This window comes from Medicago sativa, chromosome 6 (genome assembly GCF_051527215.1).
Source record: "Medicago sativa cultivar Bolivia chromosome 6, Bolivia_mono, whole genome shotgun sequence".
In the NCBI taxonomy this organism is placed as follows: Eukaryota; Viridiplantae; Streptophyta; class Magnoliopsida; order Fabales; family Fabaceae; genus Medicago; species Medicago sativa.
The window spans coordinates 37,079,939-37,140,886 of NC_140754.1; the positions used below are offsets into that span (position 1 = coordinate 37,079,939).

The 60,948-nt window shown below is 36.3% G+C and overlaps 2 protein-coding genes across 2 annotated transcripts; both read left to right on the plus strand.

Moving 5' to 3' along the window:
• Positions 1-47,987: 47,987 nt before the first annotated feature.
• Positions 47,988-50,741, plus strand: LOC146914905 (uncharacterized). The gene is made up of 2 exons (XM_085721170.1): positions 47,988-48,329; positions 48,519-50,741. Exons 1-2 carry the CDS (start codon positions 47,988-47,990, stop codon positions 50,739-50,741), a joined length of 2,565 nt encoding a protein of 854 aa, XP_085577296.1.
• A 6,145-nt stretch (positions 50,742-56,886) lies between these two features.
• Positions 56,887-60,554, plus strand: LOC146914906 (glutamate receptor 2.8-like). Its single transcript, XM_085721172.1, has 4 exons — positions 56,887-57,159; positions 57,331-57,658; positions 58,087-58,496; positions 60,192-60,554. The coding sequence occupies exons 1-4, from the start codon at positions 56,887-56,889 to the stop codon at positions 60,552-60,554; spliced, it is 1,374 nt and encodes a 457-aa protein (XP_085577298.1).
• Positions 60,555-60,948: the final 394 nt, after the last annotated feature.

Here is a 60,948-nt window from a genome sequence, read left to right on the forward strand (position 1 = left end):
ATATGATCTTCTTCTAAATTGATACAATCTGATTGTAACTACTCTTGTGATTAGTATGTTCAATAGCAGAATTATTCCCTGCTGGGGGTGAAACTCTGCATATATTACTTTTAAATTGCTGTGTGAGATACAAACGCTAATAAAACTAGCTGGCACGAAAGCTTTGAATCGCTGACAATTGCTCATCTTCAAACTCAATGGATAGAATTAGTGACTTAGAACCTCGTGTATGTTGTGCAAGCACACGTTACATGAAGTGTTTCTATTGTACATACACTTAACGTATCATATCTGTTAATTGTAAAATTTGTGCAATTTCAAGCTACATGTTAAATGATGGGTTATTATTCTATACCCACATGTGGTATGGTTCAATTTATGCAATATATTGTAGCAACAAATAAAAAACAAAATGATGAGTACACACGCATATATTGTAGCCGCCCTGAGATTGGCACATTCTTTATTATAACTGCAGTCCATGGCATGCCACAATGATTTAAAATTATGGCATACTTAAATGGATATTTAGCAACCATTTGGAAAACCTAACATTAACTCCCTCAACCACATGATTTGGACAAATGGGAGCTCATCCATACACTTCTCCTGAAGAAGAAGAACTAAAAATCCATACAATAGAAAAATAGCAGATAATGAGAAGAGCCTAGCAGTACAGCTGCACGAAGAAGTTATGAGAAGTAAACAAGAAATATTAACGTTGCATCCCCTAGTCGATGGCTATTGCATTCTAGAATCGTTTCACCCTATAATCCTTATTAGTATGATTTGAAGAATGTCGGCTTGGTGGAACTGTGCGAAAAAAGAATATCACAAGGAGCCATTATTTAATGTCAACGGTGAAGAGATATATGCGAGTATCGAGATGTGTACATGATGGCGGGGAAACGTGAATTAGCCGCTCACGCGAATTCGTAAGTGATTAAAGTGTGAAGTAATTACTCCTAGAATCCTCTCAATTAAAAATCTATCAACTACAAATTTGAAGAAATATGAGATATGTTCTGCTTCACATTCTAAGACTATATACTCTTTTCAGAAAACATTTACTTCTCCCATGTTTTCAAATTCAATAATTTTAATTTTTTTTAAGGATGAAATTCATTGCATTTCATTAGCTAACAATTTCCAGATACATGACGGTACACAAGAATAAATATGGAGGCTAGGATTATATGGGGCTACCTGAATAACTAGTGAGCACGCTATTAGCTTAACCAGAATAGTTTCGCCCTACAATCCTTATTCGCATGAGTTGAAGAATGTCGGCTTCGTGAAACCGTGCGAATAAAAATATCACAAGGAGCCATTATTTTATGTCAATTGTGAAGAGATATATGCGAGCATCGAGATGTGTACATGATCGCGGGGAAACTTGAATTAGCAGCTCACGCGAATTCGGAAGTGATTAAAGTGTGATGTAATTACTCCTAGAATCCTATCAATTAAAGATATAATAACTATAAATTTGGAGAAATATGAGATGTGTTCTACTTCACATTCACTAATTCACTAATTTACTTCTCCCAAGTTTTCAAATTCACGAATTTTAATTTTTCTAAGGATGAAATTCATTGCATTTCATTAGCTAACATTTGCCAGATACATGACCGTACATTAGAATAATTGTGGAGGATAGGATTATATGGGACTACCTGACTAACTCGTGAGCACACCATTAGCTTAACTATTAATTTAAGGAACGTTTAATGAAACTTTAACTATTAACGTTTTATCCACTCAAAGTAATGAATAACCATAGTATGTAGTTTGTAATGGTCTTCGTACATTGGAGATTATGTTAATTTAGGTGCACCATTTCATGTATATCCCAAATGTGCAAAGGAATACGAAAGGTCTTGTCCCACACACCCCTTAAAGTCTCCATCTTCGTCGAACACCGAGGAACAACCTCTCAGAAATTTCCTAACCACCAGTTTTGGTTTTTCTTCATCACTCTCACTAGTTCACCTTCAATCGGTCACCAGAGCAACACAAGATTATCACCCATGGGGACGAATTTGATATTAGTGTATCAACCCATCCAGAGGGTTGTCTACGGCCGTTTCAAATCCCCTAAATAAGCCAGAGAACCCACAAAACATTTATCCATATCTATGAAGATGGATACATGAGACTAAGAGTCTGTTTGGTTCGAGAGTTTTGGAGGGGAGGGAAGGTGAGGGAATATTTTTAATTTGCATGTAAATAACAGAAAGAGTATTATATTGTGTACTTTTTTTAATTTGTTTATCTGGATTCTTTCATCTGTTGGTTATGCATGTACACTTTTGTGCACCATAGAATAGCTATAGTGTTTGACTGTTTTACGAGCAAATTTGACTTAATTATATCTGTTGGCTTAATTAAAGGCAGGCACAACAACTAATTACACATGTATGACATAAATGCCTTACTTATATGAGTTAGGATCCTTTCCATTTCCCAAAAGAAATTGAATAAATTTAAAATAATAAAAGGGGGTTAATGCACATACACATTTTTAGAATTTGTGACATAAATTGAATATTTATACCCCAAATCTATAGTAATGGAGATGTCTATTTATTTTAAGAAATGGAGAGGATCTCTACTCAACTTATTTCAACAACTTCTAAGTATGTGGCTGTGTATAAATGTACCCTTATCATAAATACCTCAACACTCATAACAGATCCCAAATTTCATGTTATTAATTTAGTTACTTCTAGTTATTAGCCTCATTTCCCTTGCAGTCAGTTTTTATTATTTGCCACGACAAGCTCCAAAGCCATATCAGAGAAGTATCAATTATTACTTGAAAATATGATCCAAAGCAAAACTTAACCAAACTGAATTTACCGTATGCATTCATATAGGTGTGACATATTCTCGTTCCGGAATACCTGGGCCCAAGACACATGGCATAACACCATTGGACACCCTACAACGGCTATTTGAGCCCAAAGACTCTATAAATACAGATCTAAGGATCAGCAAAACTTGCACCAATGCAAAGCATACAAGAAAACATCTCAAATATGTTTGAAGCTTTAGCATTCGAATTGGTCATCACTGAAGGCTCCTTCTACCTTCTTTGTAGTGTAAACCAATTCTTCCTTATCTTGTTACAGATAAGTTCTCCCTCCTTTCTTCGAATTAACTACCGTTTATAATTGAAATAAGTACTTAGTAACATGTAAATTAAACCGTTTATACATAAATACAATATGTACTAGTAAGACAAGTCATCTACTCCCTCCGTCCCTATATCTAACCACCCATCAATGGTTTGAAGTTGTTCACGCCATCAATTGCATTGATGTACTAAGATCTTTTGCTGTTACTTCTAGCTTTTCATGTGGAACTATGTCTAGGCCTGTCATAGTGCCAACATCAAAAAGTACAAGTAAAGATACTCATTAGTAAACAAAAAAAGGCATTCTGATATCTGCATGTTTTTTAGTGAGCTGCATGCTGTCTAGTTTTGTTTATTTTGATGTCTGTTCAGTAATTGATCAGTTTTTTGGGTGGGGTTTACTGCATTTCCGCGGCTGTTATAGAGCACATATGACAGCAGCAGCTTCAATTAATGAAAATTAGCTGATGTAGTTTCAATTTAGGGAGTGTCAGTGTAGTGATTTTGACTTGGTCTTTTCTGCACTGTGTGATTCTGTGTTGGTGTAGAGATGTAGTTTCAATTTATGGGGCTGCTGTTTGGTAGAAAGGTTATAATAATACCTCGTCACTGCTCTTCTTTATCTTATATTCCCCAAATGAACAAGTTGTTGCGCCACTTTTTGTTGTTGTACCACTACCACACAGACTTTCTTTCGCACATCATATGATTTTGTCAAGTTTTCCCTTTGATATCCTAATATATGTATAAAATTTTATTTTTGGAATCCAGACGGGTTTATGTCCTTCTAATAACACATGTAATTTAGGTATATAGAATAGGATCCTAAGTCATTATGCTTCCATCATCAAAGTTCTGATATCTAGCTATTGGGTCTTTATTTTTGCGGTTGTGGTTGTTAATTGGGTGTAGGTTTCACAGCCAATTGAGTGACATTTGAAATAATGTTGATTCATTTTGTGTATGCTATAGGTTACCGGAGATCGAGGGAAGATTGCAGTTCTAAGAAATTTAAGCAAGTTTGGATTAGTGTGAAGTGTTCCATCTGATCTGTTGAGTGACAGATTTCATTAATCTTGTTACTGTTTATTCTGACTGCTGGGGTTACTTATGTTTTCATTTTCTAATGAATTTGATGAAATGTATCAACCTTAGGTTAGGTCCATAGGTTAAATTAGTTTCCATCTTTCAAGAGCTTCTCAAATGAGACAATTATTTGTTACTTTTACTTGAAAAGAAGCCTTTATAAGTTTGTAAGCGATTATGTATAGAAAAACTCAGATCAGGGAGCTTCTATTATGTTTGTGAATCTATGTCATATTGGTTTCAATCTGTTTGAAAGTTATCTACATATTATGTAAAATGGCGTCGTGTGAGATACAAAAACTTACATTGCTTTCATTAAGTAAAATGATGAATCTTGTCAAGTTGAATAGTTGCCAGGCTTGTGCAGTTACTCAAAATACAAACAAACTATACAATCATTGCATAGCTTAAGACCATGCAATCTACCTTGTCACAACCAATCAAGAACATATACTATATGCTACATAAGCTATCAAGTTTGGCAAATTCAGCAGCAACAAGTTTAGCATTCATATCAGCAACATAAAGTTCATGAACTAATATTTATATAAGCAGAAAAACTGAAAGTTGTTTGATAATAAGGAAAAGTTCAAACTCTTGGAGGAGGTTGCTGCAAAGAAAGCTGCAAGTAATGACTTTAATTCTTGAAATACAAATTAGCAATACTAATTCTTGAAACTTTTTATAAAGTATATGTTCATATTGTGTGCTGCATCCTTTTTCGAAGCGATCTTAAATTTTGAAGTCTTTTACCTGAAAGTTTCTTACTTGGACACACATGACCTCGTAATGTTATAAGATCACTTTGAAAAAAGTTAGGCACCCATTTGTACAAGTAAGAAATTTTCATAAAAACTAATAAACTTTGATATTAGTGATTTGCAACTTTCATATAGGCCTTAACAAGAACCCACTAGATAAACCAAATAAACATTGATTTAGATATGCAAATAAATAAAAGAGAGCATACGAGATTCTAAGGCTGGAGCTACAATGTTTTCTAATTTGTTCTAACTCGCAAAAGCTTAAAGGAATGAAAAATAGTATACTTTTGAATCATATAAAAAAATAGAATTATTGCCTTCAAAATTATATGGAATTCAACTTCAAATTGAACAAACAGTTAATTTAACCCTTAAATTATTACTCTGTCATCGGTTTAGTCCATAAATTATTGATATAAATCAAAAGGTCCTTAAATTATTCTCTTGTTTAACGATTATAGTTTAGAGACTAAATTGATGTATTTTTCTATAATTTAAGTATTCACAAACTAAATTGCTGAGAAAGTGATAATTTATGTATAAATTGTCTATTCATTTTAAAAAGTCCATACATTATTATTTTTGAAGGATTATTCATTTTTATTTCTATTGTTTTTGGTCAAACAATCTTCATTTAAGGTGAATAAGTGATGAATCCACAGTTGAAACTCCGAACCTTACATAATGCAATGTTATACTGACTTAGAGCCCGTTTGGATTGACTTATTTATGAATTTATGTAAAATAGTTTATGCAAATAAATACATTTTGACTTATTATTCATAAGCTTTCAAGGTACTTATAAAAAATCTACATATGTTCTTCAAATTTGTCAAAAAAAAAAAAATCTACATATGAAAATACAATTTTCATTAGTTAGAATTTATGAATTGACATATTAACATAAAAACTTATTTATTTGTATAATGTATTTTTTATAAGTTTTAAAATAAGTCAATACAAACAAACCCTTAGAACATCCACAATGGTAGTAAACTAACTAATAATGACTTCAGAAATAGACCCCGGGGTACACATCATTTATTTATAATTTTTTAATAAAAATATTTATTAAGGATCCAATAACTTGAATGGTAGTTAGAAAAATTCACCTTTTAGATGAATAAACGGGATGTCAGAGGTTCGAACCCGACCTCTACATGTATTATACATTATTCCTTACCAAGTGAGTTAAGCTTAGAGGGACGTGTACTGAGTTCTTTATGTGTGCATTAAAAAAAACCTAAAGATAACCAGAATATCATGAATTTGATTAGGGCTGGACATGGGTCGGTTTGAGTTGCGTTTGACCAAACCCAAGACTCGAACCATATAGGGTACTTCAGTTTGGGTGAGGTAAAAAAACCACCTGTTATACTATTGGGTCGGTTTTGACAAACCAACTAATTTTCGGTTTGCGTTTAGTTGGGTAGTGAGTCACCCAAATTATTTTTCTCTATTTTGTTAATATTAAATAACTAATGATGGATCCTCCGACTTGTTTTTAACAAGTTTCTTCTGCTTCTACTCCTTTCTGTCTCGTCGGTTTTGAATAAAGCGGTTACGTACCGTATCGAGTGGCTTCGATTGAACCATACGGTTTCGAATAGAGCGGTTGCGTACCGTATCGAGTGGCTTCGATCAATCGATTTAACCATATTCTGAGGTGTAATTCTCGAGCGACTATATACTGTGCAGTATATACTCGTAACAGTGAACTGGGCTGTTTTATCCCCGAGACGGCGTGGTTGTTAGTCTACCTTGCACAACTTTAGGGAGTGCCGCGAAACGTCTTAAAGAAAGCGACCTGGTCGTGACTCACCCAGTAATTTCGTTCGGTATATTTTTAAACTCGAAAAACAACAATTTTAAGACGTTTCTGAAAACATGAGTACCAACAACGAAATTACTGTATCTGGAACAGCTATCGATTTCAACAAACTGTTTAAGTTTCACGGTAGTAACTTCAAGCGTTGGCAAACAAAGATGATGTTCTTTCTAACTACTAAAAAGGTTGCCCACGTCTTGAAGAACAACATACCTGTGATACCATCGATGTCGGTTGCTATGGAAATGTCTAGTAACGGTAAGACAGCAGTGGCTACAGATGCTTCTGTATCTGCTACAAATGCTGAGTTGGAAAGGCTTACTGCCGAACATGCTGAAAAGGTGAAACAGGCTGAAAAGGATATACTCCTATGGCAAGATGATGATTGTCTGTGCAAGAATTATATTTTGAACTGTCTTGCGGATCATCTATATGATCTGCATCTGATTCATAAGACAGCTAACGATGTTTGGGATGCTCTTCAGAATAAATATAACACTGAAGAGGCTGGCTCAAAGAAATTTGCTGTGAGCCGGTACCTAAACTATAAGATGAACGACGAGAAATCTGTCGAAGAACAATCTCAGGAACTTCAGAATATTGCTCATGAGATTTTTGTTGAAGGGATTCAATTACCTGAGCAGTTTCAGATTGCTGTGATAATTGATAAATTGCCCCCTGCTTGGAAGGACTTCAAGAATGCCCTTAGGCATAAGACTAAGGAGTTTTCACTTGAAATTCTGATTACTCGACTTCGTATTGAAGAAGAGGCAAGAAAACAAGAATTGAATAAAGAGGTGTTTGATGTCCCGAACAACAACGCTAAAAAGAAATCTGTGGGTGCTGTTCTGAAGCCTACTGGCAAACAATTTAAGAATCAGAACCGCCCTGCAAATAAGAATTCCAATCGGAATAAGAATTTGAACCCACAAAAGGTCCCAAGAGCTCAACCATCAAAGAATGACCCTGCTCAACCGTTTAATTGCTACAATTGCGGACAACTAGGTCATATGGCACGAAAGTGTAGAAACCCATCCACTAGACCAGCTCAAGCTCAAGCTCACTTGACAACAAATGTGGAGCAGCCGTATACTGCAATGATAGTGGGTGAGTCACACTTAAGAGTGTTCTTAAGACCATACTCCCGTTTTCGATTTAATGTTCCTTCGGAATTAAGAATGGTCTTAAGTTCATAGTCCCTTCGATATTTTTATGTCCCTTCGGAATAAAGAGTACTTTTAAGATCATAGTCCCAATTTGGAATAATAATGTCCCGTCGGAATCAAGAATGATCTTAACGGTATATAAAATATTTCAATATTTTTCTATTTGAGGAGAAATGGTGGTATCACCATATTTGAGTGGTCGTAGTACCATATTGATGGTTTGGAGAAATTAAAGTTAGAATGGTGGTAACACCAAATTTGAGTGGTATCAGCACCATAATAGAGTGGTAACAATACCATATTAAAGTGATGCGTTTGATATGTTTAAAATATTTATCAAGGAAATTGAAACTCAATTCAATAAAAGAATCAAGCGCTATCGTAGTGACAGAGGCACTGAATACTTATCACACACATCCAATGAGTATTATAAAGAGCACGAAATCATTCATGAAACAACTGCACCTTACTCTCCTGAGATGAAGGGTAAAGCGGAAAGAAAAAAATAGAACCTTTGCCGAGTTAGTAGTTGCCATCATGCATAATTCTGGTGCAGCGCCTCACTGGTGGGTGGAAATTTTATTAACTGTTAGCTACGTGCTAAATAGAGTACCTAAAACTAAGAACAAAATTTCTCCTTATGAAATTTTGAAGAAAAGACAACCAAATCTGTCTTACATTCGAACATGGGGCTGTTTAGCCTATGTTAGGATTCCTAATCCTAAAAGAGTCAAACTAGCCAGTAGAGCCTATGAATGTGTATTCATTGGGTATGCCTTGAACAGTAAAGCATATAGGTTTTATGACCTAAAGGCTAAAGTGATCATAGAATCAATGAGGACGATTTCTATGAAACGAAATTTCCCTTTCTATCGAGAGATAATGGGGGTAATAGTGGGGGCACAAATACGAACACTACACCTGATCACACTCCGGTGATTAGGGATAGTGATAAGAACATCATAATTGATGTAACAGAACTTCGAAGAAGTAAGAGAGCAAGAACTGCTAAAGAGTATGGACCTGAATATGTGGTCAATACATTAGAAGAGGATCCATCAAATCTCAAAGAAGCTTTGTCTTCCTTGGATGCAGACTTATGGCAAGAAGCCATAAATGATGAAATGGATTCTCTATTGTCTAATGAAACATGGCACTTGGTTGAACTGCCTCCAGGCTGCAAACCAATAGGTTGTAAATGGATTTTGAAAAAGAAACTGAAACCTGATGGAACTGTTGATAAATACAAGGCACGCCTTGTAGCCAAAGGTTTCAGACAAAGAGAAAATATAGATTTTTTCGATACCTACTCACCAGTTACTCGAATCACATCCATAAGGGTACTAATTTCCTTGGCTGCTGTCTATAACTTGATTGTACACCAAATGGATGTGAAAACTGCTTTTTTGAATGGTGAGTTGGAAGAAGAAATCTATATGGAACAACCTGAAGGTTTCGTAGTCCATGGACAGGAAATCAAAGTCTGTAAGTTAGACAAATCTCTGTATGGTCTAAAACAAGCCCCTAAGCAATGGCATGAAAAGTTTGACAACTTAATGATTTCGAATGAGTTCAAAGTGAATGAAAGTGACAAATGTATCTACTACAAGTATGATAAAAACATTTGCACTATCATATGTCTATATGTAGACGGTTTACTCATATTTGGGTCAAACATTCCTGCCATAAAATCTGTGAAATCACTGTTGAGTAACAACTTTGATATGAAGGACCTAAGAGAAGCTGACGTAATTCTTGGCATCAAGATTACCAGATCAGATAAAGGAATTTCCTTGGATCAGTCTCATTACATTGAGAAGATATTAAGGAAATACAACTACATTGATTGTAAACCTGCAAGCACACCCTATGATCCAAGGGTAAAACTTTTTAAGAACATTGGAGATGGTGTTAGACACACTGAATATGCGAGCATCATTGGCAGTCTCAGATATGCCACTGATTGTACTAGACCCGACATTGCCTATGTCGTGGGACTCTTATGCAGATTTACAAGTAGGCCAAGCAAGGAGCATTGGCATGCTATTGAGAGAGTCATGAGATACCTAAAAGGGACCATGACATTAGGACTGCATTATCAAAAATATCCTGCTATACTTGAAGGGTACAGTGATGCAGATTGGAACACCTTGTCGGATGATTCCAAAGCGACCAGCGGCTATATATTTAGCATAGCTGGAGGAACTGTTTCTTGGAAGTCTAAGAAACAAACTATCCTGGCTCAGTCCACAATGGAATCCGAGATGATAGCACTAGCTACTGCTAGTGAAGAAGCAAGTTGGCTAAGATCCTTGCTAGCTGAAATCCCTTTATGGGAGAAACCGTTGCCAGTAGTGTTAATTCCCGCGGCTATTGCAAAGATTAAGAATCGTTATTACAATGGTAAGAGACGACAGATAAGGCGAAAACATAGCACGATTAGAGAGTGTATCTCTAATGGAGCGGTTAGAGTTGATTTTGTACGTATGAATGAAAACGTAGCTGATCCTTTGACGAAAGGACTTAAGAGAGAGAAAGTCCGAGAAACATCCAGTAGGATGGGACTAATGTCTATAGCCCACTGAATGATCGTAACCCAACCTATATGACTGGAGATCCCAAGATTTAGGTTCAATGGGTAAAAACAAGTCATGAAGTGGTAGAACATGCTATGAGAGAAAGAATATAGAAAGCATGATCCTGCAGCGAAAGAAGGATGAGGTAATAGTAACTCTTAATGAGATCTATACTCTATGTTGAGTGGGGTACACAGCTACAGGAGTACCCTTGATAGACTCACCTATACAAATGTGGAACTTAGGCCGGTCCTATGGAATTTCGAGGCAGAATTCCTAGAGCATTCGTTAAAACCGGGATACACGTGCAGGGCCTTAAAACGCACGGTCTTTTAGAATACATCTATGAAAAGGTTTGTGTGTGGATTCTATGTCTGAGATAGAGTTCAATGCTGTAAGAAACTCTTGTTAAATCAGAATACCTTCCACTATGCAAAGGTTCAAGTTGTTGGCGACACCTTTGTATATTAGCAAATCTTATGGAAATGATTTACGAAACCATTTTGAAGTCAAGTGGGGGATTGTTGGAACACTAGTCATTCTAGTGAAGAAAATTGGAAAGAAAAACACTATGAAAGAACTAGTGTGTGGGTGTGACTTAAAAATGTCTCACATTGGACGGTCACCCCAACTAGTAAGTGTTTATATATGGGCAAAGTGACCTCCAAGGGTGTGCCCTTGGGGTACCAAATTTTGTGAACGGGTGAACGCTTACAAAATATATATATCACGCGCGCGACGACGACGACGCCGTCCGACCGACCGGGTCGGGCCGGGCTTGGTCGTGGGTCGTGGGTTAAAGAATAAAAAATGATATATATTTTTTGTCACTTGAAAATGTTAAATTAATTAATTAATTAATTAATTTAATCATTATCCGTAAACGCTACGCGTAACAAATAAATTTGTTACGATCCGACCCGATCGAAAACGCGTATCCAGAAACTTCCGGATATATCCAATTAAGAAACAAAACGCGTTTGCTTAAGGATTAAGCTGACTTAATCCCCAAGTCACTCGTTTTTTGTTACAAACTCTCCCTATAAAAGGAGAGCTCGCCCCATTCATTCTTCACACCAAAAATTCACAGTCGATGCTTCCTGTGCTTTTTCCTCTCTTCTCCCTCCGACTTGTTCTTAACAAGTTTCTTCTGCTTCTACTCCTTTCTGTCCCGTCGGTTTTGAATAGAGCGGTTACGTACCGTATCGAGTGGCTTCGATTGAACCATACGGTTTGGAATAGAGCGGTTGCGTACCGTATCGAGTGGCTTCGATCAATCGATTGAACCATATTCTGAGGTGTAATTCTCGAGCGACTATATATTGTGCAGTATATACTCGTAACAGTGATATGGGCTGTTTTATCCTGGAGATGGCGTGGTTGTTAGTCTACCTTGCACAACTTTGGGTAGTGCCGTGAAACGTCTTAAAGAAAGCGACCTGGTCGTGACTCACCCAGTAATTTCGTTCGGTATATTTTTAAACTCAAAAAACAACAATTCATGATGGCAGGGAAATGTGAATTAGCAGCTCATGCAAATTCGTAAGTGATTAAAGTGTGATGTGATAACTCCTAGAATCATATCAATTAAAAATCTCTCATCTATATATTTGGAGAAATATGAGAAGTGTTCTACTTCACATTCTAAGACTATACTCTTTTCATAAAACATTTACTTCTCCCAAGTTTTCAAATTCACTAATTTTAATTTTTTTAAGGATGAAATTCATTGCATTTCATTAGCTAACAATTGCCAGATACATGTCAGTATACAAGAATAAATGTGGAGGCTAGGATTATATGGAGCTACCTGACTAACCCGTGAGCACACCATTAGCTTAACTATTAATTTAAGGAAAGTTTGATGAAAGTTTAACTTTAACGTTTTATCCACTCAGAAATTTCCTAACCACCAATTTTGGTTTTTCTTCATCACTCTCACTAGCTCACCTTCAACCGTTAAAGATTGATCCAAGGGTCAAGATTTGATCCTCTCACCTCTCACAATAAATACCCCTCTCACTTGATATGTCCTCTATATATATATATATATATATATATATATATATATATATATATATATATATATATATATATATATATATATAGGGTATATCAAGTGAGAGGACTAACTATGGTGAAAGATGAGAGGGTTGAATTCCGACCTTTGGATTAATCTTTACGGTGGTATTCAATTGCAATAGCTGCATCATAACCCTTATGTCTCCTTCAAGTCAATCTGCGTCATTTCTTTTCTTATGTTTCAACCAAAAAAAAAAAATCCCTTACTGCATCGTCTCTCCTATATGTTATCTTTCAATTCCGATTTTTCCAATTCTTGGCAAGGCTTGCTCCATGAATCTATCGATGAATCCACTAGATTATTGTTGTTTTCCCTGGTTCAATTTTTAGAGGAATTTGGGTTTAGAGTCCAGGATACCAATTTGAATTGGACAAGAAGATGAACAATTACGGTGATTCCCTATTCCTTCTTCAACTAAAAATGACTTCTCCTTTGCAATTCGAATTACATTTCCTTATTTTCTTTCCAATTCGAATTTTCAGATCTTGGCAAGGTATTTTTTTTATCAAATCTAATTTTTTGATTACTGGAAAGAAAAAAAAAACTCTAATTTTTTATAAACAAAGAATTACACCATTAGAATCAAACCCACGAAAGTGAAATTTCAGTAATTGATTTTTTTACACCATTCATCTCTTAATCGTAAATAAATTAATTGTGATGTTGATGGGAATATGAAATAACTGCAGCTAAAATGAAGATAGAAAGGTGAAGGTTTGAAAGTAAAAAGGGTAGTTGGATCTCTCCTTTGTGAGGGGAAAAATAATTTGTGATGAATAATCAAATTGATTTTTAAGTTTCGATGAATTATCCCTAAAGTTGAATTTCATGGATGTAGAACCCTCCACTTTGAGTTGTGATGTGAGGAAGGAGATAACTGGAATACAGAACTGCAAATAAGAGAAGTGGTGGACGATTAAGTAATGTGACACCACGTGTTCACAAATGTCATAGGAACCATTAAGATTGATCTAATGGTTATAATTTATTCCTCTCATCTCTCACCATAAAAACCCTCTCATTTGATATGTCCTCTATCAAAATTGTTGTTCACACATTTGAGAAGGCTGGGACACACATGTAAAATACGTTTTTGCCCCCTCGGCAGTTAACTACCGAGGATTTCAAAATCCCGCTGCAGTTAACTGCCGAGGATTTCCTCGGTAGTTAACTTCCGAGGAATGTTGAACATAAACAGAAGCAGAAACGAAAATATGCAGTTTCCTTATTTTGTTCAAAAACATCAAAAATCACCCCAAGTGCCTTAAATTTCGATTTTTGAGCAAAATCAAGTGCATCATCTCCATTTAATCACAAGTAAGTATCTTGACTCATTTTTAATCATAATGTTAGTTTGTGTAGGTTTTTTAAAAAAAAATAAATAAATTGGTACTTTGCATGTGGTTAGGGTTGATGTTGGAATTGAAATTTAGATGATTGCATGTAGTTTATAATTGAATGTAGGTGTTGTCAATGTTGTTTGAATGAGTTTTAAGTACAATGTGGTTTTGAATGATGTCAAATTAACACAATTTGAATATGTTTGAAACTTTGCACACAAAGTGTTTGAAAAAATGCCCAAATGAGAATTGTATTAATTTTTTAGTTAGTTATGTACTTAGAGATAAATGTAGTTGATGGAAATGATGTTTAGATTATGTTTAAGTCGAATGTGGTTTTAGAATGTGATGTCAATGGTTATAGAGACTAAAGTGTTATGAATATTGTTTAAAATGTGATGTGAATGGTGTTTACATTTTAATGAAGTTTATTTGTTAAATTTTTGTGTAGATGTGTCTAATCAAGAGCCACCGATTGATCCATCTAAGATGATTGGTGGTAGGCGTGCGATGACTCAAAGCCACCGGAAGGAGAGACAAATGGGGCACATCCCAAAGAAGGGAAGAGGTCGGAGGGCGGATGGTTCAGGGATTTCTCAGGCATCTGAGGCTTCTCCGGCACATCCTGAACAGTCGCAGTTGGTTGACCCGACCCAGGAGGTGGAGTACCTGAATTATTAGGATCACCATGACGTGACTTGTAACAGCCCGATTTTCGCTAGTTTTATTTTATTATTTATTTATGTGTGTTATATGTGCTCTTATGTGATTATTTGCCTCTGTGTGTATTTTTGGTTGGGAATTGTAGAATTCGGTGTAGAAGGGTATTTTAGTCATTTTGGACTTAGGGGCATTTTGGTCATTTTGAGAGCAGGGGTAATTTTGTAATTTTGGATGAGGATTATTTTTAGTGTTAGTAGGAGTATTATTTTACCAAGTTACTAGAGAGGGGGTAGTAATTATTTTAATTACCATTAAGTAACCATTAGTGTTATAATTTACCATTAAGTGAGTAGTGACGTTTTGGGTGTTAGAATAGAAATGGGTTAGACCCATTAAGGTTTGAGAGATAAGCCCAATTGAGTAGAACATGTATATAAACTCTAGTTGTTGGTGAAATTAGGTTTTACGAACATTATTCATTTCATTTCAATTGAGAAGAGAATAGATAGAGACTAGAGACAACAACAACAACAAGGGTTAGAAGGCAAAGAGGAGATTCATCATCTAGGAGCTAAATTGAAGCTTGGGTTAGAGAATCTTGGTGTTAGAGGTAAGAGGGTTAGATTTCAACCATAATTCACATCTTTTTTTCTTTACCCATTTTTGTGAAATTGATGAATTGAACCTAATTGTTGTTAAATTCGTGCATACTTGTTGCTGTTATGTTTAAGAACATGATTTATATGATAATTGCATGTTAGTATGTGAATTAACATGTTTAAATGCATAGTTGTTGGTGTTTTGTGTTCTTGAGCAAAATTGATGAAAAATGAAGTTGTGATGTTGAATTGTGCATGAATTTGTGTTCATTAGATGTTGTTGATGATTGTTGAACTGTTAGAATTGAATTGGTGTAACTGGAATCGTTATTTATGGATTGATGAGGAGATTTGTGGTTATGTTGGTGTTTTGAGAAAATTTCATGATTTTGATGAAATGGGCCAAATTGTTGTTTCTAATGCATGATTCATGTTTGTTTAAGTGTATTGAACCTATTTTGACCCATAAACACTTTCTAGAACTTGATTTGGGGATTGGGGGTTTGAAAAATGGGATTTTGGGTGAAAATGGTGTGAAAACCCGAAACTTCTGCAAAATTTCACAAGAACGGCGCTAATAGTGAAACTGTCTGGACAAGTTTCGCTAATAACGAAAATTTCGCTAATAGCGAAATTGTCTGGGAAGTTCGCTAATAGCGCAGATTTCGCTAATAGCGAAACTGCCCAGAAACAATTTTTTGTTTTGATTGTTTTGAGCTTTGGGGGACCAATCTAATACTTCTAAAATGTTTCTTTTGACATAATTAACATCTGTTTTCACCTTTAATCCTACTGGAACAAGATTTGAATTTGTTTGGACTTGAATTTGTGAAAATCGTCTAACTTTTGTAAAAACGGTCCAAACGTCATTTTTTCCAAAAACTCGTTTTCTCCGAAAATTGAAGTGGGATTAGAGTTGTACATTGTTTATATGATTTTTAAAAATGGATGTGATTGGTTCTATCAAGTTTGAACTTGTTTTGCTTTGAAAATGGAAAATTTTGTGAAAAGTGAAAAAGTGAGACGAACTTTGAGTTTTTCATGAATTCGTCGTATTTGGCCAATGAAATCCCTATGTAACCTCTACTGCATGTATATGTGACTTGTGAGGATACATGGCATAGGCAATTGGGCTCGTTTACTTGGTTTTGGCTTAAATGCTCTATTATTTTCAATGTTATGATTTTTAGAGACGAACTTGATAGAAAATAATTTTGAGAGCCAATTGCTTATGAACCCTTTTATGGATGGATTAATATGATGATGAGATGATGTATGAATGGTTGTCGAGTGATGAATATGATGTTTGTGATCATATGTTGTGTTTGTTCCTTTATTTGGATTGTAAGGAATTATATGGAGAATTGTTATATGTTATGTGAAGATGATTGGTGGTGTAATTATGTGACAACTTTATGTTGTGTGATTTTTGATGTTGTTGGTGATGGTATATATGTTATATTGGTGGTGAATTATTGATGATTGCATATATACATGTATTGGTGATGGTGAGGTGATTATTGTTTGTGTGAACATATGCATTTGTAGTTGAGTCATATGTTCATGCATTCATGACTGATGGTGGTGGATTTTATATCCAAGACTGATGGTGGTGGATTTTATATCCAAGACTGATGGTGGCGGATTTTATATCCAATTGAGGTGAGTACGATGCTTTTGTTGCATCGAAGGTGACGACCTTGAGGTGATTTGGTACCACATGCATCTAGAGAAGAGTCTAGAACATTGCATGCATTTGAATAATTGATGAGTTGTGTCATAATTGAATATATGACTTGGTGAATTTGTGTATTGGTGAAATTTGGTGAATGTTGTGATTATATGGATTGGTGTATATGTACATTGGTGAATTTTGTGGATGGTTGTGAATAATTGTATTATGCTCTAATTGCATGTCTTAATTGTCTCAATTGCTGGCTCTGATTAGACTCTTCAATAGACTGGCCCGATGGGCTGGCATTCTTGTCAACAGGAGGAGCAACCAGTGGAGTTACTGTGGCAGCAGGTGTAACGACCTTCTTCTGGAACAAGGGTGGACGGACCCTTCCACTTCTCAGAGTTGTAGTTTCTTCAGCAATGTTACCAACCGCAGCTGGGGATACCAGAGGCACTTCTATCGCATTCTCAATCATAGTCGCATCATACTTGTAAGGGATTGCCTTAGTAGAGGCATAAGATACCGGGCCAGGTAGCCTGATCACTAAGGGTTCGTCCTTCCTTGTCTGAGGTACACTTTTGGTAGGGAGATCATGAAACACTGGCACAATCACACAAACATCACTGGCAACCAAGTGCTGGTTGTCCATTAGGCTCTGTATATCACCTTGCACGGTATAACAGCCCATGGGATTCTGAAGACATTCTGAACAGGAAGCATGATCATGATTAAACAAGGAAGCTTGGCAAAGCTTGACATGTAGCGGCACCAAAGGAGTAGCAACATTATGGACATCTAAAGTGGGAGCCTCTCGAGGAATCCGAGATGTTTCAATCTTATCAAGAGCATAGACTCCTTCAAAAACCTCAATCATGTTAACAGCCGCATGGTTTGGAAGTGGATTGTCAAGAACGTGCGGAACACTATTTTCAAAAGTCAACTGTCCTTTGTCTATTAGATCCTTTACAACATACTTCATAGCATAGCAACCCTCAACATCGTGGCCCTGAGCACCCTGCTGGAATTCACATCTGAGATCCTGTCGGAACCTGGGAGGCAATGGCGTAGGTGGAGGCTTGCCTGGGAGGCAATGGCGTAGGTGGAGGCTTGCCTGGCCTGGTGATGCAATGCCCTTTAGCAAGTAGAGTTGGGAGCAGATCAGCATTCTGCATTGGTATTGGTGGAAAATAAGGCCTGGGCCGGGGGCCCTGTTGTTGCGGAGGTTGCTGTTGAGCAGGAGGCTGCTGTTGTACCTGCTGAGTAATGGCATTAACGGGTACTGGTTGTTGACCCGGTGGTAGAGGATATTGCTGGTAGAATGGTGGGAAGAAAGGATGTTGAGAGTACTACATATATTGGTAGGGTAGGGGTAACTGAGCAGCATTAATAGGAGCGACAGCAGCTGTAGACTGGTTACCGGACACCATCCCTACTTTGGATTTTTTCTTCTTATGGTGGCCATTACCATACTTCTTCGGCACACTAGCTGAGGGCTCACCTTTTTCAAGAAGAATGATACCTTCTCTGACAGCCTCCTCTAGACGAGTTCCCATAGTAACCATGTCGGAGAAATTATTTGGTGCAGAGACTATCATTCTTTCGACATATTCTTTCTTCAAAGTTTTCAGGAATGTCTGTGTCAGTTCTTCCTCATCGAGCCGAGGAGAAACACGGGCAGCTGCCCCTCTCCATCTCTGAGCATATTCACGGAAGGTTTCATCTGACTTCTGAGACAAAGACTTAAGAGAATCCCTATTCGGCTTCAAGCGGGTGTTAAACTCATAATGATTTTCAAAAGCAGCGGCGAGTTCCTCAAAAGTATGGATATTGTCTTTACTCAAGCCAGTGTACCAATCTGCCGCATCTTCCGTCAGACTATCCTGGAAGCAGTGGATCATCAGCGCATCATTATCCGCGTAGTTGGCCATCTTCCGGACGTACCGAATGACATGGCTATGTGGACAGGAGGATCCATTGTATTTGTCAAAATCTGGCACTTTGAACTTCTTAGGAACCTCAAACTGGGATACCAGGCATAAATCATGAGCCTTAGCAGAAACACCGTTCCCACGGCTAGCTTTGACCTCACGGACCTCCCCAGCTAGCTCTCTTAATTGTTCTCTCATAGCTTCCATTATAGGGTCCTGTCCACGCGGAGTATCAACATCGATTACCTGTTGCACAGTGTGTACAACAGGATCGGTAACAACAGTAGTCACTTGAGGCATAGAGGTAGATGTAGAAGCAAAAGTTGTTGCAGGAATCTGTCCTTGATTAGCAATACCAGAAATACCAGCCGCAGTGTTGGGAGCATAGAAAGCTGAGAGTCCATAAGGGCGCCCATTGGGCATAACAAACCGAGCATCAGAAGCCACAGTGGATAATGGGATGGATGGAATCATTTCAGTAGTAACCGGAACAGACGTGACCGGTTGTTCTTATGCAGCCATCAGAGTAGACATAGCGTCATAAGCCTTAGCCAAGTCTTCTTTCATAGCAGCCAATTCGGCACGGAGCTGAGCATTCTCTTCTTCAAAGTTAGCCATGTTTCTTCTCTTGTACAATCTTGTCTGATGAATTCTAGCTGGTTGGTGAATCTTACGTGCACGAACCACCTTTCAGACTGCGGCGGAAAAATCAGGAGGCAATGAGCACGAGGGAAGTTTTTTGTGACCAATGAATGCATATGATGCATGAGATGTGTAAATGCATATGCAAAAAAAGACTCTTTTTTGTGTTATCGAAGGGTTTTAGACAAATTAGAAATTTGTAAACATTACTAAACAACTGAAACATCATAACCAGACGAAACAATCAAACATCACAAGGTCTTACAAGATAATTACCCTTTGAAATGCTAAGCCAAGGGATAGACTTTGAAATGTAAAACAACAATAACAACTGGAAACAACGACAGGAAACAATAATCCTCAAGCATAGGAAGTGGAAGGATCATCCTCAGACTCAGACTCATAGCTGCAGTATCGGGCATAGAAGTCACGGGCACCCCTAGCCCTCTTAGAATCCCTCATAAGCAACTTATCTTTTTCTTCAATCTCTTTTCTAGCCTTTGCCAACTCCTTGTTCAACGTCAAAACCTCATGAGTCTTCTGCTCATCTTTTCCATGTAAAGTCATGATCAAATCCTCAGCCTCATAGTATCTAGTCTTCCACTGATGCTTCTCTCGGCTCTCCATAGCTAGATGCTCCTGATACATCTCCTGAGTAGGCAGAGGTAGAGGCAAAGGCATGGTTGGAGTAGATGCGGACACATGTCTCATGGCGGGGTAAGGCATGCCAATCTTCTCAGCCTAGTTTATTAACCATTGAGTATATGCTTCATGGGCAATACCGGATCTCACACCCATATGCTTCACACCTTTCTTCCGAATCTTGGACCAAGCCTCTATGAAATCTTCTCTTATTCCTGTAGGAGCATTAGAGTAATGGAAGAAGTAAGGAGATGTAGCAAGATAGATGGGCTTCTCTTTCATCGGGACACCAAATTGTCGCAAGGCGAGCTCCGGGTTATAGTTGATTCCACCCCAGGTACCAAGAAGAGGCATATTAAGAAATTTTCCACCATCGAAGATAATTTCTTTGACTCTAGCAGCGGGGGTTAGCCAAACCACTTCGTTAGGGGTGAGAGCCATAATCCGTTGTGAAACAGTCCAATTCTCTGGATTATCATGGAAAGACTTCGGAAGGTGCGAAATATACCACCTGTAGAGGAGAGGTACACAACATAGAATGTATCCACGACCCTTGCCGGATTGATCGTGAATAGCATGGTATGTGTCAGCCAGCAAAGTAGGAACCGGATTCTTGGAACGGAATATCATAATAGCATTCATATCCACGAAGTCATCAAGATTTGGAAAGAGGATAAGCCCATAGATGAGTAGTGCAAGAATAGCCTCAAGAGTGTCCTGACAAGTGGTTTTGAGATTGGCTTTCTCAAGTAGATACTCTGAAGTGAATCCTCAGATGTGAGCCTTAGTGACAAGATTCTTGGAAACATCGGAGGTCTTGATATGGAGATCACGGGAAATAACCAAAGGAGTAGGGGGATGCTCAAGACCCGTGAAAGGTGTCCCCTTGGCAATAGATAGATCCATCAAGCAAGAATAAGCCTCGAGTGTGGGCACCAACTGAAAGTCGGGAAAAGTGAAGCACCGATAGTCCCGATCATAAAACTGCACTAGAGTGTGTACAAGCTTCTCATCTACATTAGTCCGGAGAAGAGTAAGTAAGTCCCCGTAACGACGTCGGAAACCGGTCGGATCCTTGACCTTGAGTGCCAAATCTCTCAAACTAGCCAAATCCACTTCCTTGAATTTGTAGGACATAGTCTTCCCCATTCCTACAATCTTTACAAATTCAATTTGTCTAAGCCCTTCGATAAATGCATGGAAAAAAGGTTTATGCATGTATGCATGTATGCATGATCACATTCAAGTACGGAGAGAACATGGTGGGTTGAAATTCAAAGTCAAGGAGTCATGTTTGGACACGGTGTCCAGTGAAACTAGGGTTTTGGGTAATAGTAACCGGGTCCTACGAAAGGTTCCCAAGTCGCAACCTCTCTTACGTATATCATGGTGCCACGAGACAAACACTCGTTCCATGATTATCCGTAAGAAGGTCTAACTTGAGTGTAGTATCGCGTGACGACTAAAACTCGAGACAACACTCGGTTTAGCCTCCACACTACATCCTATAAAATGGCCATGGATGGGTTCGGTCATCTACGGTACATAGCGTCATAGAACAATCGGAAACAAAGTGCCTAAACACGACAACACGCGCCGACAACATCACCCCCAAAATGCATCAGCTATGTGGGATTGATCGCGTAATCCAATACACGAGGCAACCCGGGTGTAGGGCTTTAATATTCTCACCCCCACACGTTTGCAAGAATTTAAACATTTATTCACATAAGGAAGCAAATAAAAGAACAAAAGCGCAAGCGTGAAAATAAAGACTAGGTGTAACTCTCGAATCTCCCTAGTGAAGTCGCCAGCTGTTTTACCTTGGTTTTCCGGGTGTCAAACATTGATTAAGTTTGAACCTTTTTAACCTTTGATATCTTATTTTTTCTTGGAAAGGGAAAAATAAGAAAAACCCTTGAGAATCGAGGTCCGGGAGTTGTTTTCGTCATGGGAAGGTGTTAGGCACCCACAACGACTATAGTATCCTATAGGAACCGTCTTTACTTTCTACGCACGCGCTTTATTTTTAAATGCTATTTGAAAGTGTTATTTACACCTAAGGGTTTGCTAGGTCAAGAATTGGAGGAAGAAGAAGGTGTTTGAATTTTTGTTTTATTGGAATTGGAGAAGTTTTGACTTCTTACCTACATACCCTTTTAAGGGATCAAAATCCATGTAGTTCTCTTCCATGAAAATGTTTTTTGTTTTTTGTTGGTTGATTTTAATTTTGAAAATGGAATTTTGAAGAATAAGAGGGAGAGGCCTCAAGGGCATAAGATTTGGAAAAAGTGAGGTTGGTCAATTTATTTACAAAATTTTAGTCAAAGTATTTAGCAATTGTTTTATCATTTATTAAGAAAATAAAAGGGAAAATTCAATGGGATTTTGATCCCAAGGTTTCTATGGAAAATTATTTGAGTGAAGTTGTTCACATTTTTTTTGAAAAGAGGATTTTTCTAAGTATTGAGATTCCTAAGCATACATCTAAAGCATACATTCTCTAAGCATACATCTAAAGCATACATGTGATGTGTGTGCATGTGTCGGTGAGTGTCGGTGTACATCTTTAGAGTCCATTGTCCTTTACATAGGCCCTAGTTTACATTCTATGGTCTTGCAAGAAATTAAAAGCACAAGGAAAATTACAAAATCCCTAAGTCTTTACATGCTAAGTCTTGGCATGAAAATTAAAGTGCAAGAAATAAAAGCTAAGAATATAAGATGGAGGATGAGATGCTTATGGAATGTATGAAACATGAAATAAAATGGTTAGTGGCATAAGGGATAATAAGAACTGAAATAGATGCAAGTAAAATAGCATAGGAAAGTAATGAAACTTGACAAAAAAAGTAACAAAATCTTAGCACACAAAAGTGGTAAAATGTGCCTAAACTTTGTCATAAAATTCACACAAACATAAGGCCTATAATTTTCACGCAATGACAATTTTCAAAGAGTTTTATTTCAGCTATGACATGAGAATTATAAGACAATATCAAGCCAAGAATTATGACACTTTTTAAGCACATTTCACACTTTATTTTCACATAGAAATATTCACATCACTTGTAAAATAAGAAATTGACAAATCAAACCTCAAAACAGTAAAGAATAGCACCAAATCAGAGGCATACACATTGTAAATTCACATATCAAAGGTCAATAGATCATAGTAAGATTTTAGGATCGAGAACATGCAAAAATTTCACAAAAAATTAACAAAAAGTAACACAAAATCACAAGAAAATTACACATATATTTTTATCAACTTTTAACATGCCAAAATATCATAAGAAACAAGTTTCAAGTGTCAAGGAATAATTGCAAGGAAGTTCACAAAATTTTTAGAAGTTTTTAACAAGATTTTTTTTTTAACAAAAGTGAAAAAAGAATTGAGTTAACAAGGAACAAAAATGTTTCCTCATATTTTTGATCAATGCTTAACATGTGAACACGTCAAGATTTATCAAAAATATCAAGAAAATCATTGAACAAATTTTTAGGAATTTTTGCCTGAAAATCAAGTAGGCAGGGGGTTCACGTAGCAAAAACAGTGGTACACATAGCAAGAAAATAAGAAAAAACGCAGAAACAAACAAACTGGAAGCCCAAGCCCAAAACAAACGGATTCGAATCATGCAGGAGAGCTCAGGGACTGTTGGATTGATCCAATTGGATCAAACCTAGATCCAACGGCCAGGATGCAAGGGGAACTGAACCAAGGTTGAACCGGACCAGTTCAGGTGCCTATATAATTGTTTAGGGACCGGTCCAATTCATTTTCTCTTCTTCCTTCTCTCTCTAAACTAAACCTAGTGAGATAAGCTCTCACTTCTCACTAAACTTGACCGTCGGAGATAGATCGGAGTAGATGATCGGAGAAAGCTCCGGTACGGCGGTTCGCCGGTGGCGCCACCATACCGGAATCTTTTTGAACTCTTTTTCAAAACTTTTTACATGATTCTTCTCGTCTTCTTCTCCTCTTTATGGTTTTGAGGTTATTTTTGTGAAACTATGATCAAAACGGGTTAGATCGGGGTTTGGAACTTACGGTTTTTCAAGAAGTTTTAGATTTTGAATCTTTTCACATATGTTTCCCAGAAACCACCGATCTACTTCGATCTAACTTCGTTGATGTTTTTAAAGGGAAACTGAGAAGTTCTACGTGTTTACCTGTGGTTTAATTTGGAGATTCGAAGGAGAAGACGAAAGAAACTTCTTGAATCCTTTTCTGATCTTCTGGTGAATGCTTCGTTGTTGTTTCAAACCGAAAATAAATCGGTGAACATGTTCCTCTTCTTCTCTGGTTCAATTCTAATTCGATCCCTCTTCTTCTCTTCTTACCAAATCCTTTGTGATCGCGTTGGATTCGTCACCGTTTGTGATGGATCTACGCTGGAATTGCGAAGGTATCAATTCGATGATGAAGATTCTTCATAGAATCTCTGAGAATTATTGTAGATTCGAACCGGTTTGGTCCAATAATTGTTGAATTGAGTTTGTTTGTGACGAAACTGATACGAATTTGTGATGAATTGGCGTGGAATTGGATTCTGGACAGTTAGGGTTTATGATTTGGGGATGAAGTTCTTCATGAACTTCATCATGTTCTTGATGGTTTCTGGAAAACGGTTAGGGTTTTGATCTTTAGGAGAAGAGAGAGAAATGAGAAAGGTGTTTGTGATGTGGCTTGTGATTTTTTTTGCTGAGTTGTTGAATTCTGAATGAGACCTGTAATCATTAGGCCTTTTATAGGATGACACTTGTACTTGTAAGCCAATGCCATTCTGCCACCTGGATTTGAACTTTGAGCTCGGCTTTGTTGAGTTTTAACACTTGAAGACCCTTTTTGCAATTTCTGGAAATTGAAGGACCAAACTGCAATTTTGAAAAAAAGACTAAAAACAAAAACTGGAACCCTAAGGACTGTTCTGCAATTTTGAAAATAAAGGACAAAATACAAAAATGGACAAAGAGGACCAAAATGCAAATTTTAACAACTTGGAGGACTAAAATGAAAATAACAGAAAATAGGGACTAAAATGCAAATAATAATAAAATTTGTTAAAATTGGTAATTTGAAAATAACGTAAAGTGAAACAAAAATAAAATCAACAAAAGGACTAAAATGAACCAACTACAAAATGAGGTACTTTAAAGTAACCTCTCTCTGTCAAAATTTCATGTGAAAAGACCAAAATGCCCCTAGGGACTAAACTGACTCAGAATGACTCAAATGCAATTTTTGAAATGGATTTTAACATGGAATTAAAGCAAGGATTTATACAAACTAATTGAAAAGACCCAGAGACAAGTTCCAAGGACTAAGATGGGTTTTAATACAGGAAATGACTAAAATGCCCTTTTCCATGATTTTTGCAGATAAAGTTGAAATAAAATGCAGAGAAATATGCAATTGATCAAAGACAACTTCAAATGACTTGGAATGCAAGAAAACCCTTTTGGATGGCTTGAAATGCAAAAAAACATAGACAAAGTCACAATTGAAAATAAAACAAAGACAGTAAAATATACAGATAAAGCATGGTAAAAAATCAGGGTAAAACAATATCAAATTGGCAATCTCCCAAGAGTAATAGACACATATCAAAGATGGAAAAACATTTTGAGCAAGTATTTTTAGGTCCAAAATTAGGGTATGACACCTAAACTTTGCTAGCAGCTGGTTATTTATAGAAAGAATTTAGGGTTTCAGAAAAAGCCCACCATCGTGCCACGTTTCGAGACCATCGTGGCACGATGCCTTAATTAATCTGACGTGGCAGCAAGTTCATCAACCAATCGTGGCACGTCTTGTTTCCCATCGTGCCACGAAAATTCCAGAATGTCACCATGAACTCCACATCGTTGTAACGTGCCACTACCAGTGATCAACGTGGCACGATTGCTTAAACTTTGGCAATATTTTCTTGTTTTCTCAAAGCTTCTTCTCTTGAGCTCTTGTTACTGTTTTGGTTTGACTAAAAAAACTACTATTGATGCACTGTCATCACACAAAAAATATATTCCCGGTGGATTGAAAACCCGAAAGGGCGATCCAGGCAAAAATTAGGGATTCAAAAAAAATATATATAAAAAATGAAAAAAATGAATGAAAAAACAAAGACAGAGACATCACAGTTCAAGTGGGTTAAATGGAAGAATTATCTTATGCTGGTTGAAAAATGGCAACTTCTGCCAGACTTCTGATTGACGGGTATTACCCCAAGAAATGACGTCTTCTGCCTGTGGTTTGATTGATGGCGACTTCTGCCAATACTTTGGTTAAAGGCGACTTCTGCCAGAGTGACTGATTGATGGGTTTTATCCCGGGAAATGGAGACTTCTGCCTATGGTTTGATTGACGGTGTCTCCTATCTGTGGTTTGATGGATGTAATTTAATCCGAAAAATGGCGACTTCTGCTAGTGGTTTGATTAATGGCGATTTCTGCCAGAATGATTGATTGATGGGTTTTATCCCAAAAAATGGCGATTTTTGCCAGGTTTCTGATTGGTGGGCTTCATCCCCAAGGAATGATCGCTTAACCATCAAATGAGACATCATATTGGGTCGTATCCCCGTAAGTAGCTTGATTAATTGATTGTTACCTCTTCAAGTGGTTCGACTTATGGGTTGTTATCCCTTCAGTTTGTATAATTAATGGGTTGTTACCTCTTCAACGGTATGATTAATGGGTTGGTATTTGGTACCTCTTCAGTGACCTGATTAAGGAGTTTTTACCTCTTCAGTGGTATGAATAATGGGTTGTTATCTCTTCAGTTGGTGTGATTAATGGGCGTTCAACCCCTCGTTGGTTTGATTTTTTGGGCTTTACCCCATCAGTGGTTTGTTTTAAGGGCTTTACCATGATAATGTTTTGATTCATCTCCGGTAATGTTATCCCCAATGAAGATTATTGAGTGTTTGTAATGTGATGTCGGGCCACTTCCTTTGGACCTGCCCAAACTTGTCTCAATAGTCTTACCATTATACTATCATATGAGTCTCATACACATTCATTCATTCATGCATACATACCACGCATACAAATATCATTCATACATAGTTGCATTATTTTCCAGTGTCTTACTCCAATACATAAAAATGTCATTCCCAATGCGTCTGATTCGAGTCCAAGTGGCAGGTCCCATTAAACTATCATTGTACTAATGCTTTTCAGATCCTCTGTATATTGTTTAAGCTATCCCTGTGCCAGTAGTAGTTTGTTTTACCCTGTTGGTCGTTACCCCTGTGAAGGTAACTGACGGTATTTCGTTCATGTTGGTCGTTACCCCTGTGAAGATAACTGACGGTATTTTCTACCCTGTTGGTCGTTATCCCTGTGAAGGTAACTGACGGTTTTTCGTTCCTTTTTTCTCGTTACCCCTGTGAAGGTAACTGACGGTATTTTCTTTCTTGTTGGTTGTTACTCCTGTGAAGGTAACTGACGGTATTTCTTTCTGTGAAGGTAACTGACGGTATGTTGTCGTTACTCCAGTGAAGGTAACTGACGGTATTTCTTTGGGTATGTGGTCGTGACGGTATTTTCTTTCCGTATGTGGTCGTTACTCCTGTGAAGGTAGCTGACGGTATTTCTTTCGGTGTGTGGTCGTTACTCTTGTGAAGGTAGCTGACGGTATTTCTTTCCGTATGTTAGTCGTTACCCCTGTGAAGGTAACTGACGATATTTCTTTCCGTATGTTGGTCGTTACCCCTGTGAAGGTAATTGACGGTATTCCCTTTCGTATGTTTGTCTTTATCGCAGTAACGGTAATAGACTGTCTTCCCTTTCGTATGTCATTCTTTACCAAGGTAATGTTAACAAATAGTCTTTCCTCCTCAGTGATACTTATCAATTTGTTCCCCAGTCACTATGTGTTCATTATCTTTGCATTTGTAATTGAATCGTAGGCATTTGTATTGTTACATTCATGAGCATTGCATTCCTGGTATTTATTTTGGTCAAAATTAGTGTAATTAATATTTAAGTCTCTTCGACCCGTTGATTTAAAAATTGGTATCTTTAAATCCCTGTGACGGAGAAACTTAAATAGGGGCATCTGTCATACCCTAATTTTTGACCAATTAATTTTTTTTTCACATTTTATTAGTCAATTTGTTTTTTTTTTTTCGGATTTTAGTCAGTTAAACGTTTCTATTCGTATTTTAGCTCGTCAAAATATTTTTATTCGTATTTTAAGTAGTTAATATTTTTATTTGTATTTTAGTTGGTTAAAACATTTTTCTTTCGCTTGTTCAAGCAGTTAAATACTCTTATCGTTTTATGTGTAATTTTTAGTTATTTAAAACTTCTTTTAGTCCCATTTTAAATAGTTAAAATCTTTTATTCGTATTTTGAGTAGTTAAGAGTTTTGTTCATATTTTTTACCGTTAAAACCATTTTGTTGGTATTTTTAAGGGTTTGAAGTTTTTCCCCGTACCTTTATTTAATTAAAATCTTTTTGCACGTATTTGTAGATAATTAAAATTTCCTTTTTCCTCTTAGTTAAAGTTTCTTTTCCGTTCGTATGTTAAACATTTAAAAGGTATGTCCGCGTTTTAAAACACTCTATTTTTTTTAGTCATCTCAATCGAAATTTCGGCAGAGAGGTATTTTAAAATACCTCATTTGGTTATCGAAAGGGACAATTTTCATTTTTTATTTTATTACTTTATTCTAGTTCTTAGGTCATATATATATGCTGTTACACTGTCACGTGAGTGACAGTTTCTTAAGTTTTAGGTCATGTCCATGTGTCCTCTAATGATTGATCCCTGCAGTCTTTTTCTCCAAGTTTCAGCAGGGGTAATTTTGTTATTTGTATGTATTAGAGACAAACCCTAATTTTTTATTATAAAAGGACTGTCCCAGTGTCAGAACGCGTCAGAAGTCTGCTGCTATCAAGTCACATCACAAACAGATTCCAATTTTCTCTTTCTTCTCTTTTGGATCAAAACCACAAAAAATCTCAAGAACACTATGAATTTTCTCATGAACATTCAAATATTCATAAACACAAAAACTAACCAAAAATCATCACAAACACACCAAAAGTCTCAAATATCATCACAAGTGCTCAATATAACACAAGACCGAACCGGAACCGCAAGGAAGTGAACCAGCCGAACCGGCACACACATACAAGCCGCGGCGGTTTTGTGCTAGAGGAGGAGGAGGAGCCGATTTTTGTGAAGCTTTTTTTTTATAGATCCGAGCAAGTCAAGCCGTTTTCTCAAAGCTTCAAGGTAGTGTTTCATGATTTTCTTTGTGTAGTAGCTTAGATCTAGAGTTTTGTGAGGTTTTGTTTCAAAAAAAATTCAAAGTTTAAAGCTATATCTACTCTGATCGGAACCTTTTCTCAAAAATCCAAGCTCGGATTCGAGTAGAGGATAAAAATGGATGTTTAAAAACTTAAAAAAAATTTGAATCCGAGCATAAAAAAAATTTCGACGCAATGGTGCCGCCACCTCGCGGTGGCCGGCCACCGCGCCGGAATAAAATTTTGACCGGAGAAGGAGGCGCCGCCGTCGAAATGTTAGAGAGAAGGGAGAGCTTCTCTCTCTTCTTTTGTTGTTGTTTTGTTTTAGAGAGAGGGAAAGAGGAGAAAAATGAAAAAAACCGATCCCTTGGCCTTTTTATAACACTAGCGAACCGGTCTGGTTCATCTGAACCGGACCAGTTTTCCCTATTTCTTCTCCTTTCTCTACCAGCCATCAGATCTGTTCTTTTTTTTTTATTTTAAAATCTAACGGTTCCTGTGCTTTCCCTGTGATTTTGTGCTTGCTGTCTATAAATGTAACTGTGCAACTCCAAGACTAGGCCGTTGGATCTTAGATCCAACGCCCCAGGATGCTCCTTTTGAGATTCAGTGAATTATTTTTATTTTTTTATTGTGTGCTGTGTTTATTTTTAAACCTTTAGATTGATCTAGTGGCTGTGATGAGCCTATTTGTGATTAAATATGGACCCCTTGATGCATCAAGTGGTCCAGATTTAATCCAGCTGTGACAATTTTAATTTTATTTATTTCTTCACCATTTTTATTATTTTCTACACCATTTTTGGCACTTTAATGCCTCTTTTTATTCCTTCCCTAAAAAAAAATGCCTCTTTTTATTCCTAAAAATTTATCTTCATCTTTTTAAACTTTTTAACCTTAAAATTTGTTTTAATTGCTTATTTTCATTACTTTCTCTTAATTTTTGCTTGTTTATTTTTAATTGTAGTGCTCAATTTGTTTTGTGCTTACTTATGTTTTAATTTTTCTTAGAATTATTGCATGCATATTTAATTTTCGTCATTCATTTTATTATTGCATTTGGTTTAGTGTGTATTTAGGTATTGATGTAATTTATTTTTGTGCATTTTATTTCCTTGTCATTATATTTCTCTTAGAATGTATCTAGGAAGGGTATGTAATAGGGTAGTAATGCACACACCATCACATGCATCGACACTATACCACTTTATTTATCGCTTTATGCTCGTTTTATTTTTTTTTACGCTATTACGCTAGTTTACCGTTAGTTTATTAAAATCTTTTTATCTCAAAAAAATCAAATATGTCAAACTTCAAATATTTTTCCTAATAAACCTTGGTCCGTAACCAAAGTGTTTTTCTTTTATTTTCTTAATCAAATGCTTAATTAATTTAACATCCACATTAGACATGGATTTCCTGCAATTAAAATTAACCAACTTCATCGTATTTTTCTTGCCTTGAGGCCTCTCATCCCTTCCTAAAATCTTTTTTTAAAATTGTTAAAATCAACATAACCCACCAAATAATTTTTGAGAGTGAACTACAAGGATTTTGATTCCATTTATCGATATGTAGGCAAAGGATTTTATTCCTTCCAAATCAAATAAAAATAACCAAAAACATACTTCTTCTCCCTCCATTCTTTCACCTATATTTTTTTTAGTCCATAATTTTCAAATAAAATGAATTAGCAAAAGATAAAGTTAGGTAAGAGGTCCCCACGGAGTACCGTGGTCGTTAGGGGTGCTTAACACCTTCCCCGATCGAAACCAACCCCCGGATCCAAAGTCTCAAAAAAAGGGTTTTTACTCATTTTTTCCCTTCCCACGAATAAAAAATGAGAGGTCCAACGATCAAAGGTTCAAAACCAATTAATGTTTTGACACCCAAAAATCATCGACTACAGTATGGCCTCAGTTTGTTTTACCCAATAATTTGGCAAAGGGGGAGATTGTTGGATATTTGTATGTTGGCTTCATTATTGCTAAAACAAATATTCATACGTGATGTTGGATATGATGTTCCAACATCCTGACACGGTTCAGTATGCCCTGATTTTGTGCCTTGTATCGCTTTCTTGGATGTTATTTTTTGCGTGAGATCACTGAAGATTTTATTCACGTGACTTGTGGTCCAAGAGACGTGTGTTTCTAGAAGATGCAGAGACGGTTTAACTTTGTCTTGTTTCTTAAGTATGTTGTTGCAACATTTAAGGAAACAATATATATGCTTCTAGAATATTGTGGAGACTGAATATTTTATTTGGTCTGTTGATTTTTTAGCCTATGACGAAAAAGCCCATATTGTTGAATGACTATATAAGGAAGACTCAGACCCAAGTTTTATTCACCAATTCAATGTTATCGAATTGAGTCTTTTAGGGTTTTGTTGCTAAACCTTTAGCTTTATTTTGTGAGCCTCTCTTTGTGTCTCCTTGATGCATTGAGCTGGACCTATAGTTGAGTTGTATCAAAACCATTGAGTGAGAAAGTAATATTTTTAGGGGTTTGAGTTTTTTGTTAATTGTGAGCCTTTCTTGTATCACCTTGATGCAAGCATATGACTGTTTTATTGACTTGTAAGCTCTCACTACTCCTATACTTTGAAGCATGGTCGTAGTTTGTCTTTGAAGGTAACTTCACCATATTGAGTTGTAATCTGATAATCACATGGGCTGTGATTGACTGAAGGAAGTGAGATGGGATCTCAGATCTAGGAGTTCTTAGGTCGAAGTCAAGACCGGTAGGTCCTAGGTCTAGAGTTTTAAACGAGGAGTTTGCAGAGAACTTAGAATAAGGACTACACAAGTGGATTTCCTTCCTGGCTTGGTAGCCCCCAGAGTAGGTGTGTTTGTCACCGAACTGGGTTATTATACCTTATGTAACTCAGCAAATCACGCATTTGAAACTCATCAAAACATGTGATAAAAATCTGATGCTAATTTGTGCTTACATAAATATGACAAGTCTTTTGTTCGTCGCAGGAAAACGCTCATGCAACAGCTTGGTTATAGGGTTCATGGCCGCTTTGCTCCGCCTCCACCACAAATCACAATGCATTTCTCCCCGCGATGATGGCCAGTACAACCACTACACTCATCTGGGATGCTCGAACGCGTTTGGGGCAGACAACTATCGCTCCACTCTAGTGCAATCGCGACCGCTACAACGGATATTGACAACAGAGGCTTACATAACACTACAATAAACAACAACTTATGTAAGTAATTACTACTAACAACTTGTATTCTCCTGATACAAGGAAAAATAAAGACAACAAAAAAAGCTCAATTTAAATTCATCTCCCACAAATATCACTACTTATGCAGTCCATTTAACACAGTCACTAATATGCCTACACATCCTATGAAGCATGAAATCTGATATAAACATGAGACACACGACACTGACACGGTAACGCTACTAATATAAAAAAGAGGCACACAATAAGGCTGTAATTAGTAGCTAAGCACAGATTAATAAAATAACACAACTAGAAAGAAACCAAGCAAATTGTCATATTAAAATACAGATCATCGTAACCCATGATGAAACACAAAATCATAAAATAAATCAACAAAAAAAACAATACCCAATTGAAAAAAAAATTACCCCAAATTTTAATAGGTGGGTGACGAGGGTTCAATCGAAGTTTGTATTTCTAGGTTCAATCATCAACCAATTGATTGAATTCTAGGTTCAATCGAATTCTAGGACAAGCATTGAGTTCACCTAGGTTCAATCGAATTCTAAGTTCAATTGATTTCTGTTTTAGGTTTTCTAGGTCCATTGAGTTTGTGAGTGACGGTGAGTGAGAAGGATTGACGAGTTTGTGAGTGACGGGGGTTTGTGAGTGACGGTGATTGAGAAAGCGGATAGCAATTTCGGAGTCTGTGAGTGAGAAGGAAGTTTGGTTGGTTGACGATGAATGAAGATTAGACTTTTGGGTAGGGATTATTGGGTTTGGATTTCTGAAGTGAGAACGAAGATTGGATTTTTGGGTTTCTGGATTTGGAGTTGCAAGATGTAGGTGGAGTTGTATTTTTGAGTGTTTGTGTTTCTGGGTTTGGTGAGTGAAAGGCCGAAACTGTGTTTTGTGAGTTATAAGGGAAAGTGAAAGTAATTTAAGCGAAGATGACCTTTTTTTCTTCAAGGGCAACAATAGCACTTTCTTAAAAGCGCTAACTAAGGTGTAGTAACTAATAGCGTTTGTGCAAAGCGTTATCTAACTGTACTCAAATAATAGCGTTTTCACGAAAGCGCTAAGTAACACTCGTGCGTTTTATTTTTAATAGCGTTTTTAAGAAAGTGCTATTGAATTGGCACTATTAAAGCTTAAAATTGTGGTAGTGGTGCCTTTTACTTTTCTGTCCTTTATATTTTCCTTGTTGTGTTTGTTTTCTGCTAGTACGATGTTTTAAACATTACATTCAACATTCGTATTTTGTGTCTGATGTTTAAACATCGTATAAAACATTAGGAAGCTAGTGTGCCGGAATTTCACAAACATCATAACACAACAATAGAAAAATATACCCTAGAAAGAAGAAAAGGAGGAGGAATTCCGCCTTGAATCTCTGATGCTTGACCCTTGCTCTGAACCGTGAATGTTTTTGAATAAATATAATAGTGGGCAAGGGTTTCTATTTGTAGCATCATATTACTTAGGGGTTAAGAGAATAAAACTATGCTTTTATCCGCCGATCCAGCTTGAAAAACAAGCAAAACTGGGTTTTTACCCAGTGCCATGCGCAGGGGTGCACATGGTAGTCGCAGGGGCGCTTGAGGCATCCCCTCATCTGTGATTTCTTGAGGGGAAACTCCATGGAAACTTGAAATGAATTTTCTTCACTTTGTATTGTGTTCAACAACCTTCTAAGAAACCTTGATCTTCAGTTCTTCAACCTTGATCCTTCACATGATATCTTGAATTGATGATTTACATAATTCCTCATTACAAAAACACTCAAAACACATACGGAGTTGCAAGATCTAGGATAAAACTGAATTACACCCACTCGGGTGAAAACAATACAATATGTTCCTCAAACCATTGACAACTCCTCCAACTCTTATTTTATTTGTCTCCAAATGCATTGAAAAAGTACTAAAAATTTAGCCAAAATGTCATGTGATGCTCTGTCATCAATAACCCAGTGATCATAGAAACCATCGAATTTAGGAATGGAAGGTTGAGCGGAATTTGCAGATTCTGCCGTGGATGAAGCTTAAGAATTGAGAGAAAGAAGATGAAGAATAAACAAACGTAACAGTTTTGTAACAAAATTTCCCGCCAAAAGTTGCGCTTTCTAACTCTTGGTACAAGCCCTAACAAAGACTCTAGATACCACCTGATAGGGGAAGAGTAATTTTTTATTCATTATTGTCAAAGTTACATCAAGTAGGTACTTATTTATAGTAAAGTATCAAGGGACTAAGAGCTAGCTTGCTTTACAAGTAAGCAATGAAATCTAAGTCTATAAGACACAAAACAACTCAAGTGATAAGCTCTAATACCTAACAAATTTTCAGTTCGTGAATCATGAAAATAAAGGATGGGTTTGGCTGCTAAATTCGGCCAAAACGTACTTTGTTAGCGGTGCTTATGATTATTTGATATCAATGGACAATAATGATACTAATGGTAATTAGGATGCTTGGTTAAAAGTGGTTTTGCTTAAAGTTAATCTGTTTGTGTGGCGTTAGCTTTGAATCACATATGTTGTGACTAAGGATAAGTTATTACGAATCTCACAATTCATATTAACTATCATTCGCTAAAATAAATGTTAATTTTGTATATGTCAATGTTAATTTTGTATATGTCAAAATATGAAAGTCACTATTGAATCATTAAGATATCACCAACCAAAAAAAAGCACCGTATATAAACGAACCAACCAAAAAAAAATTTACAAACCTCATAAATCGAAAACACCATTAAGATATCACCAAAACTAGAATCAACACCAATATCGCAGCCTAACCTCCTTCGAAAATGTCATGGAGTTTGGACGTTGACTTCTATTTGTGCCAATCTGGCTTGAAAGTGACAATTTTCTGGAAGGTGGAATCATGAAAATTATAAAGAATTACCTCGTACTTAATTAAATCTTTCCCGGAAGGTAGAATGAAGATTGAAACATAAGTCAAAGGTTTTTGATTCGATCGAATAATTCTTTACATATAGGAGAATAATCTCTTCATATAAGTCAAGGAATTACCTCGTACTTAATTGTTTTTGATACAATTTTTAAATTGGGGAAACCAGATAGAATAATATCTTCATAGATTTATACCCCACCTGAAGAAGCTAACTATACATCAGTCCAGTCTTTATCTATTACTCCCTCCGTCCCGGAATAACTGACCCATTTTCTAAAAAAAAGTGTCCCAAAATAACTGACCCATTTCAATTTTCAATACAACTTTCATCATTCCCAATACAATATAACACTAAATAATACTACTTTTATCATTCCCAATACAATATATTTCACTTTCCCCTTTATTTATACACTTTTCTTAATATGTGTGAAAAACCAAAGTAGGTCAATTATACTGCGACGGAGGTAGTATAAGTAAAATAATAGAGTTTTTTGAATTGACTTATTAAATACAATATCAGCATGATTCAGGTGACTAGATAATATATATATATATATATATATATATATATATATATATAGAAGATCACGCAACTTGATAACAAAAAGGAACCATGCAAAGCTTCTTGTTTTAATTTGAGGAATTAAACAATTTTTTTTTAAAAAAAAAATATAACAAAATCATCTTAAATAAATATAATAAAATTATATATACTAGCGAATAGACGGACACATGAGTGTCCGTCTTTTCGCTATTTTTATTGTGCTAACATTTAAAAATTATGAACGGTGTTCTTTTGATGAAATTTTGATTTTAATTAAAACTAAAAATATAAATGTTTGTTGCTTTCAAGCTAAAACAAACCAAAGTAACCATGATTATCGATTTAAATGACACCAAGAATATAAAAAAAATTAATCTAAAATCTTTTTTTTAATGACACGAACAACAATCTTTATTATAGAAAAAGATGTTTAAGTGTATAATTGAGATAATGAAAAAGTAAGTATAAATATATTCATTTAATTTGTTACATGTGTTATACATCTCAAGTCAAGGAATGACAAAATCAATGAACCCCTCACACAATAAAACAAGAGTGAAAACTAAAACAATATAAAAAAACTTATAAACTTCTATCAAGAACATCCAACCGCAGTCGAATAAGAGGAAGACAGCGTACATAACCCCTTAGTCAACAAACCCCTAGACAACTCCATTGCAAGACACTATCGTTGCCAACACAAAAAAGTTTCATGATCCCACTCATAAAAGAAACATGTGTGCCTAAAATGTTTTCCTAACAACTACTTTGAAAGATAAACTTAACCATATGCACCAACTGAAGCAGAGACGACTTCGTCTAAAAAAATATGACAACATTTTGGGATATCCACGCAAGGATCACACAATAGTTTGCCAGATTCATAAGAAACTTAGCCTCTCTTTTTTCCCCTCCTAATGTTGAGGCAAAATCCCTAATTAATTGTAAAGATAATAAACCAATATGATTAAAGAATTAATGGACTTTGATTATTTCCTTGGTATTTAACTTGTGCTCTTGAGGGTTTTACTAAGACAGGAACAAGGCTTAAATCATACCAAGAATCAAGTAATCAAAGGACATTTGATTTCAATATCTAACACTGAGATCAGAAAGTTAGATCAGAATGTTGCTCAGAGATCAGAATGTTCGCACAAGAGATCAGAAGGTTGCTTCTATACAAGCCCAGAATCTCAAGAACATAGATCAAGGTCATGCAAGGCACATGTGACATAAATAAATGTCAAGAGAAGTACTTCTGCATGGATCAAGCAATAAAGGCATCTATGATGATTAAAAGATTAATGGACTTTGATAGTTCTTGGTATTTGTGCATTCTTGAGTGATTAACCAAGACACAAACAAAGTTTAAATCATACCAAGATACAAGAAATCAAAGTACATTTGAATTCATGAACTAACTTTGAAGTTCAGAAAGTTAGTTCAGAATGTTGATCAGAAAGTTGATCAGAACGTTCTGATGATAGTCCAGAAGGTTGTTCATAAGCAAACCCAGATTCATCAAGAACGTGAAGAACATGCAAGCACACTTGACATGAATTAAAGGTCCAGAAAGGTACATCTGCATGGATCTATCAACAATAAAGGCATGAACAAAGATTTATGTCAAAAGGATCTTTAATGTTCATCCAAGACTATGAACATTAAAGTACTAGGATTATTCCAATGAGAATATCATCCTAGATGTTCCATTCACTGCACTTTAGTCGTGTCTCTACTATTAGGATTGATTACATCAAACGTAGTCTTACAAATCATCCTAAAGTAAGCACAAATGAAACATTCTGATGATCAGAATGTTCACTTCTGCACATGCTTCCAGCCATGAACAGTGTAGTTGGTAAAAAGAAGAAAAAGGTAACAAAAGGAGATCTTGCATCAGAGATAACTTGTACTCTGAACAAAATCAAGCAAATCTCCTAGAAGCATGGGCCTGAAGTTGCAGACCCACTATCCTCTCTTTCCTGCACAAAGTCCAAGACAGATTTGGTTCACTTTATCCTACTTTTCCAGCAACTTTTGAAGCATATGGAGAAGCTACTTTTTGGAGGATAAAACTCAAACAAATCTCACATCACGTGTTGGGCAAGCCAAGAAATTCATCCAACATTCATCCATGATGAACCCAGATGAAGAACATCATGAATTTCCGACATTCTGATGAAGAACACAGCAACATTCTGATGTTCATCCTGGGAACGCAACAACATTCTGATGGTCAGAATGTTCACCCAGATTTTCAAGTAAAAGCTTGTGGGGCCCAGGACACATGGCATAACACCATTGGACACCCTACAACGGCTATTTGAGCCCAAAGACTCTATAAATACAGATCTAAGGCTCAGCAAAACCTGCACCAATGCAAAGCATACAAGAAAACATCTCAAATATGTTTGAAGCTTTAGCATTCGAATTGGTCATCACTGAAGGCTCCTTCTACCTTCTTTGTAGTGTAAACCAATTCTTCCTTATCTTGTTACAGATAAGTTCTCCCTCCTTTCTTCTCTGAATTGATCATCACTGAAGGGTCTTTATACCTTCTTTGTAGTGTAAATCAATTCTCTTTGTTATCTCTTGTAAAGATAACTTCTTCTTCTCCCTCCTCTGTTTGTTTCTCAAACATTCAAACTCCAAACATCTTGTAAACTCTCATCTAGCTTTAGGGGTACTAAATTGTTAGTTTGAGCTGAAGATGTAAAAGCCTAAATGGGTAACTTAGCAAGAAGAAAAGAAAGTCTCATCTAGCTTTAGGGGTACTAAAGTGTTAGTTTGAGCAAAAGGTGCAAAAGTCTAAGTGGGTAACTTAGCAAGAAGGTGCAAGCCTGCTGAGGCTTAGAGAATACAGAGTTGTAAGTGTTCAGGTGAACACATATTGTAAAGTGCAAGATTTGAGAGGTTATCTCAAGCATCATAGTGGAAACTCTCACAAGATTGTGAGGAGTGGACTAACCCACATTGGGGGAACCACTATAAACTTCTGTGTGTTCTTTCTCTTCCCTTTACTCTTTTAAATTCAGTATACACTAAACACACACAACACATTTACTTGATTAAAACTGTTTCTGCATAATCTGCACTAGAACGTCAGAACGTTCTGAAGTCAGAAAGTTAACTTAACCATTCCAAGTAAACTACTTGAGAATTATTTTTAAGTTGCAGGTTAATTTTTAAAGGGTCACAATTCAAACCCCCCCTTCCTTGAGACTATTTTATCCACTTCAATTGGTATCAGAGCCTGGTTCTATGGGTTGAGCACTTAACAGTGTATGAGGAAAAGATCCAGAAGGAAGTGATGTCAAAACCTGCAAATCAAAGTGCATGTCACATCTGAATGATCTCTGAAGAAGAAGATGCAAAGATGGCAACCAGAGATGATTCTGAAGAAAAAGGAGAAGTCAACACATGAGTAAAGACAAACACAAGAAGTAAAGAGGTAAGAAATTATAATCCTTATCTTTTATATAAAGTGTTTAATAATATCTCATATGACTCATGCATTTTATCTTAAAAGTATGAACTTTTAAAATAATAACTTTTCTTGTAAAAAGAAAGAAAATGTGAAACTACTAATCTTGAATGATATATCCTAAAACCATTCAAAAATTGTAGCACTCTCATATAAGAAACATAAGATTCTCAATAAGCAAAATTTGTAAGATTTAGAAAAATCTGCATTTTTAAAGCAAAATGTTATTTTGAAAAGAGAAGTAATATTTAAAAAAAAAAAAAAGGAGGACATAACCAACTTTATAAAGTATGTTAAGACCTTTCAAAAGTACTGGTTTAGGATTTATAACCTATCACAAACAAAAGTGATAAGGTAAATAAAAATGATCATTTTGAAAAAGAACTCAACATTTTTATAAAAAGAAACTTGAGAAAAATCCTCATTTCAAAAAGACATTTTTTCCTAAATTAGATTGGTCTCAAAAGGTTGAGATTGGTAAAACATAATTTTCTTATTACAACAAATCTGATTATCTTAAATCAGAATGTGGTCATAAGAAAGAATCTTTCAAAAAGAGAAACACTAACCTTCAAGGACCCAAAGTAATATGGGTACCAAAAAGCTTTGTCAATCTGTGATGCAGGAATATTTGCTTCCAAGATTATATGTGGAGAAAGTGTTCAAACACTAGAAGATAAGCAAATGGCATTTGCAACTAGTTTTGATCACAACACAGATGATCTAAAACTCAGACTTCAACACTGATGTGTTTCACGATGCTGGGAAAAATAGTTCAGACTGTTCAAGAAACATCTGAAACTAAAGATCAGAATGTTCAGGTGTCTGCATATCAGAATGTTCAAGAAAATGCTCCTGATGCTGAAGCTACTCAACTCAAAAAAATTGAAAGGTTCAAAGTTCATCCCTCTGTTTTCAAGCAAAAACAAAAAGACTTCTCAAATTCTATATGAATTGGATTTCACACTCACATTCAAGCATCTTAAAATGTCTCTGAAAAAGTGAAGTGTATGAGAAAGATTATCAAATCTTTAACATAAAGAATTTGACAACAATGAGGATTTTCCAACAATGGATCAAGACATCCCTGAAGAAACCTTCCAAGAAGCTGCAGACATTGCTAAGGAAGCTGTTCAGAAGGTTGATAAAGCTCAGAATGTTGAACAACGTCAAAAGGAAGTTGATGTTGCCGAGAATGGAAGTCAGCAAGTTAAAGCAATACCTCAAATATTGAGATTGCAACCAATAAGGTTTGGTGTTGCGGATTCGATGTGAAAACCACACCAATAATAAACTTGATGTGTGGAGCAAATTAATACCAAGCAATCAATCGAAGTGGATGACAAAAATAAAACAAACAAAATAAAACAGCAAGAGAGGAGAGAGAGAGAGAGAGAGAACACGAGAATATGTTTACCCAGTTCGGTCTAATGATGACATACTCTGGGGGAGAGAGCAGCTCTCCGTTCCACTATAATGATATGAGTTTCTTTACAAAGAGATGTCAAAGGGTTACAAGAATCAGTCTTCAAACCTAATTCTACCCAAAGTCCCAGCCTCTTCCCGTGACCAAGAGACTCAATCCTAATAGTCCTTTGTTCAAGGTGAATCGAAAACAAACCCAACCCTAGTGTTGTTGCCAAGAGAATTCTCTATAAACCCTAGTTTTTTATGTTGGCTTCTAAACCCTGTTTTCTACTCTACTTTCCATCTGATACAAGGCTTATATTTATAGTAAAAGTAACCCTTAAAATATGGAACAAATCTGCACTGAAAATACGTTTTCTTTATTTCCTTCAGCATACCATCGTGCCACGTTACGATTCCATCGTGGCACGATTTTTCCAGTGCTTGCCTCAGGATCTGAAACCACCAATCGTGGCACGTTGCTCTCCATCGTGGCACATTGCTTCTGAAATTCTGAACCTGATTTTAAGTTAACTCTTACAATTCTCCACCTTGACTTCAAATCAGTGATGATGCCAATTTAACCATCAATCACCTTGCTGCTCTCTCCAACCTTCATCTATTCTTCAATGAAGTTAATCAAGTCCAAGCAATGCTTGAATCTTGATATTGGTAATGATTTGGTGAACATGTCTGCTGGATTTTCTTCCGATGCCACTTTCTCTACCATGATCTCCTTTGTCTCAATCATGTCTCTAACAAAGTGCAAACGAATGTCAATGTGTTTTGTTCTTTCATGATAGACCTGATGATTTGCCAAATGAATGGCACTTTGGCTATCACAATATATCTTCACACACCCTTGACTAATCCCCATTTCTCCAATCATACCTTTCAACCATATGGCTTCCTTGACCCCTTCAACAAGGGCTCACAAAACCAGCCTTTACAAGGAACTCATCAAACCGACGATACCACTGCCTTGGACTTTGCTTCAACCCATACAAAGATTTCTTCAACAGACATACTTTTGAATCATCTTCTACGAAACCTTCTAGTTGTTGCATATAGATAGTTTCTTCCAACTCTCCATGTAGAAATGCGGTCTTCACATCCATTTGTTCTAACTCAAGATCATACATGTTAACAATCGCCATAAGTATCCTTATAGAACAATGTTTTACCACCGGTGAAAAGATTTCATTGTAATCAATCCATTCCACCTGAGTAAAACCCTTTGCTACAAGTCTTGCCTTATACCTTGGTGCTTCGACCCCTGGTATACCTTCTTTCTTCTTAAACACCCACTTGCTTCCCACTACCCTTTGATTCTTAGGTAATGAAACAAGTTTCCAAGTCTGGTTCTTTTCCAATGAAAGTATTTCCTCATTCATTGCCTTCAGCCAGTCCTTGCTTTCATTGCTTTCTAATGCTTCCCTGAAGTTCTTTGGTTCCGAGTCTTGCAATTCTTCAGCTGCATTCAAAGCATAACATATGAGGTCAGCATAACCGTATCTAACAGGTGGATTAATTTGTCTCCTTATCCTATCTCTTGCTAGCTGATAGTCAGGATCAATTGTTTCTTGGCCTTCACTCTCATCAGGTACTGGAGTCTGATCCTCCCCTTCCCTTTCATCAGTGGTAGGCTCCACCTCAAACTGAATTTTCTCTACCCCCGTTTCTGAGCTTGTATCCAGGTCTTTGCACTTCATCCCCATGCGGGTCTCATCAAAAGTAACATCCCTGCTTATAATAAATTTTGATCCTCCAAGTTCCATCTTCCACAGTTTGTAACCTTTCACACCTTCAGGATAACCCATGAAAATACACTTCACAGCTCTAGCATCAAGTTTGTCCTGTCTCACATGAGCAAATGCTAAAGCTCCGAAAACTTTCAAATTAGAGTAGTCTGCCGGTCTCCCACTCCAAACCTCCATAGGTGTCTTGAGATCTATCCCTGTTGATGGACATCTGTTAATCAAATATGCTGCAGTACTAACAGCTTCTCCCCAGAAACTCTTGGACAATCCAGCTCCCAACAGCATACACCTCACACGCTCCAACAAGGTCCTGTTCATTCTTTCAGCAAGACCATTCTGTTGAGGTGTGTATGCCACGGTTCTATGCCTCTTTATACCTCTTTTCCTGCAAAACTCATTAAACTGCTCTGAAACAAACTCCAGGCCATTGTCAGTTCTCAACACTTTCAGTTTAGTTCCAATCTGATTTTCTATAAGTGTATGCCATTCTTTAAATTTTTCAAAAGCATCACTTTTATTCTTCAGAATGTATACCCATACCCTTCTTGAAAAATCATCAATAATAGACATGAAATATGAACCTCCCCCATGAGTTTTAACTGATGCTGGACCCCAAAGATCCGAATGAACATACTCAAAAGGCCTACTAGATTTATGCACACCCACCCCAAACTTCACCTTGTGTTGTTTGCCTAATGTGCAATTATCACAGAAATCTAGTTTGTTCAATTTTTCATTCCCTAGCAAACCTTGTTTAGCTAGCTCAACTAAACCCCTCTCACTGACATGACCTAACCTCAAATGCCACAGTTTAGTTATGTCCAGAGTGTCTACACTAGCAACCGATGCATGACCTATAACAGTGGAACCATCTAAAATATATAAACCATGTATTTTAGACCCTTTAGCTATAACTAATGCACCATTAGAAATTCTCATCATACCACGTTCAATTCTAGTACAATATCCTAGACCATCAAACATGCTTATAGATATTAAATTTCTCTTAAGTTCAGGAATATACCTCACATCCTTCAAAAGGAAATCACGATCATCAAACATTTTGAGACGGATAGTACCCATACCTTGAATCTTGCAAGCCTTATTGTTACCAAGGCGAACAACTCCACCTTCCTTCAGCTCCAATGTTTCAAAGTACTCCTTTCTCGGACAGATGTGATAAGAGCACCCAGAGTCCAAGACCCAGCCCTTTTCAGGTTCCCAACTTGTCACAGTTAGTGCTCCAGCACTCTCATAACCTTCCTCTTCACTTGCAATCTGAACGGATGGATTACCACTTCCATTGCCCTTTCTCTCCGGACAATCCTTCTTGAAGTGACCATAGTTGTGACAAATAAAACATTTGTACTTTGTTTTATTATCACCACCATTTGACCTAGACTTTGATCTGGAATTCTTGCCTTTCCCCTTTCCTCTGTTTTCGCTTCTCCCCCTTGAGACATTCAAGCCTTCTCCACTATCATCAACCTTCAACTCTTTGAACTTGGTTAACTCTTTAGTTCTCAAAGCTGCTTGAACTTCCTCCAAAGTGATAGTGCCTTCTTTGCCATAAAGCATTGTATCCTTGAAATTCTCAAAGGACTTAGGTAAAGCACGCAGTAGGTGTAAGGCTTTATCCTCGTCATCCAGATTTACATCTATGTTCGCCAAATCATCAATAATCTTATTGAATTCCGTCAGTTGCTCCATTATAGGTTTTGACTCCACCATTCGGTAAAAGTAGAGTTGTTGTTTCAGACATTGTCTATGTGCCAAGGATTTGGTCATGTACAATGAATCAAGTTTATTCCACATAGACACAGCAGTAGTTTCCCTTGCTACCTCTCTCAACACCTTATCACCAAGACACAGAATGATAGCACTGACCGCTTTATCATTCATCTCCGTCTTCTCTAAAGGTGTCAGATGCGCAGGCATATGTGCTTCTCCCTTCAATGCTTCAACAAACTTTTGTTGAATTAGAATTGCCCTCATCTTTACCTTCCACAACCCAAAGTCGTTACTACCGGTAAACTTTTCAATATCCCACTTCGAACCCATGATACCTGGTTATTGATTTGACCTTTGCCCCACGGTGGGCGCCAATTGTTGCGGATTCGATGTGAAAACCACACCAATAATAAACTTGATGTGTGGAGCAAATTAATACCAAGCAATCAATCGAAGTGGATGACAAAAATAAAACAAACAAAATAAAACAGCAAGAGAGGAGAGAGAGAGAGAGAGCACGAGAATCTGTTTACCCAGTTCGGTCTAATGATGACCTACTCTGAGGGAGAGAGCAGCTCTCCGTTCCACTATAATGATATGAGTTTCTTTACAAAGAGATGTCAGAGGGTTACAAGAATCAGTCTTCAAACCTAATTCTACCCAAAGTCCCAGCCTCTTCCCGTGACCAAGAGACTCAATCCTAATAGTGCTTTGTTCAAGGTGAATCAAAAACAAACCCAACCCTAGTGTTGTTGCCAAGAGAATTCTCTATAAACCCTAGTTTTTTATGTTGGCTTCTAAACTCTGTTTTCTACTCTACTTTCCATCTGATTCAAGGCTTATATTTATAGTAAAAGTAACCCTTAAAATATGGAACAAATCTGCACTGAAAATACGTTTTCTTTATTTCCTTCAGCGTACCATCGTGCCACGTTACGATTCCATCGTGGCACGATTTTTCCAGTGCTTGCCTCAGGATCTGAAACCACCAATCGTGGCACGTTGCTCTCCATCGTGGCACGTTGCTTCTGAAATTCTGAACCTGATTTTAAGTTAACTCTTACATTTGGGAAGCTGATGCAACTACTGAAACATGAATTCAGAAAAGTTGATGCAAGATGGAACTCAGAAAATTGATGAAGTTCCTGCATAACAACTTCAGAAATTTAATGAAATTGAAAAAGCTTCTGAAAAATACCTCAGAAAGCTAACAAAGCTAGAAGCCTTTATTGGAGAAGAATCCTTTAAATCTTCTACTACTAAAACAATTTCAAAATCTGAAGTGATGTTACAAACATCATGAGTGAACTCCAGTTTGATAAACAATAAATTGTTCTAGAATCTGATGAGGATGAGCTAGCTGGAAATCAAGCTGGTTTTGATCTGAATATAGAGGAATTCAGCTCAGACCACAATGCAAGTGTCTTTGAGGACTCTCAGATGAGAAATGATGGAATAATTCCTTCAACTCAAGTTCAGAATGTTCAAGGAAACATTCTTCATGAACAAAGCATTTCATCTGTTGATCATATGTCTGAAACATCTGGATATGTTAAAAGACAGTCAGATCAGAAAGTTGGAAAGACTAAGAAGAAGAGAAGGCTACTGATGATTAAACTGCTTCAGAAGGACATCCTTATTGATGCTTGGAGTTCTCCATCCAAATGAGAAAGTATTTCAAAGAAAGAGAAACATGCTCTCTTCATTGAATCTCAAAGTAAGGAACATCATCCTATAAGGTACACATTTATTTCCACTATAATAAATATGATGATTGAATGCATGTTTAATATATGCTTATATCAAATGTTTAAACTTAAATGCAATAATTGTTTCATACTTTGTTCACACTCATTTCATGATGGTATGATACTCATTTACAACTGCACAAGTCATAATTGATGTTTAAAATCATTACATGATGTCTTATGCTTTAAATGTGTTACATCAATTTGTGAATACTTATCTTTTCACATTTGAAATAAATGATTTTGATACATTTCTATCTGAATTATTAACATGAGTTGCAAACTAAATCATCATTAGTGTTAAATAATTGATAGGAAGATTTATGTTTAATCATAAAAGTTGAATCATGATTTAAAACATAAAAAATGTCTTAATTTGTCAAACTTCAGAATAATCTGAAATGTGAAGTCATTCTCTTGATTTCAATATGGTTTATGAAAATACCATTCTTCAAACATGATCTCAAATGAATCTTATGTTTGAATTGATCATTAGAAGATTTTTTCCTCATTTTGATATTGTGTGTGATCTTGTTATAATCTTCAAAAACTGCTCTAAGGTCTGCATAGTTTGCTCTTAAACTTATATTGACCCTGCTTTGAGCATAAAAGTCTGTTTTAAACACTGTTGAATAATTATCTTACTTTAATTGCAAATTGAAGACAAAGATAAAATTGTAAGCGTCAATATGTACTAGATTTCAAACATATGCAAAAGAATCTCATTTAACTCCAGTTAAAAGGATTTTTAGAAATCTAGTAGGTACTACTGATCTTGGCCTTTGGTATAGAAAAGGTTCTTGTTTTGATCTTGTAGTGATGCTGATTTGAGAGGAAGAATACAAGTGGCTCTTGTCAACTCTGAGGACAAGCAATTGATTGGATGGTCTTGCAGAAAGCAAAACACCATTGCTGAAGCTGAGTATGCATTTGCAGCTAGCTGTTGCTCTCAAATTTTATGGGTAAGAAATCAGTTGCAAAATTACTCACTAAGGTACACAAGTACTCCTATTTTTTTTGTGATAATGCAAGTGCAATTAATCTTTCTAAGAATCCTATTCAGCATTCTAGGTCTAAACATATTGAAATAAAGCATCATTTCATTAGAGACCATGATCAGGAAAAGAATATTGCATTAAGCTTTGTTGATACTGAAAATCAACTAGCTGACTTTTTCACAAAATCCCTTGTTGAGGATAGATTCAATTTTCTTAAAGAAAAATTGTTAATCGTGAAAAATCCTAATAAAGATTGATTACAGATCACTAAGGGCCTTAGACTAAACCCCTTGATGCCATCTGATGCAAATCAGATAGATCTATCTCAATCTAGACATTCATCAGAATGTTCCAGAGCTCAGAATGTTCCTGAGTTCAGAATGTTCATCAGGTCAGAATGTTCATGAAGGTCAGAATGTTCAAAACCTGAAATCTGGGTCAGAAATCTCATGTGTGAGATTTTGTGTTGATTTTCACCAAAAATATTTCTATAATCTTAAACATTTAATGCTTGGTTATAAGAAGTTACATTTAAGGTTTAACCACCATGTAAAACCTTAACTATCAAATCAACCAATCCCTTTTCACTTTTCAAAACGGCTACTTTCTTCTCTCTCCTGTCCATTCCAATTTTCCTCCTTCCCAATGTAACTGCTACTTTTTCTTTCCTTCTTTCTTTTCACGTTTGGTCTGTATAATCAGTAACAACTCTGATTATTTCACATCTACTTCAAATGCAAACTTCTTTCTTCTCATTTGCAAAAATTTCAAATCACTCTATTCTTCATTTTTTTCGAAGAAACATGGCCAGAACCAAAACCACTTCAAAGTTCTCTGATGATGAAACAAATCAAGTGGAACGTTCTCAATCACCACCACCAAACACCGCTGCTGGTCAATCCTCTGATCAACAACCTTTGGATGAAACTCCTTTGCACACTGTTCTTCCAGATGTGATTATCCTTACTTGTGATCCACCCAAATCTTCCCAATTAAAATCCTCTAAGAAACCCATCACCAAACCTAGACCCATTCCTACCAGGCGATCAACTAGGATGAAGAAATCCTCAAAGGAACCAAAGGTCTCTCATGTGAATCTAGTCTCTGATGAAGAGAAGAAGACAGATTCAAGTGATGATGAAAAGGTAGAAGATTCTGAAGAGGAAATTGAAGAAAATCCTGAAGAAGAAATGGAAATCCCTGAAGAGGAAGATGAAGAGAAAGTAGAAGAGGACTCTGAACAAACTCTCATTGAAATGGTTAAGGCTGCAAGAAAAACTTATAAGAAGGAAAAGAAAGTTGCTTCTCCTTCAAAGTAAAAACCTTCATCACAGCATGATGGTGAAAATGCTGCAAAAGTAGATGAAGAAGATGTAGAGGCTGATGAAGATGAAGCTTCTTCTAAAAAGCATGGCAAAGGAAAGGATTTTGCCAAGGTTGCTGCAGTTATAAGGGCTCAAAGAGCAGAGAAGATTGCTATCAGACCAATGAGCAGAACAAAATACTTTGAGTTTGGGAGTTTGGAATCAAAGGGGTGGAATCTGAAGGAGTTCACTGATCCACAAGGATGGACAAACTTTGTATCTTTGCAAGAACACACATATGAAGATCTGGTTAGAGAATTCTACACCAACTTGACTGTGAACCAGAAGAAGAATGAAAATGAGAACTTTCTCATCTCATCTGTCAAGGGTATTCAGATCACTGTAACTCAAGACTTTCTCTCTGAAGCCTTGAACATCCCAAATGAAGGTAATAAGCTGTTTTCTTGTTCATGGTACAATGATGTTAGAGTTAACCGTAATCAACTCATAGTCAAGTACACCAAAGAAAATCACACCTTTAACTCCACAAATCTAGAGGATGTCCCAAAAATCCTTCACAACATGGTTAGACATACCCTAGTACCCAAATGTGGATCTTTTGATGTTGTCTCTGATATGGATCTATGCATCATCTACCACCTCATGAACAAAACCAAGCTGAACCTTTGCTTCATCATCATTCAACATATGATTGATTCCTGTTTGGCCTACAAACAAACAGTTGTTGGGTTACCCTATGGAATGCACCTAACCCCCATCTTTCAGAAAGCACAAGTGCCTCTAGAGGGAGAAAAACGTAAGCTTGACTTCATGAAGTTCACATCAAAGACTTTAGGTCAACTTCGCATCACCACCTCAAACATGCCATCCTTCACAACTTCTGGAACTTCTGGGTCAGCCAAAAGGACTTCTAATAAGAATGTTCAGAAAACCAGAAAGAAGAGAAAGGTAGAGGAAATCAGAGATGAATCTCCTAAGAATGAAGAAATCAGACCTTCCTCTCCACCAGAATTGGAAATGTTCTCTGAAGTCTCCAAGCTTGCAAGGGAGATTGTTGAAGAAGGAAGCTCTCAGTTCAAAACTTTGCTTGAAGAATCACTAACTGAAGAGGATGCTCAGAAGGATAATGATGCATCTCTTCAAAGGAAAGTTGAGAATATTAAGCAAGCTACTGAGGCTCATGAAGGTATACCTCAGGTTACTGATGAAAACTCTGTTGATCCAAATCAAAGAGTTGAAGAAAATACTGAGAAAGAAACTCAGAATGTAGATGAAGATACTCAGGAAGTAGCTGAGATATTAGCTTCAAACATGTCAATTGAGGGAGATGTTCAAGTTGCACAAATGGAGTTCTCAACTGGGTTTGACCTCAACATTGAAAATGTCAATACTGACTTCAACAATGAAGTATTTCAAGATGGTCAGGAATCAACTGTGGCTCAGGAAGTTGTAATTCCTGAAGCTCAGAATGTTGAAGTCTCTGCAGCTCAGAATGTTGAAGTTTCTGCAGCTCAGAAGGTTGAAGTTTCTGCTGCTGAACCTGGAGTTCAGAATGTGCAAGTTGCTGAACCCATTCAAGTTGATGAAAATTGTCCCATTGTGGAAGTTGCTCCAACTGCTGAAGAAACACAAACAATTGATCAGAATGCTCAAGGTGCTGAGCTGAATCAACTCTTTGCTGATCAACACATTGATCAAAATGCTTCAAATGAGCCTGCTATGTCAACAGATCCAATGCCTTTGGCCTCTGGATCTTTACCATCTGAAGAAGTTCAACGTATGGCTCAGACAGCTCAGAATGTTAACCTCTCTTCTTCAACTATGGGGTCTGTTGCTGGTGCAAGCAACTTCTTGGTCTCTGATCTTCCCACTCCAAACACCATTCCCTCATACACTCCACCACCACCACCAATGAAAACCACCACTACAAGCAAGCTTCCTAACATAGCTGCTCTTTTTGAATCCCTCAATACCTTTGTGACTGCCAACAAAGAGAAGGCTGAAGCTTCTGGTGCTGCTCCACCTGCTCCTCCCTCTAAACCTTCAAGGGCTGAGAAACTAGCCTCTAGGGCACTCAGAGTCTCTACCAAGACTCACAAAATTGTCTATTCTTTGGCTGATTGGACTGTCAAAGTCCATGCTCCTGGTTTGGCCATTCCTGGACCAACCTTTGTTGACCAATCCATCTTTGATGAAGAACCATCCTCTGATTCTGGGGATTCTACTCCCTGAATCTGTCTGTGTTATCCTCCCTATCCTTTTTGCAGATGACTAAAGGGGGAGAAGCTTTAGGATTTAAGGTCTTAAGTTTTTCTTAGTTTTAGGCCCTAAGTAGGTCTAGTGATCAATAGTTATTGAAGTTTTTTAAACTTCATTTTTTGCTTGATCACATGCTATGAATTTCTTTTTTGTTTTGAACCATATATATCATGTAATGTACTTCATGCTTTATATCAATGAATGAATATTGATTTTGGTTCAATCCTGCATATGTTTATTTTATGCAATATATTATGAAATTGAGGGGGAGCTTTTTAAAGTTCTTAAAAACTCTGCATAATGGATTATAAAAATGAGGGGGAGCATTAAAATAAATTTTCAAGCTCTGTTATTCTTCATATATATAATCAAAATCCTTAATCCTAAATCATATGTTTATCATCTTCAAAAAGGGGGAGATTGTTGAGGCAAAATCCCTAATTAATTTTAAAGATAATAAACCAATATGATTAAAGAATTAATGGACTTTGATTATTTCCTTGGTATTTAACTTGTGCTCTTGAGTGTTTTACTAAGACAGGAACAAGGCTTAAATCATACCAAGAATCAAGTAATCAAAGGACATTTGATTTCAAGATCTAACACTGAGATCAGAAATTTAGATCAGAATGTTGCTCAGAGATCAGAATGTTCGCACAAGAGATCAGAAGGTTGCTTCTATACAAGCCCAGAATCTCAAGAACATAGATCAAGGTCATGCAAGGCACATGTGACATAAATAAATGTCAAGAGAAGTACTTCTGCATGGATCAAGCAATAAAGGCATCTATGATGATTAAAAGATTAATGGACTTTGATAGTTCTTGGTATTTGTGCATTCTTGAGTGATTAACCAAGACACAAACAAAGTTTAAATCATACCAAGATACAAGAAATCAAAGTACATTTGAATTCATGAACTAACTTTGAAGTTCAGAAAGTTAGTTCAGAATGTTGATCAGAAAGTTGATCAGAACGTTCTGATGATAGTCCAGAAGGTTGTTCATAAGCAAACCCAGATTCATCAAGAACGTGAAGAACATGCAAGCACACTTGACATGAATTAGAGGTCCAGAAAGGTACATCTGCATGGATCTATCAACAATAAAGGCATGAACAAAGATTTATGTCAAAAGGATCTTTAATGTTCATCCAAGACTATGAACATTAAAGTACTAGGATTATTCCAATGAGAATATCATCCTAGATGTTGCATTCACTGCACTTCAGTCGTGTCTCTACTATTAGGATTGATTACATCAAACGTACTCTTACAAATCATCCTAAAGTAAGCACAAATGAAACATTCTGATGATCTGAATGTTCACTTCTGCACATGCTTCCAGCCATGAACAGTGTAGTTGGTAAAAAGAAGAAAAAGGTAACAAAAGGAGATCTTGCATCAGAGATAACTTGTACTCTGAACAAAATCAAGCAAATCTCCTAGAAGCATGGGCCTGAAGTTGCAGACCCACTATCCTCTCTTTCCTGCACAAAGTCCAAGACAGATTTGGTTCACTTTATCCTACTTTTCCAGCAACTTTTGAAGCATATGGAGAAGCTACTTTTTGGAGGATAAAACTCAAACAAATCTCACATCACGTGTTGGGCAAGCCCATAAATTCATCCAACATTCATCCATGATGAACCCAGATGAAGAACATCATGAATTTCCAACATTCTGATGAAGAACACAACAACATTCTGATGTTCATCCTGGGAACGCAACAACATTCTGATGGTCAGAATGTTCACCCAGATTTTCAAGTAAAAGCTTGTGGGGCCCAGGACACATGACATAACACCATTGGACACCATACAACGGCTATTTGAGCCCAAAGACTCTATAAATACAGATCTAAGGCTCAGCAAAACCTGCACCAATGCAAAGCATACAAGAAAACATCTCAAATATGTTTGAAGCTTTAGCATTCGAATTGGTCATCACTGAAGGCTCCTTCTACCTTCTTTGTAGTGTAAACCAATTCTTCCTTATCTTGTTACAGATAAGTTCTCCCTCCTTTCTTCTCTGAATTGATCATCACTGAAGGGTCTTTTTACCTTCTTTGTAGTGTAAATCAATTCTCTTTGTTATCTCTTGTAAAGATAACTTCTTCTTCTCCCTCCTCTGTTTGTTTCTCAAACATTCAAACTCCAAACATCTTGTAAACTCTCATCTAGCTTTAGGGGTACTAAAGTGTTAGTTTGAGCTGAAGATGTAAAAGCCTAAATGGGTAACTTAGCAAGAAGAAAAGAAAGTCTCATCTAGCTTTAGGGGTACTAAAGTGTTAGTTTGAGCAAAAGGTGCAAAAGTCTAAGTGGGTAACTTAGCAAGAAGGTGCAAGCCTGCTGAGGCTTAGAGAATACAAAGTGCATGTCAAAACCTGCAAATCAAAGTGCATGTCACATCTGAATGATCTCTGAAGAAGAAGATGCAAAGATGGCAACCAGAGATGATTCTGAAGAAAAAGGAGAAGTCAACACATGAGTAAAGACAAACACAAGAAGTGAAGAGGTAAGAAATTCTAATCCTTATCTTTTATATAAAGTCAGCGTTTAAACATTCGTGTCCAAATCCCTTAAACGATAACAGAGTCGATCGGATAACTTAATCGACCGTGTCCAGCCTGATTAAGTATCCGAAAGCATTAAAATCTTGATTAAAAGTAATTATCAAAGGTTTACAAACTTGTCAAGAGTGATATAACATAAGATAGATTGTTATTCTATTTCTAGATTCAAGAGTTTGTGTCCAAATCATCTTGAATCTCTTTGAAAGCATTAAAAGCAAGAATAACAACAATATTGAATCATTAAGCTAGAACCATATATATTAAAAGATCAAAAGATTACATAATAGCTTGGTTGTTACCTCAATACTACAAAGAAGGTGATAGCTACACATAGACATGTAAACTAATGCAAGGAATGAAGGAAAGATGAAGATTCCATGCCAAGATCCTTGATGTCTCAATGAATCTAGGGTTGAATCTACTCCTTAATCACTTGCTTTGTGTTTCTCTCTTGGAAATAGCTCTGACCTCTCTCTTAGAATGTATGAAAATATTAATGGAATAGTGAATGACCTAAAAGAGAGGTAAAAATGCTATTTAAAGGGCCTGTGTTTTTGTACCTACGCTAATAGCACAGATTACGCTAATAGCGTGGTATGTCGGCCTATAATCTGGCCAATGGGCTTGTGCCACGTTGGCCTTGCCCTGCTTCTACGCTCCAGCTACGCTAATGGCGTGGTTCCCTGGAGCATTTACGCTAACAGCGTATATTACGCTAATAGCGTAGTTCTTCATAACTGGCTTCTGCTTCTACGCTCCAGGTACGCTATTAGCGTACCTCTCTGGACAAAATACGCTAATAGCGTAGCTCACGCTAATAGCGTGTATCTTCCCATCAGCCCAGAATCACGCCCCAGGTACGCTATTGGCGTATCTCTCTGATCTTGAGCATTTCTTCATCACGCTAATATCGTAAGACACGCTAATGGCGTAGGAACTTGAACTTTGACGCTTCTTCCTCCTTGCTTGTATTTTCCTGCACCAAAAGGGTAGAATAAGGCTCAAAAGCATATATGACATATTTACATAATATTTGGAGTTTTCCATGGAGAATCTTGCAAAACAAGTCACTAAAATGCCTAAACTCCTATATGAAATATATCACTTTTAAACACTTATCAGGTACCATACATAGCTTTAAAAAGTACAAAGTACATATAACAAACAGGTGATAAACCGACCCTACAAGTTAATTATAAAAAGCACAAGAAATACCACCAGAGTACACACACACACACACACACACACACACACACATATGGGGAGTTAGTCACTTTCGTCCCTGAATGCAGAGAAATTGCAAAACAGTCCTGAATGTAGACTTTGTAGGTCAATTTCAAGGACTAAACTGACTAACGGAGTCTACAGGAACTAAATTGATTAACAGATTCTATATTTAGGGACTAAATTGACTAACAGGGTCTACATTCAGGGACTATTTTACAATTTATCTGCATTCAGGGACTAAAGTGGCGACTCATTTTCTATTCAGGGACTAAAGTGACTAATTCCGCATATATATATATATATATATATATATATATATATATATATATATATATATATATATATATATATATATATATATATAGGGCTGCTAACTTACACCCACCTAAAAACACCAAGGTGCAAGTTAGCAAGCTACACCCATTTATAATTTACTAAAACACTCTTTTGTTTATATTCTAATTAATTTAAATAGTAGGGCAATTTTGTAACTGGCTTAAAAAATATCCTTAAAAAAAAAAAGAAACAAAAAAGACAATGACATGCTTAATGTACAAAACATGTAATAAAGATAAACTTTTAAGGAAACAATATTTGGAATGATGAAAGTGGGTGTAAATTAGTGAATGTTGCTAACTTGCACCTTAGTGTTAATAGCGTACCTCTCTGGACAAAATACGCTAATAGCGTAGCTCACGCTAATAGCGTGTATCTTCCCATCAGCCCAGAATCACGCCCCAGGTACGCTATTGGCGTATCTCTCTGACCTTGAGAATTTCTTCATCACGCTAATAGCGTAAGACACGCTAATGGCGTAGGAACTTGAACTTTGACGCTTCTTCCTCCTTGCTTGTATTTTCCTGCACCAAAAGGGTAGAATAAGGCTCAAAAGCATATATGACATATTTACATAATATTTGGAGTTTTCCATGGAGAATCTTGCAAAACAAGTCACTAAAATGCCTAAACTCCTATATGAAATATATCACTTTTAAACACTTATCAGGTACCATACATAGCTTTAAAAAGTACAAAGTACATATAACAAACAGGTGATAAACCGACCCTACAAGTTAATTATAAAAAGCACAAGAAATACCACCAGAGTACACACACACACACACACACACACACACACACACACACATATGGGGAGTTAGTCACTTTCGTCCCTGAATGCAGAGAAATTGCAAAACAGTCCTAAATGTAGACTTTGTTGGTCAATTTCAAGGACTAAACTGACTAACGGAGTCTACAGGAACTAAATTGATTAACAGATTCTATATTCAGGGACTAAATTGACTAACAGGGTCTACATTCAAGGACTATTTTACAATTTATCTGCATTCAGGGACTAAAGTGGCGACTCATTTTCTATTCAGGGACTAAAGTGACTAATTCCCCGTATATATATATATATATATATATATATATATATATATATATATATATATATATATATATAGGGCTGCTAACTTACACCCACCTAAAAACACCAAGGTGCAAGTTAGCAAGCTACACCCATTTATAATTTACTAAAACACTCTTTTGTTTATATTCTAATTAATTTAAATAGTAGGGCAATTTTGTAACTGGCTTAAAAAATATCCTTAAAAAAAAAAAGAAACAAAAAAGACAATGACATGCTTAATGTACAAAACATGTAATAAAGATAAACTTTTAAGGAAACAATATTTGGAATGATGAAAGTGGGTGTAAATTAGTGAATGTTGCTAACTTGCACCTTAGTGTTATTACGTGGGTGTAAGTTAGCAGCCCCACATATATATATATATATATATATATATATATATATATAGATATATATATATATATATATATATATATATATATATATACATATACATATATATATATATATACATATATATATATATATACATATATATATATATATACATATATATATATATATATATATATATATATATATATATATAGACACACACACAATCTCTTTGCAATTTATATGGATTTAAAAAATACGCATAAAAAACTAAATGATACGCATTGAATTAAAATTTTGATGTCTAACCGCTATTGTTGGAAAAATAATAATTTATTGTGCGAGTAAATCTATATATTATCTTTTCTTGAATTAAAAACAGTTTGATTAATTTAGCATAGACCATTCAAACACTGCATGTTTGTTTATAAAGAGAAGCAAATGGACCACAGTGCAATCCATTCATGTCATAATTAATTATCACTAATCACTAATGTTAATTAAACATAAGATGGCTAAGTCCTTTTTGTGTTATTCATGGTTTATGTTAATTTTCCTTTTGGTGTTATTCATGGAAACGGCTGTGACTTCAAATGAAACATCGATTGGAGTGATCAAGTTAAGAGTTGGGGTCCCTAAGCAACAAGGTTTCGACCAATTTGTGAGAATAGACTGGGACTCTCGTGAAAACAAGTACAATGTTTCTGGATATTGTATGGATGTTTTCAACGCCGTTGTAAACAATTTAACTTTTGAGGTTTCTTTACAAATGGAACCTCATGTTATTAATGGATCAGAATCCTCTGGAACATACAACTCACTTGTTAAAGAGATCCCAACAAAGGTTAGCAGGAGTAATTAACTTTCTGTTTTTCATAATATGTACAAATTAGGGGTGAGAATAGGCCAGACTTTCTGTAGGGGTCTATGGTCCGACCTACTTATTTGTTAAACAGATCCCAACAAAGGTGAATTCCATTTTAGATTAACTCTACTTTTTCTATACTAATTACAGTATGATGTTGTGGTGGGCGACATAACAATCACGGCGCATCGTGCACAATTTGTGGATTTCACACTGCCATATACAGAAATGGGGGTTAGAATGTTGGTTCCAATTGTACTCGGGAGGCACCAAACCATGTGGATTTTTTTGAAACCATTTAGCTGGGATCTTTGGTTGAGCACACTCATAATCTCCATGCTTATAGGGGTTGTTATACTCGTTATGGAAAGAAACGTGCATACCCTTCCTCATCAAGACCAAAGATCGCCATATCGACAACAACTAACAGCAATAACCATTTTATGGTTTCCGATATCACAAGCCGTTCTTCCTGAAAGTAAGTATTTATAACGAGTCTTCCTCATTCTTTCAAACACTACATGAAAGTTGCTATTTAGCTTCAAAATTTTTAGCTTCAGACCATTTCTGATGCTAATATCGGCTGTTAGTGTTCATTTAGCATCCACAAATTCTGATGCAAATGCATTATTTTCAATTAATTTTTTATATCAAATTTAGCTTCAGCCAGATAGACACTATTTGTTGACGCTATATTATTGAATTTTATTATTTAAACAACACCCACAAAATCTGATGCTAAATTTGTTATTTTACACTTTATATGTCGTCACTTTTTTCGATGCTAGTCTGATGCTAAAAGTTGTTAGCGTCCATTACTACTTGTGTAGTGGACCCCTCATAAATAAATTATGTCTACTTTTGATGATTTGTTGGTTTTAAATCAAATTAATTTTGGATTTTTAGGACAGGTGGTTGCCAAGAACTGCTCAAGATTTGTATTGATGGTTTGGCTTCTATTGGCGTTTGTCCTCATGCAAAGTTACACAGCAAACTTGACGTCTATATTGACCGTAGATCAGATGCAACCTAGATTTCTCACTTTGAATGATCTAAGGAAATGGGGTTATTATGTTGGATATCAAACTGGTTCTTTCGTTTATGATATTTTGGTACACCAATTGAAGTTTGATCCATCCAAGTTGAAAGGATATAATAACATATATAGCTACCACGACGCTTTAAAGCTTGGAAGCCAAGGTGGTGGTGTCATAGCTATTTTCGACGAAGTGCCTTACCTTAATGCCTACCTTCAAAAGTTTGGATCCAATTACATCATAGCTGGTCCTACCTATCGATCTGAAGGATTTGGTTTTGTAAGTACTTTCTAAATATGGATCCTTGTAGCAGCATAGTTCATCGTTTGACTGAATTTGCTAAACAGTTGCAAATGATAGGCCATTATACGGTGTACAATTAGACAAGTCTTTTACCAAGTATAAGCTTGTTTCACCGTTCAATCAATAAGTCTTACTATTGGATTGAATGTGATATGATATGACTTATTGAGCTATTGGTAAAAAAACAAACTTGTATATGGTGCAAGACGACATATTTACTTTTGCACATTAGACAAAACTGACTGATAGATCTCTCACTTTGTAAATCAAAATACTAAGTTTGAATTATTATGTGATTTTTATGTACTATTGTTTACACCTAAAATATTCTAAGTTGTTTGCCAAAAACACGACAAGCAGTCAAATTATGTTTAGCGGATCCCCAAGTAATGGAGTTTTGTCAAACTATATGGTCTGTAAGCAGTCAAATTATGTTTTGCCACGCATTGAGAGATGTAGTACTATGCTGATGTCTTGTTGCTCTTGCTTCCGGACTTTGAACCACATAGAAGATTTCTAACAGTCAAGTCCTAGCACATTTGATATTTACATCACATGAGCTAGTTTTTTAGGTCATCTGACCACATTCCTTAAAATAGATTAGTGTCCAGTCGATTGCAATGCTAGTGTTGTGAATTCGTTGAAAAATCACACCAATAATACTTTGATGTGTGGAGCAAAGTAATCAAGCAACCAAGACAAGTGGGTGAAAGTTATAAACACAACCAATAGTAGAAAACAAAGAGAGAACACATGAAATTTGTTTACCCAGTTCGGTCCAATACTGATCTAGTATGAGGGAGAGAGCAGTCATCCGTTCCACTACAATGATGAGTAACTTTACAAAAGAGATGTCAAAGGGTTATAAGAATAAGTCTCCCGCCTAATTCTACCTAAAGTCTCAATATCTTCCCGTGACCAAGAGACTCAATCCTAATAGTGTTTCCCAAGGTGAATCAATCTCAACCCTAGTGTTTGTTGCCAAGAGAAAACTCTATACAAACCCTAGTTTTCTTGTTGACTTCTAAACCCTTGTTTACAGACTGTCTACCTCAAGGTTTACATCTAATACAAGGTCTATATTTATAGTAAAAGTATTTTTCATAAAATTGGAACAAATCTAAACCCAAAAATACGTTTTTGTTATATTTTCTGCTGGCAAATTCGGGCTCTGAATTCCTCCGTTCGGCCACCGTATTTTAGCGTAAAGAAAAGGCTGTAAACACATAGCCAAATTCGGTCCCCGGATAGCACTATTCGGGTCCCGATTTTGGCGGTTTCCAAAAACTTCAATTTTGAGCCACTTTCACAACAACTAGTTAGCAAAGACAGTAAAGATAAAGTCAACGTTTTCACGGGCAATGAACTAATTATTCCCACAAAACTTGTCCATTTAAGGACTTGAGCTGAGAACTGAAGGACATTTTTCTTTTCGATTAGCTAATCCAAAATAGTAAATAAGGATTAATAAAGCAAAGAAGAGAAATAGAGATGCCAAGATATGTTTCATGTTGAATTTTATGTCCACGGTCCACCTTTATAATAGTAGTAGGTGGATATCTTAGTCCAAATGAAAAGATGCTAACTTGGACCTTAACGTTTTTTATCGGTCTAAGTTAGCAAACCTCATATAAATTGTTATTTATGCTTTATTAATTATTAATTTTTCAGGCATTCCCTTATAAATCCAATCTTACTGAGCACTTTTCAAGAGCCATCTTGAATGTGACTGAAAATTATGATATAATGCATAAGATTGAGGAAAAATATTTTGGGAGAATCGAAGATGTACAAAAGCAGTCTACGCAATTGTCTTCAGCATCACCAAGTCTTACCTTTCACAGCTTCGCAGGGCTGTTCATGATTACTGGCATTTCAACCTTTTTGGCGTTAATTGTCTCTGAAACTCTTATTTTGCAAAAGTCCATTTTAAAGATTAAAGAATACACCGAGAGATACTTGTTACGCTCCACACCTTCTACAGAAACACGTGTTCATCCAAATGATCTTCAGGCAACGCAGGAAACAAATTGAGTCGATCAACCAAGCCTTCTTGCCGAGAGATATTATATAGGTGTAATGTTTTTATTTTTTTTAATTGCAAACGTTTGTAATTAGAGAGTATTATATATATGCAGAGAAGAATAATGTTATATATGTTTGTAATTAGAGGGTATTATATATATGCAAAGCAGAATAATCCTATAACACTCTTTGATATTCGTTACTTTTTAACTTAGTTTTTTTTTTTAAGGTTACCCATTTTGGTTGTAGAAAAATTACTACCTGTTAGGACTCTTCGAGTCCGCCATATTCATTTGTTGGAATTAAATAACATTCATGTCACGCTTAGTTATCTTAAGTAGACTATCTAAGTTATAAGGTCGTTGGGACGTTCTAACCTTATCAGTTCGTCTAGTTGCATCTG

Bases quoted from the DNA above. Each gene is read 5' to 3' on its own strand.
- LOC146914905 (XM_085721170.1), top strand. From the start codon at position 47,988: ATGGCCAGAACCAAAACCACTTCAAAGTTCTCTGATGATGAAACAAAT. The intron at 48,330-48,518 runs GTAGAAGATTCT...CCTTCATCACAG, and splicing joins ATTCAAGTGATGATGAAAAG to CATGATGGTGAAAATGCTGC.
- LOC146914906 (XM_085721172.1), top strand. From the start codon at position 56,887: ATGGAAACGGCTGTGACTTCAAATGAAACATCGATTGGAGTGATCAAG. The intron at 57,160-57,330 runs GTTAGCAGGAGT...TACTAATTACAG, and splicing joins TTAAAGAGATCCCAACAAAG to TATGATGTTGTGGTGGGCGA. The intron at 58,497-60,191 runs GTAAGTACTTTC...TTAATTTTTCAG, and splicing joins GATCTGAAGGATTTGGTTTT to GCATTCCCTTATAAATCCAA.